This window comes from Dendrobates tinctorius, unplaced genomic scaffold, assembly GCF_039654945.1.
Source record: "Dendrobates tinctorius isolate UK_male_01 unplaced genomic scaffold, ASM3965494v1 ptg000028l, whole genome shotgun sequence".
Taxonomy (NCBI): domain Eukaryota; kingdom Metazoa; phylum Chordata; class Amphibia; order Anura; family Dendrobatidae; genus Dendrobates; species Dendrobates tinctorius.
In genome coordinates, this window is record NW_027361696.1 from 53262927 (window position 1) to 53328906 (window position 65980).

General features: G+C 44.4%; 1 protein-coding gene across 1 annotated transcript; it reads left to right on the forward strand.

Moving 5' to 3' along the window:
• The first annotated feature begins 5095 nt into the window (after positions 1–5095).
• ERF (ETS2 repressor factor) lies at positions 5096–47758 on the forward strand. Its single transcript, XM_073570732.1, has 4 exons — positions 5096–5376; positions 34535–34769; positions 41110–41225; positions 42243–47758. The coding sequence occupies exons 1-4, from the start codon at positions 5187–5189 to the stop codon at positions 43394–43396; spliced, it is 1695 nt and encodes a 564-aa protein (XP_073426833.1). The 5' UTR covers positions 5096–5186; the 3' UTR covers positions 43397–47758.
• Positions 47759–65980: the final 18222 nt, after the last annotated feature.

The window sequence follows — 65980 nt, forward strand, 5'->3', positions numbered from 1 at the left end:
CCCTCACACCCGCTTCTTGCACTACACACATATAACATGTCACCCCTCACACCCACTGCCTGCACTACACACATAACATGTCACCCTCACACCCTGCACTACACACATATAACATGTCACACCCTTCACACCCTGCACTACACACATAACATGTCACCCTCACACCCTGCACTACACACATATATAACATGTCACCCTGCACTACACACATATAACATGTCATCCCTCACACCCACTGCCTGCACTACACACATATAACATGTCACCCTTCACACCCACACCCTGCACTACACACATAACATGTCACCCCTCACACCCTCCTCTTGCACTACACACATAAAACATGTCACCCCTCACACCCTGCACTACACACATAACATGTCACCCTTCACACCCTGCACTACACACATAACATGTCACCCTCACACCCTGCACTACACACACATATAACATGTCACCCCTCACACCCGCCTCTTGCACTACACACACATAACATGTCACCCCTCACACCCTGCACTGCACACATATAACATGTCACCCCTCACACCCGCCTCTTGCACTACACACATATAACATGTCACCCCTCACACCCTGTACTACAGACATATAACATGTCACCCTTCACACCCACACCCTGCACTACACACATATAACATGTCACCCCTCACACCCGCCTCTTGCACTACACACATATAACATGTCACCCCTCACACCCACTGCCTGCACTACACACATAACATGTCACCCTCACACCCACTGCCAGCACTACACACATAACATGTCACCCTCACACCCTGCACTACACACACATATAACATGTCACCCCTCACACCCGCCTCTTGCACTACACACACATAACATGTCACCCCTCACACCCTGCACTACACACATATAACATGTCACCCCTCACACCCGCCTCTTGCACTACACACATATAACATGTCACCCCTCACACCCACTGCCTGCACTACACACATAATATGTCACCCTCACACCCACTGCCTGCACTACACACATAACATGTCACCCTCACACCCTGCACTACACACACATATAACATGTCACCCCTCACACCCGCCTCTTGCACTACACACATATAACATGTCACCCCTCACACCCTGCACTACACACATATAATATGTCACCCCTCACACCCACTGCCTGCAGTGCACACATATAACATGTCACCCCTCACACCCTGTACTACACACACATAACATGTCACCCTCACACCCTGCACGACACACACATATAACATGTCACCCGTCACACCCACTGCCTGCACTACACACATAACATGTCACCCCTCACACCCACTGCCTGCAGTGCACACATATAACATGTCACCCCTCACACCCTGTACTACACACACATAACATGTCACCCTCACACCCTGCACTACACACACATATAACATGTCACCCCTCACACCCACTGCCTGCACTACACACATAACATGTCACCCTCACACCCTGCACTACACACACATAACATGTCACCCCTCACACCCTGTACTACACACACATAACATGTCACCCTCACACCCTGCACTACACACACATATAACATGTCACCCCTCACACCCACTGCCTGCACTACACACATAACATGTCACCCTCACACCCTGCACTACACACACACATAACATGTCACCCCTCACACCCGCCTCTTGCACGACACACATATAACATGTCACCCCTCACACCCTGTACTACACACATATAACATGTCACCCCTCACACCCGCCTCTTGCACTACACACATATAACGTGTCACCCCTCACACCCACTGCCTGCAGTGCACACATATAACATGTCACCCCTCACACCCACTGCCTGCACTACAAACATAACATGTCACCCTCACACCCTGCACTACACACATATAACATGTCACCCCTCACACCCTGCACTGCACACATATAACATGTCACCCCTCACACCCGCCTCTTGCACTACACACATATAACATGTCACCCCTCACACCCTGTACTACACACATATAACATGTCACCCTTCACACCCACACCCTGCACTACACACATATAACATGTCACCCCTCACACCCGCCTCTTGCACTACACACATATAACATGTCACCCCTCACACCCACTGCCTGCACTACACACATAACATGTCACCCTCACACCCACTGCCAGCACTACACACATGTCACCCTCACACCCTGCACTACACACACATATAACATGTCACCCCTCACACCCGCCTCTTGCACTACACACACATAACATGTCACCCCTCACACCCTGCACTACACACATATAACATGTCACCCCTCACACCCGCCTCTTGCACTACACACATATAACGTCACCCCTCACACCCACTGCCTGCACTACACACATAATATGTCACCCTCACACCCACTGCCTGCACTACACACATAACATGTCACCCTCACACCCTGCACTACACACACATATAACATGTCACCCCTCACACCCGCCTCTTGCACTACACACATATAACATGTCACCCCTCACACCCTGCACTACACACATATAACATGTCACCCCTCACACCCACTGCCTGCAGTGCACACATATAACATGTCACCCCTCACACCCTGTACTACACACACATAACATGTCACCCTCACACCCTGCACGACACACACATATAACATGTCACCCGTCACACCCACTGCCTGCACTACACACATAACATGTCACCCCTCACACCCACTGCCTGCAGTGCACACATATAACATGTCACCCCTCACACCCTGTACTACACACACATAACATGTCACCCTCACACCCTGCACTACACACACATATAACATGTCACCCCTCACACCCACTGCCTGCACTACACACATAACATGTCACCCTCACACCCTGCACTACACACACACATAACATGTCACCCCTCACACCCTGTACTACACACACATAACATGTCACCCTCACACCCTGCACTACACACACATATAACATGTCACCCCTCACACCCACTGCCTGCACTACACACATAACATGTCACCCTCACACCCTGCACTACACACACACATAACATGTCACCCCTCACACCCGCCTCTTGCACTACACACATATAACATGTCACCCCTCACACCCTGTACTACACACATATAACATGTCACCCCTCACACCCGCCTCTTGCACTACACACATATAACGTGTCACCCCTCACACCCACTGCCTGCAGTGCACACATATAACATGTCACCCCTCACACCCACTGCCTGCACTACAAACATAACATGTCACCCTCACACCCTGCACTACACACACACATAACATGTCACCCCTCACACCCGCCTCTTGCACTACACACATATAACATGTCACCCTCACACCCTGCACTACACACACACATAACATGTCACCCCTCACACCCGCCTCTTGCACTACACACACATAACATGTCACCCCTCACACCCTGCACTACACACATATAACATGTCACCCCTCACAACCTCAGCCTGCACTACACACATATATAACTTGTCACCCCTCACACCCACTGCCTGCACTACACACATATAACCTCACCCCTCACACCCTGCACTACACACATATAACATGTCACCCCTCACACCCACTGCCTGCAGTGCACACATATAACATGTCACCCCTCACACCCTGTACTACACACACATAACATGTCACCCTCACACCCTGCACGACACACACATATAACATGTCACCCGTCACACCCACTGCCTGCACTACACACATAACATGTCACCCCTCACACCCACTGCCTGCAGTGCACACATATAACATGTCACCCCTCACACCCTGTACTACACACACATAACATGTCACCCTCACACCCTGCACTACACACACATATAACATGTCACCCCTCACACCCACTGCCTGCACTACACACATAACATGTCACCCTCACACCCTGCACTACACACACACATAACATGTCACCCCTCACACCCTGTACTACACACACATAACATGTCACCCTCACACCCTGCATTACACACACATATAACATGTCACCCCTCACACCCACTGCCTGCACTACACACATAACATGTCACCCTCACACCCTGCACTACACACACACATAACATGTCACCCCTCACACCCGCCTCTTGCACTACACACATATAACATGTCACCCCTCACACCCTGTACTACACACATATAACATGTCACCCCTCACACCCGCCTCTTGCACTACACACATATAACGTGTCACCCCTCACACCCACTGCCTGCAGTGCACACATATAACATGTCACCCCTCACACCCACTGCCTGCACTACAAACATAACATGTCACCCTCACACCCTGCACTACACACACACATAACATGTCACCCCTCACACCCGCCTCTTGCACTACACACATATAACATGTCACCCTCACACCCTGCACTACACACACACATAACATGTCACCCCTCACACCCGCCTCTTGCACTACACACACATAACATGTCACCCCTCACACCCTGCACTACACACATATAACATGTCACCCCTCACAACCTCAGCCTGCACTACACACATATATAACTTGTCACCCCTCACACCCACTGCCTGCACTACACACATATAACCTCACCCCTAACACCCTGCACTACACACATATATAACATGTCACCTCTCACACCCTGCACTACACACATATAACATGTCACCCCTCACACCCACTGCCTGCACTACACACATATAACATGTCACCCCTCACACCCACACCCTGCACTACACACATAACATGTCACCCCTCACACCCGCCTCTTGCACTACACACATATAACATGTCACCCCTCACACCCTGCACTACACACATATAACATGTCACCCCTCACACCCACTGCCTGCACTACACACATATAACATGTCACCCTTCACACCCACACCCTGCACTACACACATAACATGTCACCCCTCACACCCGCCTCTTGCACTACACACATATAACATGTCATCCCTCACACCCACTGCCTGCACTACACACATATAACATGTCACCCTTCACACCCACACCCTGCACTACACACATAACATGTCACCCCTCACACCCGCCTCTTGCACTACACACATATAACATGTCACCCCTCACACCCGCGTCCCGCAGTACAAACTCCTCCAGTTCCCCGTCACGAGGACGTGTACGGCGCGTCGTTGAGGAGGGGGTCGGTCTCCATGGCGACGCTGTGTGCTGCGTGACGTCATGAGGGGGCGGCTCCCCATGGCGTGGGCGTCCCGCGGGTGTAATGTGAGCGCGGGGGGGAGAAGGAGGAGGAGAGCCCGGGGCCCGAGCGGGAGGTGGAGACGATTCTCACACCGGAGCCAGGCACCGAGAGGAGAGCAGAGCAGCAGTCAGCGGGACACAGCCATGAAGACCCCGGCGGGCGAGCCAGGTAACAACAGCCGCAAGTACAACTCCGCCAAGTGTGAGCGCCGGCCACATGGCGCCCGCCCGCCGCACCGCGCACTTGTTGCTGCACAACTTTGTCCCGCGAGCTGTGATTGCGCCGCCGGGTGTCCTGCACTTTGTGTCCATTCACACTGGAGACTTTACACCGCGCTTGTCTTTGCATTCTGTCCCTATGGTTAGTTGTTACATAGCAGTGACACTTATACTTGGGTGGGTTGTTGTTGGTCGTGTTGTGTTCGTGTCCACTGTGGATCTGTCCCACTTTTTTAGGGAGCTGTCACCCGACGTGAGGGGGGGATCCTTAACACCGGCCGGTTTCTAGTTCCCCCCCTTCACCGGGCGGATACAGTGTATCCGATCCTCAACGTTCCAAATGGAACTCTCCTTTATTTTTTTCCTTGCACACAACGTGCTCTTAAGGTGGCCGGGAGTGCAGGGGTTAAGCTCTAAACTTCGTCCAGAAGCTGCTAATGGCAATTTACTTTCCATGAGCCTGCTCCCTGGATTAACCCCTGGGTGGCTGCAGCACATTGGGGATGATCAATTGAATCCTCTCCCTTTTTTATTATATATATATATATCTATCTTCTCCGGTGTCTGATTGTTGTTTCTGTTACTTCTTTGCTCTTCAGTTTACTTCCTTGTCTTGATAAATGCTCCTGGAGTGATTGTGATGGGCTGGCTGCTTGTCACCTCACATGGCCCCTGTACCCCCCAATATTATGTCAGATTAATCCAGGAGGTAATGCTGTAATCGTTCCGATTTTCTAAAATAGTGAGTGTGATATATATATATATATATATATATATATATTATATATATATATATATATATATATATATATAATTTTTTTTTTTTTTTTTCATCTTAAGTCAATATGATCAATGGGTTTTCATAAAAAAAAAACACGAATTAAAAAAAAAAAAAAAATTCAGTGTGATATCCAATTCCAGAAAATCAGTGATCACTTAAGATTTATGAATCTAATAATCGCTCTTTAATCATCGCTTTTTAATTTGGCCTCATTTGGAGTTTCGCTCAGCGTTCCGGTTTCGACCCCAACAAAACTATTTCCAGGTGTCTATCTCCTTAGGACACAAGCTGTCATTTCTGGTGTCCAATCTCCCTCCTTTTTCTTTTTTTTTCCCCTCTTTTGTAAATGTTGTTCAGTATCCCCCTTTCCTTTTTATTTGGCGCCACCTTAAACCCACCCCCTCCCTTGGGTAGCCTGATTGTCTGTCTTTTGGAATTTGAAGCCTTCCCCCCCCCCCCCCTCCTCTTCTTCTTCTTCACCCTCCTCCTCCTCTTCTCTCTTCCTAAACTCTATTCTGCTTCTGTTGAGACTTGTCCCCAATTGTGAGGCTCCTGAAATGTTCACTTTTTTCCCCTTTATTAATGCTGAGCTAAGTCCATATTACCCATGTGCAGGGTATGAGGCTTTTTGAAAGATATTCCATAAAAAAAAAAAAAAAAAAATCTGAAAAAAATGGTGATTTTGTGCAGGAAACACATTAGATCAATGGACAAAAACTTGACACTTTTTTTTAAAGTTTTAAAATTCTTAACCCTTTCCGTTGGCAAGAAAATTCCACGCCTGTCTGACATGATTCCTCTTCCTTACCAATTTTGCTAAAAAAAAAAAAGTAAAATCGACTCGAGACCTAAAATCGTTCGGTCTCGACAGTGTGGAAAGAGTTAAGACCTTGTGTTAACTTGCAGGCCCAGACAGATGGAAATTCCTTGTAAACTTTCCACTGTTTAAATGTATAAATGTGGAGAGTGTGAGCGCTGCTCCTGCAGTCTCTGTGTCTTTAAAGCTGTCCTGGAATCAGGAGTGATGTAATGTTGGTTTTTTGAAACAGAGATTGAATTCCAGCCTTTTAGCTTTTGGCTCAAGGGATTAGAGAGAGGGTGGTGTGGTTTGGGATGGGGAAGAGGGAGGGATAGTTGAAGGGGGGGGGGGTGCTTTTAAAGAGATAGCAGCACCAGGGTTGCTTCCAGGAACAAATGTGCTGTGCAGTTATGGGTTTATTTTTTTCCAGAGCTTTGCTTCCTCATCTGGGAAGTCACAGGGACTTGGGTTAAAGAGTTGTCTTGTGTTATTATGGGACCTGGAAGGGGACTGTAGTGGGGGGGTGTTTGGTGCCTGTCAGGCTGTGCTAGACAAAGGCCAGTATATAGAGTGAGTGGCCTGTTTGTGTGCTTTAGATATGCAGATTGTACAGAAGGTGAAGAGGGCTTTCCCAATTGTAAATTCCCTCTTTTTATGTCCCTTTATTACCAGCACCATCCCTCCCCCTCTTTAAATAAACACAAAAAGGTGCTCTTGTGATAACACTGCTTTTACCTAAAAGATCCAGTTGGTGATAATATGCCCATAAGCTTGTGCTGCCCCCTATTGGGGAAAAAACCCCTAGGGTATGACTTGTATACAGTTTGACTTAAACAACAAAACTTCCTCCATATTCAGTGCCGCATTATAAAGAGGTAGGGTGCATTTCTGAGTGGGGCTCTTTAAATAAGTTTTGTTAAAAAAAAAAAAAATCCCTCTAGTTTAGATAGAAAGTGGAAGTTCAGGATTGCAGATGGAAACCCTTTTATCTGTGACATGACTTGCATGCCACTGCCCGCGCCATCCGGGTTGTGTCTTCTGTAGAGTCCGCTCGCCCTGCAGGATAAAACATGTTTCCAGAAAGGTGGATGGGGCGATAGGGCTGCGTTCACACTGCAGCTACAGTTTTTGTGATGCCACTAGCTTTAATGAGTATAAAGAATTTATGCACAAGGAAGGGTGCAGGGCATTGTCCCCATCTTACGGGACTTTCGATTGTCGCTTTTCAAAAACTATATGGAGCAACTTGAGCGGAATTTTTTTTATTTTTTTTTCTTGTGCATGGATGGGGAAAAAAAAATAAAAAATAATTCAGGCTATGTGCCCACGTATGCAGAAAAAAAACGCAGTTCTTCCCAGGAAAAAGCATGCGGGTTGTTTTTTTTTTGCACTTTTTTTTTCCGCGTTTTTCCCGCGATTTTCGCGTGCGAAATTCAAGCACTTTCTAAGTGATTTGAAGCATCACTTGGAATGTGATTGACAGGATGGTGACACGCGTCAAACATAGTGTTTGACGAGTGTGACCAACTTTTTACTATTGAGGCCGCCTATGCACCATCAGTAGTAAAAAGATCTAATGTTAAAAAAAATTAAAAAATCGGGTTATATTCACCTTCCGGCGTCCTGCGCCACCTTCCCGGACCTCAGCAATGCTTCCGTTCCAAGTAATGCCTTGCGAGACCTTTGATGACGTAGAGTCTCGCAATACTGTAGCAATCTCGCGAGATCGCTACGCTATCACAGGTCCTTGCCGCAAGGCATTACTGGGAACGGGAGCATCGCTGAGGCCCGGGAAGGCTGCGTTGGACGCCGGAAGGTGAATATAACCAGGGCTGTGGAGTCGGTGCTCATTTTGGTGGAGTCGGTATAAAATGGACCGACTCCGACTCCTAAAATATATAATAAATTGGGTACAGTAATTCAATGCAGGATGTGCTGAATATTTTTTCATAGGAGTTTGGGAAAGTTATGAAATGTCCTATAAATGGCTGTTCTATTCCTGATCTAAGGCTACATTCACACACAGCGTTTTTCCTGTGTTTTTTGAGGATACGTTTTTCAGCTGCAAAAGTTGATCATCTTTTTAAAAAACTGCATCACCTGAAAGGTTTTTGAGCTCATAGATAATGTTACTCAATAGCAAAAGCAGATTAGAAATCTGCTCTATCTATCCATTTATCCATATCTGTCTATCCATATCGTATCTGTACCAAAAAGAATGAAAACCGGGTAGTACACCAATATATATTCTGTTCTATCTAAATATCTTGATTATTGGATCATAAAAATGATTAAATGTCTGAGGTTCACATTGTACTACAATAAATTTTTCACTTAAATATAAGCAATATGTGTGGGAGTCGGAGTCAGAGTTGGAGTCGGAGTCGGTGTAAGGGAAATTGAGGAGTCGGAGTCGCAGGTTTGGCTTACCGACTCCACAGCCCTGAATATAACCCAAGTTTTTTTTATTTTTTTACACGGATATGGTACCCAGGACCTGGAGGACAGTCTCCTCTCCTCCAGACCATGGGTACCTTCCGCAGATGAGCCGCTCCCTTTGTGCATGGTGGGCATAGCCACATGCGGGAAGCAAGCGGATCTCATGCGTTCCTATGGGTGCGGAATCGCGGCAGTTCTTTTCGAAATTGCGGCGATTCCACAAAAAGAATGAGCATGCTGCGTATTTTTCCGTGATGCGATTCCGCCATGGAAAAAATCGCAGCATTAGCACAGCATGTGCGGAATGCCATAGGAATGCTGGGAGTGCGTTCTGTATGTTTTGTTTTTTTTTTTTTTTTTTTTTTTAAGCGTTTTTGTGGCGAAAATCGCGGCAAAAACACTTAAAAATCGCAACGTGTGCACACAGCCTAAAAGTATGTATTTGACACGTGCATGTAAGGATTGACATTCAGGACCTTGTCTTGAGTATGTAACCAGGAATAAGTTATAAATGGGTGCTTAAAGGGACACTCATAATGGTATCTGATCTGCAGGCAGGAGGAGCTGATTCGATCAGTCTATAAATGTTATTATTCAGTGATTGACTGTCTTCCCAGTCTGACTGCTTGTCGGGATAACTGTCAATCATTAGTAGCACCGCCCACTGGACTCCCCATTTGTCCAAACATCAGAGATCTCGATGACATAAGTATAAGTCATTCTGAATCTTTTTCCACCACACTTCTATATTGTTCTGCTCAGCTTCTTCGCTATACTGTGCTGTCCACACTTCGGACTGCATTATGTACTCTGTGACGGGTTCCTTTTAAATGGATTGAGCTGATATTTCTCTGGACACTTTTGATTTTTCCATAGCCTTGTGTTTTGTTATACAATTCTTCCTATGGGGAGAATCAGTTGTCCAAATAACTTGCAATTGTCGTGACTGGCCAGCGGCTCTCCCCACCCGAGTGTGGCAGCTGCATTGAAATACATGCTGCCATGCTCAGGTGGGGGGAGCTGCCGGCCAGTCCGTGCATCGTGTTGCGATCCCCGTCTGAGTTGTACGGCCATCTCCATCTGACTCTTCACTAAGGACATATAGATTAAGTGTTTTTTGGTGGTGTACCTCTATAGGCACGCGTTACGTATAGAAAAGTGTAGTCTCCGCTTTTTCTAAAGTCAGAGTAAAAAAAAAAAAAAAAGTCCAATAAAAGTGGGATGAAATGAACGCTATGGATTCTTTGATCATAGGGCTCAAAACACGGTGAGCGGAACATTACATGGGACTGTTCACATCAGGTTTGGCTGCACGGCCGTTCCGGACGGAGTGCAAATCTTAATTCTGATTTTCGGGGTTTTAGATTGACCGATGGAGTCACAAACATAGATGAGATGTGAACAGGCACTTAGAATCGTAGAATCATAGAATCGTAGAGTTGGAAGGGACCTCCTGGGCCATCTGGTCCAACCCCCCGCTCAAAGCAGGATTCGCTAAATCAAACAGAGGCTGGACAGACATCTGACTGGGATGAAGACATCCATTGAAGGAGAACTCACCACTTCTCGTGGCAGCTTGTTCCACTCATTGATCACTCTGTCAAAAAAGTTTTTTCTAATATCTAAGGCCTCTTTCACACTTCAGTTTTTTGCATCAGTTCAAATCCGCCAAAAAGGAAGACAAGCGGATCCGTTGTTAACTGATGTGAACGGATGGCACAGGATCCGTTTTTAGACGGATCCTGAAAATGCGGAAATTTAAAGGAAATGAGAGAGAGAATTTTTGTTTTGTCCGGCACCCAGAAAGAATTTCGGGTTAAATTAGTGTCTGGAGGATCCGCAAGAGAAAAAAACGTTACAAGGTCCGTTTGGAAATCTTTCAGGATGGTGACGGACAGCAACTTTTGGTGGATCCTCAAAAAAAACGGATGCAACGGACAGCAATCCGTCATTAATGCAAGTCAATGGGGAAAAAAACGGATCCTCAAAAATTGAGGATCCGTTTTTTTCAAAACCTGGCGGATTGTGACTGATTGTTAAAAACGGAAGTGTGAAAGAGGCCTAATCTGTGTCTCCTCCCATTCAGTTTCATCCCATTGCTTCTAGTCTTTCCTTGTGCAAATGAGAACTTATGTTCCGTACTGTAAGTGTGTATAAATCCAACAATGTAGACCAGCTCACTCCTGTGAACCACCTGGAACCTCAGCTGACCTGGTTAACTCCGTTGTGCCCAGATCTGGATGTAGGAGTCCATCCATACAAATGTGAACAACGACAAAGCAAAGTCCAGCAATAACGTGAGCAATCCAGGATGCTGTTAAAATTTTTTTCTTTTTATTCATAAATCCATTAAAATGCAATGGTCCAAGCAGTTCAGTTCAAAACAGCAATAACACAGGAAAGTCGTGCAGATAGGACAGTGTAAGTGTGTGTATGTATGTATGTATATATATATATATATATATATATACAGTAACGTAAGTTGTGCCAAATCCTAATGTACTCGACAAGTGCCACTTAGTGGTTGTACGATCTGCGTGTTCCTGTATACCGCGCATTATACAGGCGCTTGTACTGGATTCTTGCCTGGCTCATTTGCCAGTCTATGCCAAGCAGTTTCCCCCATCGGACTTGTTGCTATGGCCGTTTTTGAAGCTTCGCCCGTCCCTTTGGCACCGCCGGACGCCGCGTCCCTCAGGGGTTACGTTTGTCCAGTTGACAGCTCGGAGCCGCTCTGGATTACGAGGCCACTCTTCAGCAGTCACGCTCCCTCCGTGTGGAGGAGAGCCGCGTGGGATCCATGTTGTGTGCCCCCACATCTCAGGCTGTGATGTGGAGGGGGTGATCGAATGTGGGAGAGAGGAGTCTTGGAACAGGCCTGGTGAAGAGGGATGGGGTGTTCACGTTGTTGGCTCGTCACATGAAAAGATCTTTTCTTTCTGTCCCCCCGTAACAAATGTGTTTTTACAGTTTCCGCAAATGTTTGATTTAAAGTGAAAAAATGATTCAGATCAGGAATGGTTTCATGAGACAATTAGACCCATCTTGATTTATAGGATCTTTAGCAAATGTCCATATTTGCTGGGGACGGCCGGTCGGGTAGGTGAGTGGGTATGGCATGTTGGCAACTCTGACTTCCCCGTCCTTGGAGTTCATCGCTTCTCTGTTCACACTTTGCGACCATGATGCTGTTGACATGATTGAGGAAGTCAAGAGAGTAAGGGGCCATCTGTCCCCCCCCCCAAGGCTGATGCAACGGAGGCTGTACCTTTGGGGTGATAAAGATCTGTCACCTCTTTTTGTACTGGATGAATGATCGTATAAGTTCCCTCGCTCGTAAGAGACTGTATATATCATGCTTTACCCGTTGCGCGGTGCCCTCTCGTCCTCGGCTATTTGTGCTCGCAGTTCGAACTCCCGTTTTTGCTTTGCAGAACATGCGGCTAATTACAGTCACTGAAATCCTATTTATACAATGGTAATTAAATCAAACTCAGACAGCAGGCCCGAAATGTTCCTACCCCTACATGGACTATGACAGGCCCGTCTACCTCCGTGGCTGCCATGTATGTATTCCAGGCAGGTCAACTCCCAGCAGTATGAGACTGCTCCCGATGCCGGAAGATTTTTATTTTTTCCCGCTTTTTATAACCAAAGTCAATCCAAGCATCATGTATATTATAAGATCTGAATGACAGCAGTGACACTTGGAGCAGACTGTAAATCTGAACGAAAACTGGAACTTTGTGTTCGATTTAAGTAGAACAAGATGCAATGTGAACGCCATATGTTGCTTAACCGCAGAGTGCCCTGGGGGGCTGGTCCCCGCAGAGTGCCCTGGGGGGCTGGTCCCCGCAGAGTGCCCTGGGGGGCTGGTCCCCGCAGAGTGCCCTGGGGGGCTGGTCCCCGCAGAGTGCCCTGGGGGGCTGGTCCCCGCAGAGTGCCCTGGGGGGCTGGTCCCCGCAGAGTGCCCTGGGGGGCTGGTCCCCGCAGAGTGCCCTGGGGGGCTGGTCCCCGCAGAGTGCCCTGGGGGGCTGGTCCCCGCAGAGTGCCCTGGGGGGCTGGTCCCCGCAGAGTGCCCTGGGGGGCTGGTCCCCGCAGAGTGCCCTGGGGGGCTGGTCCCCGCAGAGTGCCCTGGGGGGCTGGTCCCCGCAGAATACACTGTCAGTTTTACAATATGCCATTATGTGCAGGGATCCTATGTGACATTTTTCCATACGTCACTTTGCATTTATTGTGTCTTCAAAGGTTGATTGGAAACTTTCTCATTTTTGCTTCCTGTTCCTTTTAACTGCATAAGGATAAGAAGAAAGCAGGAATGTGAAGGGAGATAATATTGGAATTTGTACCCTGGCACTGTAGTTCTGAACTGTAACTTTACAGGTCAATGCACTTGTATGGTGTGCTGCTGTATACATGTTGACGTACGCACTTGCATCAGGTATGAACATGCAGACTTGTGTTGCGGTGGAGTGACTCTGCAAGTGCGAATGACTTGACTCTTTTGGGCTTAATCCTTTTGAAGAGGGGCAGTTGAAATAAATCAGTCACCAGATTCCCCAATACAAAGTGCATATGTTCAGTAGCTCTCTTGGACCTGATGAGGCTGGCTTACTTACTTTTGAGAACCTGTCTGAATGGGACGTGGAAATTTCCCTGCCTAACAGAGCTTTGACTTGGTTCATAAAATGCTCCTTTTTTAAAGTTTAAATTGATTTTCAAAGTAAGTACATCAGCCTCATCTGGTCTAAAGAGCTATGTGAAATCTGGGGATAAATCTGCTTTAAAAAACAACAACCTGTTTTTGTAATGAAATTGGAGCTGTTGTTAAAGGGGCTCACTAGTTGCGGCTACACCTGGGCCCTATTTGACCAAGATGGCAGGGGGACTGAACACTAGAGTAATAGTTGTCTTTTTATTTTATCAAATTAAATTCCAGGGTAACTTCGCTAATGTTACGTCTGGAAATTGGGGATCCGCTAAAGCGTTTTTCTATATACAGTTGTGTATGATTAATTCTCGTGTTTGTCCCCCATTAATCAGGCAATTAGCGCTGCATGTTCTGTTCCCTTTGCCATATGGTAATGAATTGCTCTCGTTTTCCTCCTCCTATTGTAAACCAGATCTCTTTTCGTCCTTATTATCCATAATTGGTGCGGATTCCATATGTATGTTCTTCCATACACAAAGTGAACTCCGTTCTTGGAATCTCAAACATTTCCATCTCTTCGGTCAGTGCACCTTGTCTTAAGGCCCTTTTACATTTAGCGATGCACCAGCGATCCAACCAGCGATCCGACCCGGTCAGGATCGCTGGTGCATCGCTAAATGATCGCTAGTGAGCTTTCATACAGAAAGATCTCACAGCGATGCAGCAGCGACGCAGCGCACGATACTTACCATTCACACACAGCGATCCTGCGTCCTCCCGCCCGCCTCCACGCGTCGCTGGACGTCACAGCAGGAAGTCCCAGCAGGAAGCGCCCGACGAGAAATGGAGCCGGACATTCTCGCGCGATCAGCGATGGACAGCGGGGGAGCCGGTCGCTGGTAAGTATCACACATAGCGATATCACTAGCAATATCGCTATAACGTCACAAAACCAGTGACGTTTTAGCGATATTGCTAGCGATATCGCTTAGTGTAAAACCCCCTTAAGATTCCCTCTCTGAAACCAAGCTATCTGTAGGATTGATCCCTTAGGCCGTCTATATGGGTACTCCGGTCATAGGAAGCTGTAAATTGACACCTTGATATCTGCGGTCCAGTGTTTTATTCTAGAGAAATCCACGTTTTTCTTAATATGTAAATGAGCTGTTAAGATCTCTGGGCCGGACATAGATCTTTCAGAGAATCTGCTCAACGGCTTGTCGAAAGGGGGCGTTATATGTAGATCGAAAGAGCAGACTGTCTGTTATTACATGTCTTGTATTGGTAACGCCTTCCTTCATTATCTCTGCAAGAAAAATCTACAATAGAAGGAGCAAGGCCAAGAGGAAGACCAGCAACCTATCAAGATAACTGTGAAGACCCTGGTGGACCTATCTAGGCTTGACAAGGTGGATCTTCCTCCAGCCGACAGTGATCTATTGTATATGGAGGTCTCTTGACCAAGAGGAAGACCAGCAACCCTATGGCTTGATACTATCAAGATAACGGTGGAGAAGACCCTGGTTGACCAGGCTTGTACAAGGTGGATCTTCCTTCAGCTGCCAGTGATCTATTGTGTATGGGGTCCTATGGCCAAGAGGTAGACCAGCAACCCATTTGCTTGATGTTATCAAATAATGGTGGAGACCCTGGTTGACCTATCTAGGCTTGTACAAGGTGGATCTTCCTTCAGTCACCCTTGTGTATGGAGGACCCTTACTCTTTTGGTGTAGAAATATCTCATACATCTTTGTAGGTAGTCTGTGCCCCCTTTGATCTACATCCCAGACATTATGGCGTTAAGGTCCTAATGACTAATCTCTCTTCATCTTCAAGGGGGAGTGACCCTACCCTGGGAGGATAATTACATTGACAAGTTGTTTTCTTGTTTACATTCTTGCCTGCTGTTTCCATCTCTTCCTATTGACGCCCTCCCGGCATGAAACAAATGGGGTGGCTTCACATCGTTCCAAGAGTTGCCAAAAAAAACCTGCACTGTGCATTTTAGGTATGGGGACCATTTTGGAACCTTAACTTTTGTCTTTTTTTTTTGTTTCCAACAAACGTTTTTTTTTTTCTTTTTTCTGAGTTTGCATTGGTGTGTTTGGCTTTTGATGTGTTTGCACTGCTGAGCTCTCTGCATCCCTCCTCCGCACTTATGCCCAGCCTGCCCGCACACGCCATGCTGCTCCCTGATTACCTCAGATATCTGTACCCATTTGGGTTTGTTTGCTCTATTCACTCGCTCTTCTTGATCAGGTTTGCATTCTAATCGTGTGAGCCACCTTTAACACAGTCGATGCCAAATGTGCTTGACTCTTGCACACACTTGCTTTGGGTTATTCCCTTTGGAACACAAGGGGCGACCTACTGGGAATCCTTGACTGAAATAGATGTGCTGTTGAGATTTCTGGCTGTTGACATCCAAGAGTACATAATCCTATACTTAACCTGTATGCTGCTGAGGAGTACCTGGCTGGCAGAAGAAGAGTTAATGACCCATCGCAGGTATTACACCCACACACGCCAGCTCCTGCCTTCTGTAACTTAACCAGGGATGACAAGCCGCGCTTTGTTCAAGGGTTGTCACACCCAAGGGTGGGTTTTTGGGGCATTCGGCCAGGAAGAAGTGGCCTTTAATAAAGCAATGTTTGTTTGGGGTCCTGAACAAGGGAGGAGAACGTTTGGTAAAGTTCCTTTATGATGCTATGCCTTATGTGGATTTTAGTTTCATTGCTTGTAGACTCCCTCTCAGGTATTAGCGGTGTCCTATAAAAAAAAATAAATAGTTGGAACATGGAATTCTAGAATGTTAGAGTTGGAAGGGACCTCCTGGGTCATCGTGTCCAACCCCTGCTGAATGCAGGATTCACTAAACCATCTCAGACGTCTGTCCAGCCTTCCATTGAAGGAGAACTCGCCACCTCTCGTGGCAGCCTGTTCCACTCATTGATCACCCTCACTGTCAAAAAGTTTTTGCTAATATCTAATCTGTATCTTCTCCCTTTCAGTTTCGTTCCTTTACTTCTCATGTTTCCATGTGCAAATGAGAATAAGAATGGTCCCTAGTCAACAGGAGACCATCTTTGAGGCATGACCACCTATTGTAACGTGTTCCGCTTCCTCATCTCTTTAATGTGCAAGTGTGGTTGTCATGATGGTGGGGACCACAGACGTTCAGTTCTCCAGCTGTTGCCAGCCTACCGGGAGCTGTAGTTTCACGACAGCTGAAGAACCATCAAGATGCCGACCACCAGTTTCCAATAACACACCTGTTTGGACTTGTTAGTACAGGGATTTCAAAAGTTTCAGGTTCTTGTGTTTGCTGCAGGCTGCATACAGTGTGTGCTGTTGCTTATCAATCTTCTTGATGACTTGTGGAGGGGGAGAGTGACCCATACAATCTCAAAAGTGTCTCTGTGCCAATATGCACCCTCCTTCGACTGGTTCAGCGTTTGTCTTCCTGTCTAGGCTTTCTTTTTTTCTTTTCTAATTTTCCATAATCTCACTCTGTCCAGGAGTTCTTGGATCTGACCTGGAACCCCATTAAAAAACAAAACTTTCCAATGTAGCTTGACATATTTCAAATACAGAATTGGTATGTTTTGCTGACATGTATTCTTTGACAAAAAAAATAAAAAATTCTTCCATTATGGAAAAGTATATATAGTTTTAGTAATAGTCCACTTGACCTAATCTGAAAGGCAGTGTGTGCTTTTTACAGTCAGTTTTTTTGGAATAAAAGTCATAAAAAATAATAACATCTGACCACATCTATGATTTCCTGATGATTTGGATGACTCGTAGAACTAAATTTATGCAACTGCTTCTACAATGAGCACATTGATATGATTTGTGACCATGTCTGTTGCAAAGCGGAGCGCCATCGCTCATGGTCCTTCTGCGTCACATTTCCCTACACATGTTCTCAACTGATGTCCGAACTTTGTGTTCCGCTCTTTCCTCAATAAAGATAACTTATGGTTATTTTTTAGGGACAGGGCATAGTTTTTCCATTTTTCAGTCAACCAATGGCTAAAAACAGTAGAAATGTTTGACACCGGAATACTTAACTTTTCTTTTGGGATCAAAGAAAATCGTTCACTGTGACTTTGCTCAAGCCACGATTTCTTGCCCAATCATGGCTTCGTCAAGAAGCTTTTTTTTTTTTTTTTTTGAATCCCCGAAAAACTAGACTCCAATGATCCACTGGAGCCATTGACTTGAGTAATGCTAACGAGGGTCCAATATATGAAACTTTGGCCCACTCTAGTGATCACAATGTCATTGTCTTGTGTCTAAATTTGGCTTAAAAGATATTTGCCACCAAAAAGGAGGCCAACATTTTACATCTTGGACTTCTTCGGCTTGTTAAAATAAATGGGTTTGGCGTATGTTTTTGAATCCTTGTTTCTGATGGTTCAGATGGAAGCCCCCAACGAGTTATGAGCAGCTAGTCAACTTTTCCTCTGGGTCGTCTTTTTACAAGTAGATTTTTCTGGCCAACGTGAGCGCTGATCGATGGTGTTTTTTCACCACTTGGAGTGTATTTGCCATGAAGATGTCAACGATCCTTTTTATGATCGGTCATGGCCAATTTTTTTTTTTTTTTTTCTTTAAGGATTGAGAATGTTATAAGAAACAATAAAAACTCAACATCTGTCCTTTTTAGAATCATATGTCTGTTCCATATCTGTATATGTTCCTCCTGACCTGCTCATGCACTCTCGGTTCGACTGAACTTTTGTTCTCCGTGGAAAAGGAGTAAGTCTCTGATAACAAAAGATCGAACATGTTGAAATTCGGCGTGGTCAATTCTTTTTATTTTTTTTTTTGCCGTTTTTATACAAAAAAAGTCGTTTGAATGTTACACACACTAGTTGGTTAGCTAGTCCTGTCGACGTCGCCTGGTTCAGTTGTGTATGACCAGTTGTGGAGATCAATGTTGGCCAAACCCAAGAGAGAAAAGTTTGCCAGTGTCCAAAAGATCAACCAACAGTTATGTGTATGGTAACTTCAAGACTGTACTCCAGAAACTAAAAGTCAAAAGAAAGCACTATCGGACTTGTTTAATTTCAGCATCCCCGATTCTTTGTTATTGGGTGAGATGAGAAGGGTCTGGTGGAATGGAGTCTACGGTCTACTGCTTTTTCAGCTGACTGCTCCATGAGTTTGACCATGGAAAAGCCAAAATCGTCTTGACCGTCTGTACCAGATGGACTCTGATACCCACAGATCCAGTTGAGCTGGTACCATATTTTGGTTTATCGTACCCTTTCTATATCCCACTGAATGCTAGTTCTCCATTTCGGTGACATCCATGACATTTCAAAGACTCTTCTTGTCTGCCTTTTTCTTTCTTTCCCTCCCTCCTTTTATCTTCGCACAACAACCCAACCCCGTCGACCTTGGTGGTGTTAGTGGTGAGGTCATAGCGCTCACACGTTTGGCTTAGCATTTTCAGAAAGACGTTGCATATTGATTAGTAACTCTATCCCCCTGCCCTTGTGGTGGGTGATTACAGGGCAGTGCCAAGTGGCGCAGTGTGGTTAGTTTGTGTCTGCAGTCGCTCTCCGGGGGCTGCCTCCGTGCACTAGTTTCGGGTCTTTGCTTTGACCTTGATGTGCGGAAAACCAATATCTCCTCCACATCCGTCTACGTGTTGTGTTTTGCCTTCAGGCAATGTGATCTGAAATAATTTCCAGATATTTTAATGTATGATAACTCTTTATGGGGGGGGGGGGATTTGGGCATACTTTTATTTGGAGGGGTGGATTTATTTTTTGTAGCCCAATTATAGACCACAGTGTGATATTCATGTAAAAAGTAGCTGTTCTGATGCCAGTGTCAACTTTGACTAATCTGTCAATCTGTCATCTCAAATAGATTAAAGGGTTGTCCAGAACTTTAACATTTGTGGCCTAACCTTGGGACGGGTCATCAATGTCAGGTGGGAGTGCGACATCCGGTAACCCCCCCCCCCCCCCCCGATCAGCTGTTCCCGATGTCGGCATCCAGAGCTGCACAGCACCATCGACGGAATAGTGGCCGTGGCCAGGTACTGCAAATCCTGTTGATTTGAATAGAGGGCCAATGTGCAGTACCCGGCCGGGGCCACTGTGGAGTCGATGGAGCTGTGCAGTGCTGCTCTAGAACTGAGCAGTTCAAGCCGATACCGGGAACAGCTGATCAACGAGAGTGTCCCTCCTTCATAGGCCATCAGTTTTAAAGTCCTGGACAACCCCTTTTAGTTCTGTATACTCTTAAAGTCTTAAAGAAGTTGCTCATTTTTGCAGTATTACTAAGCAGTAAATTCACAAGAATTGTTTTTACAAGAAATATTGATCGTTTCCATCAAATAAAGATGGGGAATAACAAGATGCAACACCAGGCAAGGCCAATGGTCTAAAGTGGCGCCTCAAGGAGAAAATTCCCTCCCTCCACCGCCACTTTTGTTTTAAAAAAAAAATAAAGTTTTTAAACCCTTCCGTTGTTAATTAGCGTTATTCAGCCATCTTGAATGCTCGCTGTAAATGCTAAGCCCTCTAATTATTCACGCCATTGTCTTGTCAGTGACGGCATTAATGGCCGCTACGCCCATAAGACAATGTTTTGTGGGGGTTTTTTTTGTTACACAAGCCTAGGCAAATTTTTTTTTTTTTTTTTTGCATTCGCTCAGAAATTGACAAGTGGGGCAGATGTTGAAAGTTTGCATGGCGGATGGGCACCATGCAGCACCCACCAAATCTGCGGCAAGTTGGGTCTGTTTAGTTTCTCGTTCGGTGTCTGTACTTTTATCTAGTATGGGTTTGGTTTTTTTTTTTTTTTTTTTTTTTGTCATGGCTCATGTGATGGTTTTGGCATTGGCTGCCGTCAGTTGAGTGTAACGTGCATCCCCCATGGGCATCCTGGCACTGCCAGCGTCTTCACAATTACTCGTTATTCTGTTTGATGTGCTGTGCCCTCGGGAGCGGCGGAGGGTGGAAGGTGTGGTCATTGTAGGGCTTTGCCCCCGCTCTTTCCATTTCTGCAAAGTTAGTAATTAGCTCATTGTGTAGCTGGATGCCCACCCCTCGCTCGTGGGTGCCGTGCCGCAGCGCCGTCTTGCACACAGAGCCCCATTGAAGTCGGCTCTTAGGATACATTCAGACTGTGATGTCAGAGGCTGGTAACTTTTCCCTTTAATTAGGGAGAACAGGCTGGACTGTGTGCCTGAGTCAGACTAAAGGGAGGGGGGGGGAGAGGGAGGCTTGTTTGGATGGGGGCTTTGCAAGAGGAAGGTTGGGGGGGGGGGGGTGAGCACGAGCTGCAGAGCGCAGTGATTCACCAGGAGATGTGGGGGCTCATTTCTGGACGCCTGCCACGCACAGGCATGGCAGATATGAAACACGTGGCCCACCCGTGCACTTAACCCAGTCTGTGCCAGGTGAGGGGAGCATACCCCCACAATTCAGATTTATCCCACAACACACGTGGTTAACATCATTCCATCCTTTGTTTTTTTTTTTTTTGTTTTTTTGCTTTGTGTCTCCGTGATCCGGCGACATGGTCGGCGTCCACGTAAACGCCAGGAGTTAAAGGTTACGGTGACTGGTGGCCAGGGGTTAAGTGTCCCAGTAGAGTGGTCCAAGCCAGTTCTCCTCTCAATAGCCCCATTGTATACAGTCACCCACCCATCCACCGCCTCGTTCCCCCCCATGAGCTGTGTTTTCTCCAGCTGGACTCGAGCGCTCGGCGCAGGCAACTCCAAGCAAAATCTTAAGAAATCATCACCTGGGCTGCGTGACCTGTGAACGTGCCTAGGGGCGGGGACTACAACTAACAGCTTTGGATTATATTCATTTTATGTTACAGATGATGAATGTCCTTGGCTTTCAAAGAGTGTGTTGCAAAACGCCAACGTCCGACAATCATACTGCCGACTGTTCTCACTTTTTTCCAAATAGGCTGCCAATTGTCTGTCAAATTAACAATATGCTTGTTCGTCAGGTGAAATGATGACGCTGATTTAATATGATCGTTCTCGAGTCGGCAGCTCATCGTCCACCAGTGCAAACGGGCTGGCGAAAACAGTGATATTCTATGATGCGTCCAGAACGATTTTTGTGCTCATGGAAGTGCCACTCTGTGAAACCCTCCACAAGTTTGTAGAAATACAGAGAAATAATTAGATGCCCTTTTTTTGTTAACTTATTAATACTGAAATTTCACGTTTCAGCCGCATAGGACCTTTATTAAGCCATAAAAAAAAGAGCGATGCAGCTTTCTTTTTCATGGTGTAATAAAGGCCCTGCGCTGCCAAAACGTTATTTTTCTGTACTAATAAAGGTAACAAGGAGGACATCTGGTTTTTGGACGTTCATTAGACAACCACCGGTTGCTGGTCTAAATGGACCTTTAGGTTATGTTCATGTTTCATTTCTCTACACAACAAAGACAAACATCTGGCATATCACCCAACCTATAACTCCAATGTGCCCCATGCACCTGGTGTGAACCCCAAAAGGTTTTTTTTTGGACAACACGGAGCAGTTATAAGTTGGCACGCCTCCCATCTTGGGTAGTTTGGTAGATCCTCCCAGATGTCAGTTTGTCTCGGATGGAACGTGTACCCATGCGCTGCAGTACAAGACTCTTCCTTTGGATAGGATTGGCGCTGTTCCTTGGAATATGTTGGCGCTAAAAAAGGCAAGCAAATAAAAATAAAAAGTTTAATACAGTAGAATGGAGAAATGTTAATCAAGTTCAGCCGCCACTTTTATTGGCTGCGTATTATGGAAATGGGTTACATAAAGATCATTGGAAAAAAATTCTATTTGTTAGTGATAATTTATTAACCCCCACTGTGAAAATTCTCTGCGGTCCATGGGGAAAAAAAATGGCGCAGAAGGTGGAAGCAAACTTTAGCCCGCAGGGCAGTCGGGGATAAAGTCCTACAGTACAAGGGGTGTAATGGAGTCTTGGCACCTGTCCGGCCCAGTGCGTACAGGAAACCTAAAGAGGAAAGAGATGAAAAGGTCAGACACGGAGAGCGTTTTCACCTGGGCACGGAGCCAACCAAGCGAGAGGGCGGCCGGCAGCTTAACCCTTCTGGGTGTTGAGACCCGATGAGCGGCGGCAGAGTTCAATGCCTTTAGGGGGCTACTGGATGGCCTGTAAATCGGGGAGGACAGGAACCTTAAAAATATTTTTTTTTTTTTTTTTTTTTTTTTAATGAACCACAAAAAAAAAGCCTCCTCCATATTCTTTTTTGTGGAGGGGTGGGTTTTCTCTAATGCACCTACGGATTTACATATTTCTTCCTTTGTGGCGTCCATAAATCTTCCCGTTGGACGCAAAGCTCCTTGGCACGATAAATCAGTCTGCGAGGTGTTTATTAAGCGCAGGATCTTTTTATTCTGCGACTGTTTTAATAATAGATTTTGCTTCTTTCAGAGAAGCTACAAATCATCCGTTTTTATTTATATTTTTTTTCTTATAAATACTGTAATGGTGCAAGCTTAAGTCACAGCAACAGGAGACCCATTGAAGACGCAAAAGAAAAATTTCTCACTTTTCGTTTTTCTCTTTTTCAGCTTTGGTTCTGTTGCCATGCACACGGTTTTCATTCTGAAAACTCCAGCTTCAATGCGCTGTCTGCCAAATACGTCCGCGGTCGTGCTGCAACAGGTATCGCTGCAACTGCGTAGGATCTCCAAGACCTGAATGGCAACTATTGACTTTTTTTTTTTTTTTCCTGACCCCTGGTGGGTCACACAATCCATCAGTCGTGTTTGCTGCAATAACTTTTTTGCCTAATTTTACAATCTGCATAAAACTTTTTCTTGCCTGTATAGTATAAATTGACGCAATGGGAGGTGTAAATTGAATTTTTTTTTTTTTCTTTTAGACCCATGTGGATGAAATGTTTTAATAATACAATTTTTCAACTTTCTGTAGACTGCATCGGTGAAGAGCGCAGGACTGCGAGGGGTTAAGTGTATATTTGGTGCAGTTATAGATCTGGGTATATTTTGCTGCTTCTTATTCTTGAAGTAGCTTATTTTTAGCCTGGCTTTCACTCTTTCTTTCTCTGTATTTCCCGTTGCTTGGAGACCGGCACTCGTTTCTCTTTTCCTCCCCGTTCTGATGGCTGCCGCCTCCCATTTACATTTGCTTTGCACCCTTTCTTTGCTGGTGACGGGGCCCCGACGGGTCCCTTTCAGGCGAGGGTCTGAAAACGAGTGATCAGGGGGTGCGCATGTCTCTCTGTTAGCCTTGGGTCCTGATAGTCGCTGCCTCTTAGGTGTGAAATGTTTGTGACCCCCCCCCCCCCCCCCCCTAAATTAGGTGGGTGGAGACAAAAAAAACTTTGCTTTGTGCCCGTGCCACTTTCTCCTTCACCTTCCATAAGCACAAATGTTAAATCAACGTCCTTTTAAGATTGAAACCAATTTTCCATTTTTTTATTTTTTTTTATTTTTCCCTTTAAAGGGTTTTTTCCCATCTTCATACAGTTGTGGCCAAAAGTATTGACACCCCTGCAATTTTGACAGAGAATACTCAGTTTCTTCCTGAACATGATTGCAAACACAAATTTTTTGGTATTATCATCATTTAATTTGTCTTAAAACACAAGAGAATGAAGCAAAAAGCAAAACATTGATCATTTCACACACAACGCCAAAAAATGGGGCAAACAAAAGTATTGGCACCCTCATCCTAATACTTGGTTGCACAACCTTTAGCCAAAATAACTGCGACCAACCGCTTCCGGTAACCATCAATGAGTTTCTTACAATGCTCTGCTGGAATTTTAGACCATTCTTCTTTGGCAAACTGCTCCAGGTCCCTGATATTTGAAGGGTGCCTTCTCCACACTGCCATCTTTAGATCTCTCCACAGGTGTTTTATGGGATTCAGGTCTGGACTCATTGCTGGCCACCTTAGAAGTCTCAAGTGCTTTCTCTCAAACCATTTTCTAGTGCTTTTTGAAGTGTGTTTTGGGTCATTGTCCTGCTGGAAGACCCATGACCTCTGAGGGAGACCCAGCTTTCTCACACTGGGCCCTACATTATGCTGCAAAATTTGTTGGTAGTCTTCAGACTTCATAATGCCATGCACACGGTCAAGCAGTCCAGAGGCAGCAAAGCAACCCCAAAACATCAGGGAACCTCCGCCATGTTTTACTGTAGGGACCGTGTTCTTTTCTTTGAATGCCTTTTTTTTTTCTCCTGTAAACTCTATGTTGATGCCTTTGCCCAAAAAGCTCTACTTTTGTCTCATCTGACCAGAGAACATTCTTCCAAAACGTTTTAGGCTTTTTCGGGTAAGTTTTGGCAAACTCCGCCTGGCTTTTTTATGTCATGGGGTAAAGTGGGGGTCTTCCTGGGTCTCCTACCATACAGTCCCTTTTCATTCAGACGCCGACGGATAGTACGGGTCGACACTGTTGTACCCTCGGACTGCAGGGCAGCTTGAACTTGTTTGGATGTTAGTCGAGGTTCTTTATCCAGCATCCGCACAATCTTGCGTTGAAATCTCTTGTCAATTTTTCTTTTCCGGCCACATCTAGGGAGGTTAGCCACAGTGCCATGGGCTTTAAACTTCTTGATGACACTGCTCAAGGCTGACACAGGAACATTCAGGTCTTTGGAGATGGACTTGTAGCCTTGAGATTGCTCATGCTTCCTCACAATTTGGTTTCTCAAGTCCTCAGACAGTTCTTTGGTCTTCTTTCTTTTCTCCATGCTCAATGTGGTCCACACAAGGACACAGGACAGAGGTGGAGTCAACTTTAATCCATGTCAACTGACTGCAAGTGTGATTTAGTTATTGCCAACACCTGTTAGGTGCCAAAGGTAAGTTACAGGTGCTGTTAATTACACAAATTAGAGAAGCATCACATGATTTTTCAAACAGTGCCAATACTTTGGTCCACCCTCTTTTTTTTTTTTTTTTTTTTTTTTTTTTTATTTGGTGTACAATACAAAATAAAATTGTGGTACTGGTGTGGAATTATATCCAATTTGGCTTTAGGACAATTCTTTTTGTGTTTTTTCATTTAAGACAAATTAAATGAGGATAATAATACCAAAGAATTTGTGATTGTAATTATTTTCAGGAAGAAACTGAGTATTATCTGACAGAACTGCAGGGGTGTCAATACTTTTGGCCACAACTGTAGCAAAGTCCAGTGTGATTTATGGAGCAGACCAGTGCATGTAAATTGCAGTAGGCCCCTACAGGAGTCAAGCACATGGACTTGTAGACATGATGGAGGCACAACATTTGACACTTCTGAACTTAAAGGGGCTGTCCAACAAAATGTGCACACGCTACGGATTCACCCGCGGATTTGTATTTGTAAAATGACCTGCAGATTGGCCTGCAGTTTGCCACCTGGACAATGCAATAGGTGGCAAACCACAGCAGAATCCACAAAAAGTGACATGTTAATTCTTTCTGCGGATTCAAAACCGCAGCTTTTCCGCAGTTGAAAATCCGCAGCATGTGCACAGCAGACTGTAAATCACATAGACTTACATTCTACTGTACACTGTCTGCAGAACTGCTGCGGATCCGCAGAAAAAACTGCAGCGTGTGCACATAGCCTAAGAGTGCGGCAGTGGCGAAACATGACCTGACTGCTGCGGCTTCAACAGAACAGGCCTTGATGTAGACCTCTGGAGTGACTTTTACTGGAAACTGTGTGCGCACCATTTATAATTTTAATCAATGCCTTTTTAAAATTAAAAAAAAATCTAAATATTTTTCTTCAGATTTGGACTACGTGCAGCTGATTGCATTATGGAATGTTTCTATGAATAGTCCTTTTGAAAATGTCCTGATTGCCCTTATAGCTGTATAGGGCATACATGTGTGAACTCTCACACATACATTGCACACGCGTGCATACATTAAATACTCATACACACACACACATACATTACACATGCATAATTATACATGCGCGCACATACATGCACATGCATTACTTACATACATTACATCATTACATACATAGGTACATGCATTTACATACATGCACGCACATACATTACATACATTACATGCACGCACATGCGTTACATAGATATATTATGGATAGTATAAAGTATACTTTCTTGATGAGACTTGTATGTGTTCTTTCACTTCCCGCTGCTCCTGTCCTGACTCGTGTCCTTCTTTCCTACTGTGGTGGGTTTTTGATCTTCATAATTTAAGGAAGCTGCCTCAGCGCCCCCCCTTCTCCTTGCCAGCGAATGACCTCACCCTCTTAATGCCTTTCCCTGCGTCCTTGGCTTCTCTTGTCTTGCTCCCTGGCGTCCATTACAGGGACGTTAAATTATTGATGCCTCCTGATTTGTTTGGGGTTTGGGGAAATGGCAGAACCACAGAACTGCTCCTCCTCCTCTATAATGATCACAGATAGGAAGAATCTCGGGGAAACAGCGGGAGAGATGCTGGAAGGTATAGATTTGGGATTGGGGGGTCGTTATGAGTTTCAAGAATATCCTGCGGACAAAGTAATTTTTTTTTTTTTTGCTGACCACAGACGTAAACAGGGCATATTAGAGGTCATCATGCTGTACAAGTGTGTTCTCTCCTTACGCTCGCAGGCATCTACACATGGGTAACAATAGCCCCGTCCTGTCTGGGCATGTTGAGAATAGTGTGTGTTTGGGCACGGGATGTAGTTTCGAAGGTGCATGGGTCACCATGGTGTGTCTGGGGTGCCGTCTGTAGAGAGGAAAAGTTTCTAAAACGCTATATAATGAAGTGTCAAACTTGGGTTGAGTGACTTGTACCTACCGGTGACGCCACCTCTCGTTGAACTTGTATGTAGGAACTTCTGTGCCCTTTTGGCTGATCTAGTATCTAGACTATCCGGATCTCCTGATAACAGCCGGGTACGGGTAAGGACACCCGCAGCCAGTTCAAGACGTTGCATTCCGTACTTGGACCGTGTTTTCTCGGACATCTGAATTTAGCCCAAGTAGGACCAGAATATCTATAGGAATCCTATAAGCCGATTCTGATCGAAAACATGGCTCTGTAGGTGTGAAACGTTGTATGTAGAGGTCCATTAGCGTCAGTGCAAACCTAGCTGGGCTTTGTAGTTCTATTAGAAGCGGCAGGCTCTGACTAGCTCCCCAGATTGTTTGCATCGCTGAACGGCGCAGCTTTCCCGTTGACGTACACTTGCACAGGATTATCGGAGACTTTGTACGGAGTCATTATTTAGTAATGACTTTAAAAGGTGTTCCACGGACTGTAAATTGTCGCCCGGTTGGAAGTCGTTACGTCAGGATTGACGGTGACGCATAATGCCTCTCTATAGATTATTCCACCTTAATAAATAAACGTGAGCTCGTATTGAGTGCATTAGTCACTTCCACACTCCTCCATGTGTGGCGATTGACTCATGTGCTTATCGCTCTATTTCCAGATCTGTATAGATGAGCGTGTGTCATTGTTTGCTGTACGATCTCTCATCTTGTTTCCCCCTACACGGAACTTCACTTGGGATCATAGGGAAAAAATCAATGTCATCAGAAACATTTTATCCCAGAAAAAGCTGGGTGATGGCTGATGTGGCTGCCATTATCGCTTGCTTAGTGTTGGGTCTGACATTCTCCTTAGCTCCTCTAGTGTGTTGGGGACAAACCCTTTCTTAGTTTTGGTTGTGGCCATCTCTTTTGACTATTCCAATGGGGAGAGTGAAGAATGTTGCTGCCAAACATGCCTCACGAGCACAGTAATCTGCAAATTATCACATATCCTGGGGATTACTTGCATTTATGGTCCAACCATTTAAGAGGATGGAAGTGATCTAGAAAATTTGAAACTCTCCCCATCCACTACAAGTGTCTGCAATGTAATTCAACTTCTCGAAGACTTAAATCGTCTGAACTCAATTGGATGTGCATGAGTTTCTTAGTTCAGGTTTCTTTGGTTTTGTTTTTTGATCACCATTGTTTAAAGGGGGTAAAAACAAAAATTCTGGGGGCATATAATAGAAGTTGATACAAAAGAGCCAATTGCCAGTGAATGAGTCGAAAAATTACAAATCCAAACTTGGATGACTGAACTGAAGAAGGATCTTGGGCTTCTGTGACCAGATTACCTAATGGCCGAGTGTCTCCTATTTTATTTGACTGCACAATCATCCATCCCACACCCTCCTTGTTGGTTGATGATTCTTTCAACCTCGGTAAATTATCTTGATAGACTTGACATTTCTCCTGAGGGTTTATGAGCCGGTGAAGTGTCTACAGCTGACATTGCATTTGGACACTTCCTGTTGTCTTATATTGAGGGGTCCAGTTGATGTTTAATCCATGCTGTGCTGGAGCGTGGTTCCTCTTATCTACCTTTGGCCAAATGGACTTTCGGATTTTCAGCCACTGATGTAATTTTCCAGTACTTCTCCCCCAGCTGTAGACACCGCCACATCTGTACACATTTTATTGCATATAATTCAGCCCTTTACAAAAGTGGGAATGTTAACCCAAATCCTTCCCTTCCACTTCCAGCCGAAGAGCTTCAAGCAGACCGTGACTAGTGAAGGCTTCGAAGAAAAGACTCCATTGTGTGTCTGTGCACACCTCGTACCATGTTGTGTGACTGCAGGCACATGAACCAGGCTTGTGCTATCATGAGCTATAGATTTTGAACCCTTGGATAAATACTTCTGGAGAATCCTTATGAATGATGGAAAAATAACTTGGGAACAAATTTTTTTAGATTTGTTATTTTTCTAGAACGTTGAGAGGGTTCTCAGCTTGCAGTCTAGAACTATGAGTTTCAAAAAGACACCACCTTTAGTTGTACAATGTTATGTGATTGGGCATTCTAAAATTAGAATGTCTTTTTGGATCGGTTACACTAGTTTTATACTTTTTATCTGGCCACCTAATCTCCCCTTGCTATGCTGAGGAGGTCTACTTCTCATTTGAGACTCAATCACTTTGTTTCGTGGGAAGATTCTCTAAAATGTTACGTAAAAAAATGTAGGATATTCTATAATTCTAAAGAAATCAAATCTGTTTGGAAATAAGATGTGTGTTTTTGTTTTTTTATTTTTGTTTTTTTTTTCATCCAATCTTTAGAAATCAATTTTATAGTCCTTTTATTGAGAAGAAAAGATGGTTTCGCTATTCGGGCAATCTCCATTACACGACGAACAGAAGAGGGCTCCTGTGTAGGAACAATATATGGGCCTTTTGCGCTCCTATCTTCCACCTAATATTAAATCAAACCGTGCAAGTGGGCTCCCCTCTACCTCTTGGACCCTTGTGTGACACTCCAATGATATGTCAACATTATACCCAATCTTCTTTGCTATAGAAGCCAAGTTGTTGACACTGGTGCACATCTACTTCATGGATGAAGTTTAGAACTTCTCTAAACTTGACTTTTTGGTTTCGGACTTGTGCTCATAATGAATTGCTTCCACATGACACAAGGTTAATTTGAGTTTGCCATTAACAGTGGAAGCATCTGCAGGGTACGGTATGGCTTCTGGGTGGTGTAGTTGGGCTCCATGCACCTTTCCATAATAACCATGTGCATGAGCCCTTTAGGTGACCATCTACAGTTTGGCAAAATTGATGGCCTTCTGAGACAATAAAAAAAAAAAGCGTATTGAGATTAAATGCCGAATTTTCAGTAGAGGTAAGGTGTTTGGGAGTAGTAGCCTAACTTATCTCCCCCCATTAATTCCCAGAGGCGCACTGCACGATTTAGAAGTTTTGGCGTTGTAGTACAGTAATGCTATATGTATGGTTACCCTAATGGGGGAGACAGATTCTAAAATATTTTCATCATGAAACCAGTCTTGTGCCGTTTCAAAACTTGGCAATTGCCTAGCACTCTGCTGTAGATGAAGGTACTTGTGGGTACATCTATTGATCAGGAAGGGAAAGGATATTTACTGGAGTCAGGAAGGATTTTGATTTCCTCCGAGAAATGGAATTGCCAGGTGGTGGACGGTGGCGTTATTTATTTTATTTTTTCTTTTATTCTTTGCAGTCTTCCGGCAGGTCAATAGATCTCGCCCAGTAAAGCGGAGAACAGGAAGGATGAGGGAGCAGAGTCTACTGCCATCTGACAAGACATTATCCTTGAAGAGAGAATAAACTTGAAGAAAAAAATCCCTATTTACTGTACCCTCCCCAACCCCCCATGTCTTGCTCTCTAAAAATATATTTGCCTGTAAAGCCTTGAATTATCAATCGGTACATCAAATCTGCAATATTTCTTTTTAAAGGAGTTATCACCTATCCGCAGGATAGTTATTGCCCGGTGGCATCCTACTGAGTTCAGCAGTGATGAACACAATTGGGGGCGCTTATATTCCCTTTAAAATGGAGTGACAGTGCACTTCATGGGGTCTCCCAAGTGTTGCATCCAGCTTTTAAAGGTGTTGTCATCTGTCCACAGGATAGGTGTGATAACTTGTTGCCCGGGGGGTCCTACTGCTGGGACCCGCACTGATCGACAGAACGGGGCACTTGTATTCCTTTTAGAATGGAGTGGCAGTGCACTCCATGGGGGTGCTGAGAGCTACATTCAGCTTTTTCCAGCAAGCCCCCAAAGAGAATGAATGGTGTTGGCGGTTGTACGTCCAATACGTTTTGTAACCGGGATTAAATACAAATTTCCCATTCTGCTGATTGGTGTCTGATTTACTGATCAGTAACGGATCATTGGACAATCCTTTAATATTGCAATAATAATGGATGAATAGCTTATATATTTTTTTTCCCCATGAGAGTCCATCTAGACGAGCCAGTAAGCATACCGCAATCACTTTATTCCTTTGTTGGATTGTTCATACTGGCATTAAAATCATTAACAGTAGCACAGGACGTGGTTCCCGATGAGGGTGATATTCCATATAAACCATTGATCATTCTGTGCACCCCTTACAGTTCTGATTGTTCTCACTAAACAGGCGAGGAAATGACTACAGATTGGCTTGTGTATAACGGTGCATTGGTCATTTCACCAGCGGGGATGGCAGAGGGTCCCGACAGTTGAGACATCCAACAATTGCCCTGGCGTCCCACTGTTGAATGGATCAGCAATGGTGTCTGAGTAACGCAGCGCCAGCAGTCTCTTTTAAAGGGTTTTTACCACTTCCCTAGATGATGCACTTTTTCAGTTTCAGGCTCTCACTTTTCTATCCAGCTCGTTGCCTAGGAGACCGACCACCACTCCTGTGATAGTTTGTAAGTAGTGATGAGCGTGAGTGCTCCTTACTCTGGTATGCACAGAGTAGCGCAGGTGCTCGAGTGACATGTTAAAGTGTTAATATTTGCAGTCGTTCTTGAGATATTAACACAGTAAATTGTAAAAGTGCTTGTTTTTGTGAAGATTGGAATAACACTTTTTAAGGACTGGATTTTGTCCTTCTGATGTACTTCTTCATGTGCTGTCCTTTAACTGCAGGGTACTGACTTATCAGCAATTTTTGGCTGAGAGGTTTCCAGTGCAGTAAATCGCCACCTCCGATCAGACATCCTGTACATTTTCTAATAGTCGTGGGACATTTAAGAAAGTGCATAAAAGAGAATCTGTTATGGTTTCCCATAGCGACCAATCGCAGCTCAGCATTCACTTTCCAGAATCAGAATTTGAAATGAAAGCTGCATTGTGATTGGTTGCTATAGGCAAGTGTTTTTACAAAATGGCATAAATCTGCAATAAATGTCACCTGTATCCCCAAATGATATCCATAAAAACTGAGCTTTGATATCTCCATAATTCAACTGACCTGAAGAATATTCTTCTTTTACCGCACATTGCCATAAAAAAATCAAGGTACTGTAACTATGGAATTGTGGGAATTTTTTCTTTTGCCACTTTTCCCCCCTAACTTTTTTTTTCTGTAAATTTTACGTAAAAATTGTGTTATTAAAAACTATCTCAACTAAGCCAAAAAGTTATAGCTCCTGGAAGAAAAGTAGGAATAAATGAGCAAAAAAATAAAACTAACTTGGCCGGAGGGGGCGAATCGTTTATTTACGTTTCTAAACCAGAATATATATTGTGCTACAAGACCGCCAAGTGGTTGTGGACCACTAATCTGTAGCATAAGTTTGTTCACTTGTATTTTTTTTGGGGGGGTCGCTTTTGGTTTTGGTACTCGGCATCATGGTAAGACTTGGTACCAGCGATGGAGACAGCAGGAGGCGATGGGACAATCCCCCTTTACACGAGTGCCCGCCACCCCCTCTTATTTCTGTACTCCTGGAAGGAATGTGCAGGAGACGGCCCGCTCTCTGCCCTTATAAGAAAAGGGCCTTTGTGTAGGGATGATGTGACCTCAGATGGGAGCTATTTGGTGTGCGCCGTGGATGGAGGGAGCAGTGAGCTGGCAGGCAGCGCCACACACCACTGCCTCACATGTTTGGAGCGAGTTCACGTGGTTTCGCAGCAAACAGACCCATCCTGCATAGGAAGTCCTGTCTGTTTACTGCCACCCAGTCAGCACTTTACAATTTACTGCCGGACCCCTCTGTGATATTGTAGTCACTGCGGACCCTATATATACCCTGTGCTCAAATTTCCACTGCACGGGTATATCTAAAGCGGTACTTGTAATCTAATGCAGGTATTGCCTCCATCCCTCAGTTATATAGAAGTGGGAAGTGTTCTAAACAACTAATCCTAAAAATGTGGGATTTCAGTAACCACGCATGCTCACTCATTACTATAGGGAATGAGGTATGGAAACTGGGTATCGTGCCCGCTGAGCTTTCGTGCCTCCCACCGGCGCGCGCTCACTTCAGCTTTTCATGCATCCCACAGGAGCGTGCCCACTTCAGCTTTTCATGCATCCCACGGGAGCGCGCCCGCTGAGCTTTCGTGCCTCCTACGGGAGCGCGCCCGCTGAGCTTTCGTGCCTCCTACGGGAGCGCGCCCGCTGAGCTTTCGTGCCTCCTACGGGAGCGCGCCCGCTGAGTTTTCGTGCCTCCTACGGGAGCGCGCCCGCTGAGCTTTCGTGCCTCCTACGGGAGCGCGCCCGCTGAGCTTTTGTGCCTCCAACAGAAGCGCGCCGCTGAGCTTTCGTGCCTCCTACGGGAGCGCGCCCACTTCAGCTTTTCGGGCATCAGTTGCAATAGTGCCTGTCAGGGTTGTTTCCCAACTTTTCAGAAATGGCATGTAATCTTAAAAAATGTGTAATATGTGGGAGCCTGGGTGATAACTCTGGGAACTGTCAAAGCACCATGATAAGCCACCATAGTGCATCTGAATCTTTTCGCCAGCAGTAGGTGTCCTGCCCTGTATGCAGTGCCTAAATGGTCTTATTGAACAATATATATGGATGGTGGCCGAGATTTATCTCCTTCTGCATTCTACAACTTTTTTCTTCTTTTTTTTTTTTTTGTGTTAGAAGGTTAAAGTTAGAGCCCAGAAACTTTAATTCCATTCTCTTCTTGTTCCAGGGTTTGCTTTTCCTGACTGGGCCTATAAGCCAGAGTCCAGCCCGGGCTCTAGACAGATCCAGCTCTGGCACTTTATTCTGGAGCTTCTGAGAAAGGAGGAATATCATGATGTCATCGCCTGGCAAGGAGACTATGGAGAATTTGTTATAAAGGACCCCGATGAGGTGGCACGGTTATGGGGCGTGCGCAAGTGCAAACCTCAAATGAACTATGATAAGCTGAGCCGAGCTCTCAGGTAATACACTATTATGTGGAATTTTTAACTAGTTTAACAAAACCTTGTCCAATGTGGTTTTCCGCAAAAGGCCCCGCTGGATGGATTTGTTTTGGCTTCCATTTCAATATGGCAGATTCTAATGTGGTGTGTTTTTCTATGATGTGGATTGTTCTAATAAGCGGCAGGCTTCCCAAGATGTCACAACTTTCTGTAGGTGAAAGCGGTATCCAACTTCTTAAGGTGATCTGGTTAATCACTTTTTTTTTTTTTTTTCCTTTCTTAAATCTTATTTAAAGGGAAGGTGCTGCAAATGTTTTTCTTTTTTGTATTAAAAATGATTATTTATATAAACAACTTGTGAATGCTCCTCTCACTTACAGTCTCACACACATACAGCAGTGAGTTGTCTCAGCTCCTGCAGCTGTGGGGTGTGAGAAGTCTGCACAGCTCAGTCCTATTGTCTGTGTATCGAATCCTCCCCTGTGTGATACTGTCTGCTGAGCCATGTATCGAATCCTATCCTGTGTGATACTGACTGCTGAGCCGTGTATCTAATCCTCTCCTGTGTGATACTGTCTACTGAGCCGTGTATCTAATCCTATCCTGTGTGATACAGTCTGCTGAGCCGTGTATCTAATCCCAGAATCTGAGGAGGGGAATGGGGTCTTTGCATGCAAAGTCTGGATCAGAACAGGCCTTTAATCAGCAGAAATGTTTCCTGGATTTGTCGAGCAGACAAGCAGACTGTCCATCCATGTGTATAAAACACAGCGCTCTGTACAATCCCTGGCATCGAACAGGGTGCCCCCCATAGACCAGCACACTGCTCTCCTGAAATACTCTGTGCTGCTGTCACCCTGCTCCCTCCACCATATATCTTCCAGAATCCTTACTGCCTGCCATCCTCGGTGACTGTCTACTTGTCAGTATAACTTTGCAGTCACCAACAAAATGGCTGCTCACTGTGTTCCTAAATCTCATCCTCTTATCCCTTAGCAAACACCCAGAAGGGGAGGAGAGGAGTGACATCACACCCATGTCAGCAGACTCAGTCCATATTTACTGCAGGACAGTAATGTGAGCTAGTTGTACACAAGGTTTTTGTCAATTTTCAGAAGCTACTCCCCCTAGTGTTTAAAAGTGGAAATACCAAACCTTTAAAAAAAAAAAAAAAAAAGTTAATATTTTACTAAATTATAAACAAATGATAATCTTTTTTTAAGAAAATTTAAACATTAAATCTTTACACTTTTTTTCAATTGCTGGAAATTTTTTATTTTTTTTTATGGCACCTTCCCTTTAAATGAAGCCACTGCTGGAAAAAATGGTGAATTTATTACTATGCAACAGTTTCACAACAAAACGTATTGTACCCACAAAATATATAGTTGGGAAACTGGACAAGTACAAAACAGTGCTTTATACTTTTCTGACTTGAGTTTCACACAGTTTGTTTCATCCGGAGCATGTTCACTTCCATATCTCTATGTATTCTTAAATTTGTATGTTAGAAGAAGCAGCGAGTCCTCTTCAGAACATATTCAAAATTTACCATAATTTGGGCAGTTCTTGAAGTACCTCATCCAGCTCAGTCTACGTTTGGGACTCGTGGTTTTATTAAAAAAAAAAACAACAAAATATTTTTCCAAACAAAAAAAAAAAACTTAAATTAAAATTTGTGCTTAATAATTAACCCCTTTAGCTTGTAGTAACCTAAAAATACACACAAATGAATTGGATTGCTCCAAGTTAGGTAGTTATTACCTTAAGGTGTAATCTGAGCGAATGTCTGGACTCCAGAGGACCAGTAAAGAGCGCTGTGTGTCTTGATATGAAGTCAGATTGAATGACCTAATGAAGGAAACAGTGTTTTTTCCGAAACTAGTCGGAGAGGAATTGGTCCACTGTGCTCCCTGTAATTATCACGTGACTGGTGACATCACGAAGGTCCTGTTGGCTCATCTCACGCCACAGCTTCACATCGTGCACACGGCGCGCCGCTGGAAGAGGGAAGTGTGGAGTGTCTGTCACCGGCCGGGACAGCACTCCCGAAGAGCCGTGGTATTAACCCACGTTTATCTTGCAAAAATCATTCAATCTGACTTCACATCAAGACACACAGCTAAAGGGGTTCATTATTAAGCGCAAATTTTAATTATTTATATTTTATTGATCACATTGGTGGTGAGTGTTCCTAATTTGCAGCTAGTGTTCCTCTCTCTTTTCTACAGTTACTAGCGCCACCTACAGTCTATACTAAAAAAAAAAAAACCTTGTCTGAGGCACCCATGTGGTACTTTCCCCAGCATACAGTGGGTATGGAAAGTATTCAGACCCCTTCACATTTTTTCACTGTTTCATTGCAGCCATTTGGTAAATTCAAAAAAGTTCATTTTTAAAATTTTCCCTCATTATTTTTCAAATATGAGCTGCTGGCACAGACATCAGGGGCTTATCTACAGCATTCTGTAATGCTGTAGATAAGCCCCCGATGTAACCTGAAAGATAAGAAAAAAGAGATTATACTCACCGGTGTCGCGGTCCGGCGCCTCCCATCTTCATACGATGCTCTGCCCTCTTCTTTCTTTCCTGTTGTGGCTCCTGCGCAGGTGCACTGCTCTGAGGGCAGAGCAGAATACTGCAGTGCGCAGGCGCCGGACCTCTCCCGGCGCCTGCGCACTGCAGGACTCTGCTCTGCCCTCAACGACAGGAAGGAAAGAAGAGGATGGCATCGTATGAAGATGGGAGGTGCCGGACCGCGACACCCATCGGACCGTCCCGCCCCCCGGTGAGTATAATCTAATTTTCTTTTTTCAGATTACATCGGGGTCTTGGCTACAGCATTACAGAATGCTGTAGATAAGCCTCTGATGGCGGTGCCGGCAGCTCATATTCGAAAAAAGAGGTGACAGATTCCCTTTAGTGTACACCCTGTACCCCATCTTGAATGAATAAAACAATGTAGAAATTTTTGCAAATTTAAGAAAAACTGGAATATCACATGGTCATAAGTATTCAGACACTCATATTTAAGTCACATGCTGTCCATTTCCTTGTGATCCTCCTTTGGTTCTACTCCTTCATTGGAGTCCAGCTGTGTTTAATTAAACTGATAGGATTTGATTTGTAAAGGCACACACCTGTCTATATAAGATATAAGACCTCACAGTGCATGTCAGACCAAATTGAGAATCATGAGGTCAAAGGAACTGGCCAAGGAGCTCAGAGACAGAATTGTGGCAAGGCACAGATCTGGCCAAGGTTACAAAAGAATTTCTGCAGTTCTCAAGGTTCCTAAGAGCACAGTGTCCTCCATAATCCTTAAATGGAAGAAGTTTGGGACCACCAGAAGTCTTCCTAGACCTGGCCGTCTAGCCAAACTGAGCAATCGTGGGAGAAGAGCCTTGGTGAAAGAGGTAAAGAAGAACCCAAAGATCACTGTGGCTGAGCTCCACAGATGCAGTAGAGAGATGGGAGAAATTTGAGTTTGTGGAACAATCACTGCAGCCCCCTCCGCCAGTCAGGCCTTTATGGCAGAGTGACCCGATGAAAGCTTCTCCTCAGTGCCAGACATATGAAAGCCCACATAGAATTTGCTAAAAAAAACACATGAAGGACTCCCAGACTATGAGAAATAAGATGCTCTGGTCTGATGAGACGAAGCTAGAACTTTTTGGTGATAATTCTAAGCGGTATGTGTGGAGAAAAGCAGGAACTGCTCATCACCTGCCCAATACAATCCCAATAGTGAAACATGGTGGTGGCAGCAGCATCATGCTATGGGGGTGTTTTTCCGCTGCAGGGACAGGACCACTGTTTGCAATTGAAGGAAACATGAATGCGCCCAAATACAGAGATCCTGGATGAAAACCTTCTGGCTCTGGACCGCACAATTGGCCGAAGGTTCACCTTCCAAGAAGACACTGACCCTAAGCACACCGGTAAAATAACAAAGCGAGTGGTTTTGGAACAACTCTGTGACCATTCTTGACTGGCCCAGCCAGAGCCCTGACCTAAACCCAATTGAGCATCTCTGGAGAGACCTGAAAATGGTTGTCCACCAACGTTCACCATCCAACTTGATGAAACTGGAGAGGATCTGCAAGGAAGAATGGCAGGGGATCCTCAAATCCAGGTGTGAAAAACTTGTTGCATCATTCCCAAGAAGACTTATGACTTTACTAGCTCAAAAGGGTGCTTCTACTCAATACTGAGCAAAGGGTCTGAATACTTATGACCATAGATGGGGTGCAGTGTGTACATTAATGAGAAAAAAAGAAACTTTTTTTTGAATTTACCAAATGGCTGAAAATTTATTTCTATAGCGCCTACATATCCCGCAGCACTTTACATTTCAGAGGGGACTTGTACAGACGATAGACATTACAGCATAACAATCACATAGATCATAACAGATACCAAGAGGAATGAGGGCCCTGCTCGCAAGCTTACAATCTGAGGGGAAAAAAAAATGAAACGAAAGAGTGAAAAATTTAAAGGGGTCTGAATACTTTCCGTTCCCACTGTACATTAATAGCATAGCTGTAGATAAACCCTCAATATTTAGTCCACTGTGTTATTTGACTTATGGAAATTCATCTAATCTCTGAAAGGAAAGCAACAAAATCAGTTGTTGGATCCAAGGTGCTGGACTTCAATAGCTTATTTCGCCGGTTGCATGAATTATGAAATTAATGTTTGAACAGAATGAAACAAAGACCAGAAAAATTCTAAAGTAGTGAAGAACTGCTATACAACAACTTCACAACATTTTGTCAATGTACTTATTGTAATCACAAGATGTAGGTAAAACAAAACACAATACACTCGTGTTTCACCCGATTGGCCTCATCTGGGGGAAACCTTTTTAAAGATCCATACACGTATGTAATAACATTTACAGTGGCAGCTATATTTATTGCCCTATCAGTGGTTCCTGTTGTATTACATTATTACTGTAATTGCTGCTAGCAAGAATCTGCTTTACTTAAATGACAGGAATTGAGGTTTAACTCAATTAACTTTAACTGCAACTCAGAGCATTGTTAGTTTAATATCTCTAAAGGGAATCTGTCACCAGTTTTTTTGGCCTATCAACTAAAAATATAATCTAATAGAGTGTGAGGTATACATTCCCCAACTACTTGGGAAACCCATGAATCCCCCATAAAAACCTTTTTATATTGCCCCCGTGCGGTATTGTAATATCCTCGGTCCGGTCCGATGGGCGTTGGTTCTGGTCCCTCTCTCCACCCCAAATTGGCGTGCTGTACGTTCCGTTCTGTGAACAGCGTAGTCCGCGTACAGGTCCTGCGTGTGCGCATTCATATTGCCTCCTGCACGTGTGCAGTATGCTTTGCCCAACTGCGGGCAAAGCTGAAAAGCATTAGTGCGCATGCATCGGTGAACTGTGTCCCGGAACACAGCAAAATACTCCCGGGACATAGTAAATCCGGCACATGCGCACTAATGCTTTTCGGCTTTGCCCGCAGTTGGGCAAAGCATACTGCACACGCGCGGGACCTGTACGCAGACACACTATTCACAGAACGTAATGCGTACAGCATGCCGATTTGAGGTGGAGAGAGGGACCAGAACCAACGCCCATTGGACCAGACAGAGGATATTACAATACCGTGCGGGGACAGTATAAAATGTTTTTATGGGGGATTCATAGGGAGTCGGGGTTCACAAGTAGTTTGGGAATGTATACCTCACACTCTATTAGATGATATTTTTAGTTGATAGGCTAAAAAACTGGTGACAGATTCCCTTTAAATCTCATCCCAGTGGGCATAAATCCTGGTGTACACTTTTATACTGTGGATGTTGCCTATTTCCCAACTAAGAAGGGGTTACAGGCTGACAAGACTCGACTCTGCCCTCACCTATTTACTTTTCGGACCTGCGGTGGAAGGCAGGAGCCGAGATCTAATTACAAGGTCCTCGTGTCTTTGCTACACCTGGGTGTTTTGAAAAGTAAAGGGGTAATTACTGGGTTCCAGCCAGCAAAATATAACCCATGCGAAATAACAGGGCTGCAACTAGAAGGACAAGCAAACTCTTCTAAGGTGACTGCTAATGAAACAAGCAATTATTCCTCCGAATTCCCAAATCTGCAAATGATTGTTTTCCTGTTGGAAAACACCTGGAAGTCAGGGTGATGGACACTCGGAGGTGACTGGAGGCATGTAATAGGCCAAATGCTTGCGGGAAACGCTTCAATGCTTGCACAGTTCAGTAGCCGTATGCTGCATCAGCCTATCGTCGGTACATAGATGATCTACACCTATAAAATTGCTATATCGTGGACGACACTAAATTTTTTAATTTTTTTATTTTCATTCTTTTCTTTTAGGTATTACTACAACAAAAGAATCCTTCACAAAACCAAAGGCAAACGCTTTACCTACAAGTTCAACTTTAACAAACTGGTGTTGGTCAATTACCCCTTCATAGATATGGGCATGACGGGTAAGTCTTATCTGGCATTTTGACCCTTTTAACCACTGCTGTCCCATCGGAAGGGTTTCAGAAAGTTCGAGGCACACGTTCCCATCTCCTTATGTCACTGAGAGCGCCACAGCAGAAGAGGGAAGTACTTGACATGACAAGACCCTCTTCTTGTGCGGAGCTGTTTGCACACGAGACCTGACTGCTGAGACCTGTGATGGTCCATCCCCGAGGGCATCTCCTAGACTGTAGCACAGTAGCTAGCGGCTGAATGCTTCTTTAGCCTACCGTTATTTCTTCTGACTACCCCATACATACATATGCATACTCTCTTCGGGTGAGCATGCATATACCTCTCCTTCTGGCTGCATTTTTCACTGCAACAACTTTTTTTCCAAAAAAAATGACTGCTTTTGAAATTACTTTCAAGTGGGTGGAGTTGTTAACATTCACGTCATTGGGGGGGCGGGGGGGCAGTGTCAGACTGGGGTGACAAAGGCCCACCAATAACATTTACTCTGGGGGCACACTGCTCAGCTACATGCATATATTACATTTCCCTCCTGTTGGGGAGTAAGTGGCTCACTCATGCATCAGGGGTTCTCCTGTGGACTAGTCTGACCCTAGAGGGGGCGGGGTATCTCCTATTTTGGTCCTGATCAGTGGATCCGCCTAGGTGTTGTAGTCTCCAGTTCTGGTGTTGTGAAGTTGTACATGTTTTTCATGGACGGTCATTGACCTGAATGCAGAGGAAATGCCAGGCTAGCTGTGGTCTTCCACATAATTGTCAGTTTACCATTCCTTGTTTGGAGAGTTTCCCCATTACCTATAGCAATCATGACCACCTCCCTGGCAATAATGTGACAAAGACCAACAGTCAGAACACCCAAACCTCCACCATCTAGTATAATTCTGACGAACACTGTTCTTGGTGTCTAGATTTCGAGATGTTTTGGAAGTTAACATTTGCATGTGATTTGCCATTAATGTGACTTCCTTTTTGCCTTCCCTTTTTTTTTTTTTTATTATTATTTATAGGCGGGCCGGTACCCCAGAGTGCTCCACCTGTACCATCAGGAGGAACGCATTTCCGCTTCCCACCGTGCACCCCTTCAGATGTATTGTCTCCCACTGAGGAGCTCCGTTCACCAACCCTATTCTCCTCCGTGGCACGACGTCTGGCCCGTGGATCCGTCAGTGACTGCAGTGATGGTACTTCAGCTAACTCTGAAGTAGAAGAGAGCCTGAGCGAAGAGCAGCACCGACGAGGCCCGGGGCCTGACATCCCAGCGTTCAGAGGCCCGCCACTTCCTCGACTGGCTCATGAAGGCATTTTCAGAGTCTACCCTCGTCCACGGGTGCCAGAACCCCTTAGCCCGTTCCCAGTGTCACCTATGGGTGCTCCGGCTGGTCTATTGCCCCCACAGCTCTCGCCTGCCTTACCAATGACCCCTAATCATATGAACTATACCCCCTCGCCCACTCTTAGCCCAATGTACCCAGGAGGTAGTCATTTTTCATTCAACCCTGAAGACATGAAACGTTACCTTCAGGCACACACGCAGAGCGTGTATAATTATCACCTCAGCCCACGGGCTTTTCTGCACTACCCCAGTATTGTGGTGCCTCAACCACAGCGCCCTGAAAAACCTCTCCATTTGCCTCCTGATGAGCCACCCTTCAAATTTAAACTCCAGCCTCCTCCTTTGGGCAAAAAGCAGCGGGACCGACCCTTGGAACCCAGTTCATCTACCTCCTCCTCCTCTTCTTCTTCTGGTGTGCCACAAATCAAAGTGGAGCCCATCTCTGATGCCGAGGAAGACGAGGAGCTGATGGTGGAGGTGACTGACATCAGTGAAGAAGAGGAGGAAGATGAGGAGGTGTTTAAGGCACCCACAGCACCAGAGCAAAAAGCCCCTCTACCTATTCTGCCTGTAAAGGAAGATGAAGCGGTCAATGCAGGAAGCGAAACTGGCCGTTGTATCCCCCTTAAGTTGCGTTTCAAACGTCGTTGGAGTGAGGATCAACGTCTGGAGGCCGAGGGAGGAGCGGAGGAGTCGGACAAAAAAGTGAAAAGTAATCAGGAGGAGCCAAAACTTCCCCCACAGCCGGGTGGACCACCCTGTCGAAGGGTGAGCACCGACCTCCAGCGAGCCACGGAGGAACTGTCACTAGAAAGCAGAGATTCCTAATGGAGGACTTTCTGGGCCCACCAAGCGTAGCCTAGGCGCCTTTATGCAGATTGATTCCCTCTGTGGGATCATGATCCAGTGGAATTTAATTCCCCCCCCCCCCCCACCTAAGGAAAAAAAACTCCTTAAATTCCCTGGATGTGAGGACATATTTTTTTGTAACCCCATATTTTATTTTAATTATTTTATCGTTTTTATTTGATTGGGGGGGGGGGTTGTGGGGGCAGAATAAAAAAAAAAGGTGAAAGACATGAAAATTAATTTCCTGGGTTCGCTGTAGAAATGCTTTTATTTTTTTTAACATAAGAAAAATTGCTTTAATTGATCTTGCTCTCAATTTTGTGGCTCTCATATTAAAAAAAAACAAAAAAAAAAAACCTCCCATAATTTCGTACATATGTAAATATCGCATCCCAATCTGCATGGCATAAAGCTGGGACATCAAACGGGGCCCTTTTTTTATTTTTATTTTTTTATTTTACAAGTGGGAAAAATCCAAAGAAAACGGTATTCCGTATTTATGCCCAGGCCCTGCCCTTTGCCAGCTAAAGACTGGTGCTTTCTCAGGTTTTTTAGGGGTGCAGCACCCCCTCATTTCACCCTGGGCATTCATGCACCCCAGCGTTTTCGCTGCCATCTTTTACCATCAGGATCATTTAATCTTTTAACCGTTTCCCCGAGGAACTGATCTGTCCCGCAATGCCTCTACCAGACAGGGAGACGGTTAATCTGACACATGGATATTCATGAGGGTTGCCTTACAAATTTTGCGTTTTTATAAAATATTTTAAAAACAAAAAAAGAGTATTTTTTTCTTTCCCAAATTTTTTTTTTTTTTATACGGTAAACTTTTCTACCCTTAGACCTTCTGCTAATTATTTTTTTAAATGAAAAAAAAAAATATAGTGGTGTGTTTTATGTATTGCCCCTTTTAATAAAATGAAAAATATATATGTATAAATATAATCTATTCCATGGTTTTCACTGCAGGATATCGGCCACTAAAAAATAACATGGTGTACTGGAAGGTTTTTTAATTTTTTTTATTTAACTTTTTTTTTTTTTTTTTCTTTACGGCCTCAAAAGATTTAACTTTGCTCCTCAGACTCTGTAAATTTTCAGGGCGTATGTTGCTGCCGCAATGATGTTTTGCCGTCATGTAAAATTCTTAAAAAAATATTTGTGTCCCTAAAACTTATTTATGTGGACGGCTATTTTTTTTTTCTCCTTTTAAATATATAAAACACGGTAACCTTTGAGGTGGGCCCGCGCCTTGACGTCACAATCAGACCTACACAAATGTGCCTTATCGAGAGAACCTGCAGGCTGCATCACTAATAGTCTTAATATACCTGGCCCTATGCAGAAATTGTCTTTTGCCCATTTTATTATTTTTTTTCTTTTTTTTTATTGTAGTTAATTTTTATTTTACAATGTTTGGTCTTTTTTTAGGATTATATGAAGCTCCTGGCAGAAAAGGAGTTATAAAAAAATATATAAATAATTGGCGATTAACTTGGAGAAACGGTCATTTAAATTTAATTTTCGTAAGATCTATTAGAAAGTTCCTTATTTTCATGTGTAGTACTGATTAGAGAAACTTGCTGCTTTCACCTTCTGGATTGATCGATCATTCTCAATTCATGGATAAAATTTGTATTCAGTGTTGACAGTTTGCACTCATAAGATTCTATGGAAAGAGGAAGGAGCAACAGTTCTCCATAGAACTTTATGAGCACCAACTGTTGTCTCTTATCTTTAGTGAGGCCGGGATCATACACAGCGCGATACGGCAGAGTCTCGCAGGTTAAAACCAAGCTCTGGCGCCGGCACTCCGGAGCGTGCTGCTGCATAGAAATAAATGGAGCCGCACGCTCTGCTCCCGTGTGCTGACAGCAGTGCCGGGTATTACCATGCGAGACTTGGCTTTATTCCTCGCATGTGTGATCCCGGCCTAATGGTAAAATCTGCATTCACGGAGTAGACATTTTATCTGTGATTTGAGAATGAAATAACAGTCCAGGAGGAGAAATAAGCAGATTTTTCGTAAAATTACGAAGTTTCATATTTTCACTATTGATTTATAAAATTAAGTTAAATGACTGTTACTCTGAAATCAATGTAGATGTAAGAAACCATAAAAAATAAAGGCCTAAAGAGTATCGACCTTGACAGAAATCAGAATTTTAAATATATTTTTTTTTTAAAATCTGATTAATTCTGCAGCATGAGATGTGCTGAGTGACTTTGACTTTGTTACTATAGTTACACTTATCAACTAGGTGTTTTGTTTTGTTTTTTTGTTAAAGGTGTCTGTCAGGCAGCAGGTCCCCTGTATCTAGTCTGCATGAATAAAATCACCCGACTCAAGTTATAGCACATCTCATCCTGCAGTAGTGATCAGATTTTTTTTTTTTTTTTCTTAATGTAGTTTTAAGGGGTTGTCCACTTTTTTGGGGTGATTTATTTATTTTTTTTTCATATTTTTACCTTCATACACGGACTAAAAATTCGTCTAAGGGTTAGACACCAGTAGCTAAAAAAAATACTACCGGTAATTAAAACGGACACATGGGTGCTCACACCTATCTCTGCTATACATGCGCGCACACGGGTTCACACCCAGTTCTGCTATAAATACGTAAGCATGCGTTCACGGTTCACACATCTGTGCTGTACACACGCATGCAATCACCCACAACTCGGCTATACACACGCACAGACAATTAAGCACAGCTGTGTTACACATGCGCTCATACCCAGCTCTGCTATATATGGTATGTATACGCTCAGGCACTCGCATACAAACGCATGTGTTGACGCACAGCTCTGCTATACACACACACCCACGCATATCTCTGCTGTACCCACGCGTGCGTTTGCGCATATCTCTGCTGTACCCACGCATGCGTTTACGCATATCTCTGCTGTACCCACGCATGCGTTTGCGCATATCTCTGCTGTACCCACGCGTGCGTTTGCGCATATCTCTGCTGTACCCACGCGTGCGTTTGCGCATATCTCTGCTGTACCCACGCATGCGTTTACGCATATCTCTGCTGTACCCACGCATGCGTTTGCGCATATCTCTGCTGTACCCACGCGTGCGTTTGCGCATATCTCTGCTGTACCCACGCATGCGATCACCCACAGCTCTGCTGCACACACTCCCACCCCCAGCACTGATGTATATGAGCTGTGCGTCAGGCATATATGCGTTGACGCGCAGCTCTGCTATACACAAGGAGCGAGTGCTCACACACAGCTCTGCTATATACACACACTGGCACTCACACCCAGCTTTGCTATTCACCTACATACAATGCAACACAGACCATAGAAGACAAAATCTTTCATGTAACCCAATTACAAAAATGATTTTAAGCCAAAAATACATGCATTAAGTAAGAAAAAAAACTGGCCCCAACTCCTTTTAAGCAATGGCACATGTAGACAAAAATCCTCGGGCAGACTGAGCGGTTGTGGGACTAAGTCACCGGAGTCCTGGCAAGCAATTTGCTAGACTAATTTGATGGGACATTTTGGTTAGTAAATTACATTTACAAGGCTGTGCGTTTAAGTCAAAAAGTAAAAAATGGACAACCCCTTTTTAAGGCAAAATTTTCTAAAGAAAAAAGTTTTGGAATTGTTAAATGATTTCTCGATCATGTTGATCAGCGTTTTGTTAATATAAATTGAGATGAGGAATTTCCTTTTTAAAAGTGTTAAAGTTTTTGTATAAGATTTAAAACAAAAATTTCCCCAAAAAATGTGCCATTCCTGCCCAGGGGTTGCATTTGAGTATTGCAACATTCATACCATTTTAGGCAAATAGGTCTAAGCTGCAATACAATACACAGCCACTGGCCAGGGTGGCGCTATTTTTTTGTCAAAGCCAATCTTTGTTCATTTTAATCTGACACCCTATTAATTTAGAGACTGACTTGGAGATGTCTTTTCTCCATAGAACATACCGCATGATTAACTCTGTTCCTGCCAAGAGCCTCCACCACCATTCTCTGCTAATCCTCAGGACCTTCAGTAACCTCATAAGCGTCTGTGGGGTTTTTAACCATCTCACTGCCGGCCTACAGTCTGGGGGGGGAGAAAAAAAAAACAACCTCATGGCGCTGACCTATGGCACAGTGCATACCAAATTGACAATGCGAGTGGGCACAGGGCAGGGTGGGTGGTCTTGTTTTGGGACGGGTAGAAATGTCAGGTCTAACTTCATTCTGTATATTTAAAAAAAAAAAAAAAAAAATGTTCCCCTGTATACACAGATTGTAAATATATTTAGCAAAAGTCTGTTCACATTTAAGAATGTATATCTTAAAACAATAAAAAAAAGTTGGAATTTCACTTTTGGTTCAAAAGTTTGTTTTTTTTTAAATTTTTTCTGCCTTTTTATGTTTGCTAAAGTTTGAGTTTCACATTTCCTCCACTTGTTTAGCGAGATTGATCCCAGTTTTTTTTTTTTTCTTAATCTTTAAAAGGTCGATTTTAATCAGTTTGCGTTTTAAAAAAAAAAAAAAAAAAATTGTGAAACTGTTGCAAACGTCAGACACCAACTTTGTTGAATGAATAGGTTGTCAATTTTCGAATTTTAAAGCTAAAAATTTAGAATCATTTGTTGCGCTCATGCCTCCCCCCCCCCTCACCGTTGCGCTCGCGCCCCCCTCCACCCCACCGTTGCGCTCGCCCCCGCCCCCACCCCACCGTTGCGCTCGCCCCCACCCCACCGTTGCGCTCGCCCCCACCCCCACCCCACCGTTGCGCTCACACTGGACATTCTATAAGGAACTGTCATGTGCATGTTGGAAGCTGTCAGTTAAAGCCGGTGGGCGTTAGTTTCCGACACAGGTTGGCATGTGTGCATTAGTCTTTAGTCCATGGATCACTTCATTTAGAATTTCCTATGTGATTCTTCGCAAATAACCATCTTGCTAAACTACCTACAAATTTTTTTTTTTTTTTTTTTTTTTTACACCCATCTTCGAATACCGACTTAAAGAAGTGGAGCAGCTTTGCATTAATGAACAGCAAATTGCTTAAATAACATTTCACTAATTGCCTTAATTACCAGGAAGGCTCCCCTTGGTATCTGAAGCAATTTAAAGGAAATCTGGTGACGTGAAAGGGATTTTACACTTGCCTGACTGGCAGGCGTGTTAGTGTAATAAACCATCTTGCCTGCTGGGATTACGGCTCAAGGAGGTAGATCTGATCCTCCACAGATGTAGACTCCCTCCTTTCTAGTCCTGTGCAGGATTTGTACTGGAAATCAGCTGACATTGGAACCCAGATTTTTTTATTTTTTTTTTCTCAATTCCTTACACCGCCATTCTCCCCTGCCTGGAAAAAGGAATAGAAATGTTAATTCCTAGTGCAGGAATAAAATTCCAAAACAGTGGCAACTGACACAGGACAGTAGGAAAGTGGTAATGCAAAAAATGTCTTGGTGTCTGAATGTGACCTAAACTGGCTGTCCCAAGAACATCATTATCTATAGGTATGATCACCGAGATCCCTACTGATCCCAAAAAGAGGATCTGATTACTGAGATCCCTTCTGATCCAAAGAGGCTGAAATGATACTGAGCACTTGCGACCATCATACCTGGCGCAGTGGTCGCACATGCTCAGTAACACTGCAATCACAGAATAGACTAAGACCCCCATCCTTGTGATCAGTGGATGTGCCATTGGTCAGACCGACATTTGGGGTTATATATGTTTATGGGACAACCCCTTTAAGCATCTAGCGGCGTTTGATGTGATTATCTCTGAATACACCCATATCACCAAGGAGAGAGATAACGACACCTGCGTGACTGCACTCAAACTTTCTCACAGACCTTTCACATAGATATTACAAGGTCGTTTATTGACTGGAGTGCATGGCAGGTGTCACCTTTGATCAGCTTCTAGAAGAGTAGACGCCTGCACTGACTTCTGTGACTAGTCCCACAATTGTTCAGCCAGCCTAAGGATTTCTCTCCATATGACTTAAAGGGGGTGTCCAAATCTTACATAATTATTTTGGCTTCAAATCGTTCCATTAAAATTTTTGCATCGGCTGCAAAATGAGCTAACGGAGTATCAGTCAGTGAGCTTGTTCTGATGATAAAATGGGAGAGTTTAGCGGCTTGTTTGTTTTTTTTATATTTTAATATGAAAGCTCTCAACTCATTTATAACCATAATCACACTTGACGTGAAGTGTGCAAAGAACCTGTAAAAACCAAATGGTGCAAAATTTTTAATGAAACCAAATTGCAAAAATGATTTTTTGCCCCAAATATAAAAAAAAATAACAATTGTTCCTAGAGGTGGAGAGCCACTTTAAGCCGGTCCAGATGGGTCTGCTTCTGTTATCCAAGGGTCCGTCGTCTTACATGTGCACAGGACAGATGTTATCCATGCCGACTTCTCGTAATGCAACCCTCTCCCTTCTGACACTGCTCCTAATCCCACGACTGCCTTCCCCATGAGCAATCAGGCTTATGCAACAATTACAGCATGTGCTGCTTTATTTTTTCCGGGGGCCCGTGGGAGGGCGAAGTTCTGACTATCACAACAAAGGGTGGTAGATGGGGGCGATCCTGTGCCTATTCTCATTAACCTGTTCACAAGCTGCGATCATAGATTCACAGAAGTCTGGGGGGTTCATTGTACGGTATGGATGGGTAATCTACGGCATGGATCGGATGTGGGCTACCTCCCATACCGGAGCGTTACTAAAAGGGAAAGTCCACTGAAATACTAGAAACCCCCCCCCCCCCCACGGCTCCTGCAAATGGAATTATGGCGTATACTTCTGTAATAATCATGGATTATCCACCGAAAATCGTCCAAAAAAAAGTGCAATAAGGCGCATGCGAAAGTTTTTAAAATAAAAAAACCATTCAGTTGAAATTTTGCATGGATTTTACAGAATTACAAAACACGAGTGGATGCATTTAACACCTGCAAACTTGTTTCTGTAGCACAATTCTTCTGTTTGTGAATATAGCCTCATACTGCCCCCTATGGTCAAGAATGTGCGCACTATCACACTCATCCATACTATATAATACGATATACAGTGGCATATAAAAGTTTGTGCACCCCCTGGTCAGAATGACTGTTATTGTGAACAGTTTAGGAAGTTGAAGATGACACATTTCCTTTGCATTTTATGCAAAAAAGTGTTTTGTTTTTTATTTGACATATCACAAAAAAAATAAAAGAAATGGGATCATGTAAAAGTGTGTGCACCCTTGGAGGTTTATGTACTCTAATAACTTTGAACAAGGTTTCAGACCTTGATTAGCCTGTCGGGGCTCGCTCACACTTGCGATGAAATCGGACAAATGCAATCCAATGAAGTAAAGAGTTAACAGAGGATCGTTCAGTGAGCTCGTTCTGATGATAAAATAGAGTTTCTAAAGTTTTTTTTTTTATTATTATTATGAAGGCTCAACTCCTAACCATAAGTTGCATTTAAAGTGAAACGTGCAGAGAAGCAAAGAACCTGTAAAAGACGAACTGCAAAATTTTTAATAAAATTAAATTGGAAAAATGATTTTTAGTCCCAAATTTTAATAGGAATCCTGACATTTCATCAGCTGAGTACAGTAACTTGAGTATAACCTGTCGGCGTAGAATAGAAGATATATTTCACTGACCTCTATTCTATGAAAACATAACTATTACAGTGCATGTGTAGTTTAATGCCCATGTATTTAATCAATAGATTGCCAAAAAAAAAAAAATGGTGTGGGATCCCCCGAAATTGTTAATCAGCAGAGGAAAACCAAACAGCTGGGTGCAAATGTTTATAGCCTGGGAAGGGGGTAATAAACATGGAGCTTCCCAGGCTATTAATATCAGCTCACAGCTGTATATACTAAGCCTTTACTGGTTATTAAAATGGGGGTCCTAAATAAAAAAAAAATAGGGTCTTGCCTATAATTAATAATAATTTGTAACCAGCAAAGGCTATGCATACAGCTGCGGGCTGATATGAATAACTAGGAAGGAGCCGTGGATATTGGCCCAATCCCAGACTAAAAACATCAGCTCTCAGCCGCCCCAGAAATGGCGCATCCATAAAATGTCAATTCTGGTGCTTAGCCTCCGCTCTTCCCTTTTGCCCTGCCACGGTGGCAAGTGGGTGATAATATTGGGATTGATGTCAGCTTTGTATTGGCAGCTGCCATCAAGCCCAGAGATTAGTATTGGAGAGGAGTTTATAAGATGCCCCCCATAACTAACCCATAGTTAGGGTGGTTTCACATTAGCGCTTTTTAAGCGCACGCACGGCCGGGGGTAGCTCTGCCCCCGAGCCGGCTCTCTGCCCGGCGTGCCCGCCCCTTGCTTGTAGCGCCGCCTCCTAGCGCACAGCGGCGCCTGCGATCGGCGCACCCTATCTTTAGCATAGGGTGCGCAGATCGTGCGCAGGCCGTGCGCTAGTTGCGCTTTGACCTGCGCTGCGCACTTTTCGGATTTTGGCGCGCACGGCGCACCGTCAAAAGTGCGCAGCGCAGGTCAAAGCGCAACTAGCGCACGGCCTGCGCACGATCTGCGCACCCTATGCTAAAGATACAAGCAAGGGGCGGGCACGCCGGGCAGAGAGCCGGCTCGGGGGCGGAGCTACCCCCGGCCGTGCGTGCGCTTAAAAAGCGCTAATGTGAAACCACCCTTACATTGTAAATTAAAAGAAATAACTAAAGTCCTTTATTTTAAATAAAGACAGACACCTTTTTTTCTTAAAGCAAATTTCTACTCGCCTTGACGCCTAATCCCCTGAAGCTCATGTCCCCTGTAAAAGAGTGTAAAAAAAAAAAAAAGTATTCCTCACCTCTCCAAGGAGATAATCAATTTGTCCCTTGTCAAGTCTAGCTCGGCTACATTGATTTACCAGGCTGAATGCTGGCATGATGTGAGCGTTTGCCCTGCACAGCCAGCAGACACTGACTGCGCGTTGAAGCGCAGCATCAGTGCCTCACGGTGCTGTGAGAAAGGTGAGCAGAATACATAGCCAATGAAGTCCTTTCCAATCATTTCACCACTAGCGTGAAAACTTTCTCATGCCCTATCAGTGATGTCAGTGAGGTGAACAGTGTTAATCGGCTAAGAACGACGCTCATCTTAGCGTCGCGTCGGTGCCTCGCAGTGATGTGAATAAGGTGCGTGCAGTTCTTTGATGAACTCCTTTCTCCTCACTGATGGGATGTGAGAAAGTTCTCACGCTAGAGGTAATGCCATGGCGGTGAACCGAGTTAATTGGCTATAAACTCTGCTCACCTTTCTTACAACACCGTGAGGCACTGATGCGCTTTGACATGCAGCTCGGTGTCACTGCTGGCTGTCAAGCTGAATGGGCGCATCGTGCCTTCGGTCAGCCTGGCAAATCAATGTAGCAGAGCTAGACTAGTCAATGGACAAATAGATTGTCTTGGAGAGGTGAGGAATATGGTTCTTATTATTTTTACTCTTACAGAGGACATGGGCATCGATTATCGTCATGTCGGACAGGTGATATGAATGAGGTATTGCTGTCATCGTACTGACCCGATGAATACAACTGCTTTGTCAATCTTGCCACACGCGGAACGGGATAAATTCCCCCCACCCCCCAAAAGAAATTCATGAATTGCTGGTTTTTGTTCATTCTGCCTCCCAGAAATCGGAATAAAAAGCGATCAAAAAATGTCATGTGCCCAAAAATGGTACCAATAAAAACATCAACTCGTCTCACAAAAAAACAAGACCTCACATGACTGTGGGCCAAAATCTGGAAAAATTATAGCTCTCAAAATGTGGTGATGCAAAAACTATTTTTTACAATAAAAAGCGTCTCTTAGTGTGTGATGGCTGCCAAACACAAATACCTGCTATAAATCGGCGTACTCGGGACAAATTGTAAAACAACTTTTGAGGTCCAATTTCGCCTGTTACCCTTGGTAAATTAAAAGAAATTGGATCTGAAGTAAATTTTTTGTGGAAAAAAAAGTTAAATGTTCTTTGAGAAAAAAAAAAAATCAAAAAATTCCTGTGAAGCATCGGAAGGTTTAATAAACTTCTTGAATGTGGTTTTGAGGGGTGCAGTTTTGGGAATGGAGCCACTTTTGGGTATTTGCTATCATATAGACCCCTCAATGTGACTTCAAAAGTGATGTGGTCCTTTAAAAAAAAAAAAAAAAAAAGCATTGTAAATGAGAAAGCGCTGGTCAACTTTTAACCCTTATAACTTCCTAACAAAAAAAAAATTGATTCCAAAATTGTGCTTATGTAAAGTAGACATGTGGGAAATGTTATTTATTAACTATTTTGTGTGACATATTTCTCTGTTTTAAGGGCATGAAAATTCAAAGTTGTAAAATTTTCAAAAACTTTGCCACATTTGTTTTTTTTTTTTTTGTTTTTTTCCCCACAAATAAACGCAAGTCATATCAAAGAAATTTTACCACTATCATGAAGTACAATGTCACAAGAAAACAGTGTCAGAATCACCGGGATCCATGGAAGCGTTCCAGAGTTATTACCTCATAAAGGGACATTAGTCAGAATCGTAAAAATTGGCCCAGTCATTAACATGCAAACCACCCTGGGGGGGGGGTAAAGGGGTTAAAGAGAGTGAAAACTATGTAAAAGCTAATGTTAAAGGGAAGGTGCCGCAATTTTATATAATCTGCAAAAAAAGAGTATGTAACAAAACATGGTGTTTCAGCAAATGTTGTACTAACTAGGATTTATGGTTTGTTTGTAATAATGTTTTAATGTAGCCACTGGGCGCTGCCATCGTGATTTGCAGATCTGTGGAGGACTCATACAGTCTGCAAATATGGCCGTCCCTGGACATAGGAGACTGCGGTCGGCTCCCGACCCCACCATGCAGCCTCATTAGCAGTGAACTGGGCACGCCCCTGTGGGCTGCACCATTCACTGCTGTAGGTGTGGCTGGGTGCCATTTTACTGTAGCCCAGTGCTATCTGCTGAGCTCCACTTTCTGCACCGTGCTTCCTGCTCCAGCTCTACTGTCCTCCTGCTCTGTCTCCGCCTCCTCACTCACACACAGCCCCAGTGATCTCCAGTAATCTGACACCTTTTTCTTTTATGAGAGCTTTCATGGCTGTCTGAGGACAGTGACATATACAGCCCATAGTCTAGTGTATAATTGGGGGGGCTGGAAGTTTCACCAGTGTGGGCATATCTGTAATACTGTCTCCTGTGATACTGCCTGCTGAGCCGTGTATCTAATACTCTCCTGTGTGATACTGTCTGCTGAGCCATGTATCTAATCCTCTCCTGTGCGATACTGACTGCTGAGCCGTGTAATTCTGCTCTCCTGAGATACTCTGTGCTGCTGTCACCCTGCTGGTTTTATGTGTGATCTACATGGTGGTATTGTGTATGATCTATATGGCGGCATTGTGTGTGAAGTATATGGCGGTATTATTTGTGATCTGCTAAAAGGGGACCCATTCTAGGGTGGTTCTGGCTGAGCACCTGCACACAGGTCGGGGTAATAGGTGCAGTCAGGGGAGGGCTGGTGAGGCAGCAGAAGAGAGGGGTCTCATTTTTATCGTTACTGTATGGCTCCATTCCCCCCCCCATCCTGCTTCCCAGCGTCACCCCGGACTGCGCCTGTCGCCTCGCTTTCACACATTGCCAGGACAGAATCTGAAGAGGGGAATGGGGTCTTTGCATGCAAAGTCTGGATCAGAACAGGCCATCAATCAGCAGAAATGTTTCCTGGATTTCTGTGCTGCTGTCTCCCTGCTCCTCCCCCATCTCCCTCTGTGCCCCCCATAGACCAGCGCACTGCTCTCCTGAAATACTCTGTGCTGCTGTAACCTTGCTCCTCCCCCACAGACCAGCATACTGCTCTCCTGAAATACTCTGTGCTGCTGTCACCCTGCTCCTCCCCCATACATCGCCCTCTGTGCCCCCCATAGACCAGCGCACTGCTCTCCTGAAATACTCTGTGCTGCTGTCACCCTGCACCTCCACCATACATCTCCCTCTGTGCCCCCCATAGACCAGTGCACTGCTTTCCTGAAATACTGTGCTGCTGTCACTCTGCTCCCTCTACCATATATCTCTCTGTGTGCCCCCCATAGACCAGCACACTGCTTTCCTGAAATACTCTGTGCTGCTGTCACCCTGCTCCTCCCCCATATACCTCCCTCTGTGCCCCCCCATAGACCAGCACACTGCTCTCCTGAAATACTCTGTGCTGCTGTCACCCTGCTCCCAGAATCCTTGCTGCCTGCCATCCTCGGTGACCGAAGACCCCATTCCTCTCCTCAGATCCTGTCATGGCGATGTGTGAAAGCGAGGCGACAGGGGCCTGATATATGGTGGAAGGAGCAGGGCGACAGCAGCACAGAGTATTTCAGGAGAGCAGTGTGCTGGTCTGGGGGGCGCCCTGTTCGGTGCCAGGGATTGTACAAAGGGCGCTGTGTTATATACACATGGATGGACCGTCTGCTTGTCTGCTCCACAGAAATCCAGGAAACATTTTCTGTTGATTGATGGCCTGTTCTGATCCAGACTTTACATGAAAAGACAGTCAGTATAACTTTGCAGGCCCCATCAAAATGGCTGCTCACTGTGTTCCTAAATGTCATCCTCTCTTTTCCCTTAGCAAGCACCCAGTAGGGGAGGAGAGGAGTGACACCACACCCATGTCAGCAGATTCCGCCCATACAGTGTCCATTTTAGGGCATGATCATATATCAAAATCAAACATCATGGACACTGTATGCCCATAATTACTGCAGGACAGTAATGTGAGCTAGTTGTACACTAGGTTTTTGTGCCAAATTTCAGTATCTGCTCCCCCTTTGTGTTAGCAAGTGGAAATGCCAAACTTTTTAAAATTATTTTTCATATTTTACAAAATTAAAAACAAATGATAATATTAAGAAAATGTAAATATTAATTCTTTACATTTTTTCAATTGCTGAAAACATTTTTTGGGATGGCACATTCCCTTTAAGGTCGCGTTGCATACGGATCACTTTCGCATGTGATATGGATGCTAGGTGAGAAAAATCACATTTCACCAGTATGAAAATCGCATGACACTCGTCCCACTTTTCTGCAACATCGGACCAAATTTTTAAATGCTAGTTATGGTTATGGCTTGATCACTATCGTTAGGAAAGGCCAGGTGATGCAAATTTGCCAGCTTTATAAAATCCAGCCTCCTCTATCCTTGTGCCAAAAAAAAAAAAAAAAACAGCAAAAGCAACCATGGGTTCTTTTAAGCAGCTGCCTAGCACTGATAATGAAAATGGCGGAGGCCCACAAAGCAGGAGAAGGCTATAAGAAGATAGCAAAGTGTTTTCAAGTTGCCTTTTCCTCAGTTCCAAATATAATTAAGAAATGGCAGTTTACACAAACAGTGGAGGTCAAGATAAGGTCTGGAAGACCAAGTGAAATTTCAGTGAGAGCTGCTTATAGGATAGCTAGAGAGGCAAATCAGAACCCTTGCTTTATAGCAACACAATTTCAGAAAGATTTTGCAGACTTTAGAGTTGTGGCACACTGTTCTATACTTTTCAGAGGCACCTGCACAAATATGACCTATATGGAAGTCAGAAGAAGAAAACCTCTACTGCCTCCACACCATAAAATCAGCATCAGAAGTATGCAAAAGAACATCTAAACAATTCTGATGCATTTTGTAAACATGTAATGTTGATCGATGAGGTTAAAATAGAACTCTTTTGCCACAATGATCAAAGGTATGTATGGAGTAAAAAGGACCCAGAATTTCAGGAAATGAACATCTTGCCGACCATTAAGCATGGAGGTGGATCAGTCATGCTTTGGGGTTGTGTTGCAGCCACTAGCACATTGCAAATAACACCATCTGTGAAAAGCTGAAGTTGAAAAGAGGATGGCGTCTACTACTGGAGAATGATCCTATCCACACATCAAAATCCACAATAGACTACCTCAAAAGGTGCATGCTGAAGGTTTTACAAAGGCCCTCACAGTCCCCTGATCTGAACATTATTGAAAATCTGTGGCTAGACCTTTAAAGGATGCAAGACAGCCCAGGAATTAGCCAAAGAAGAATGGATTAAAATCCCTCTATCAAGTATAGAAATACTCTTGTCTGGCTACAAAAAGTGTTTACAAGCTGTGATACTTGCAATAGGGAGTGCTACTAGGTACTAACCATGCAGGGTGCCCAAACTTTTACAGGTCATTATACCTGTTCTAATACTGTCCCCTACAGTTACGAAGTCAGGAAGGGGCAAACACTTTTTCACATTCTTTTGCATGTTTGTCACCCTTACATGTTTCAGATCACCAAACAAATATAAATATTTGACAGAGATAACAAGTAATCACAAAATGCAGTTTATAAATGAAAATTATTAAGGGAAAAAAAGAATCCAAACCTACAGGGCCCTGTGTGAGAAAGTGATTTCTTCCTAACCCTCATAACTGGTTGGGACACCCTTAGCAGCAACAACTGCAATGAAGCGTTTGCGATAACTGGCAATGAGTCTATTACAATGCTTTGGAGGAATTTTGGACACTCATCTGCAGAATTGTTGTAATTCAGCCACATTGGAGGGTTTCTGAGAATGAACTGCCTTTTTAAGGTCACGCCACAGCATCTCAATAAGATTAAAGTCAAGACTTTGACTCTGCCACTCCAAAGTCTTAATTTTGTTTTTCTTAAACCATTCAGAGGTGGACTTGCTGGTGTGTTTTGGAACATTGTCCTGCTGCATAACACATGCGCTTCAGCTTGAGGTCACAAACAGATGGCCGGACATTCTCCATTAGGATTTTTGGTAGACAGCAGAATTCATGGTTCCATTTCTCGCAGCAAGTCTTCCAATTCCTAAAGCTGCAAAACAGTCCCAGACCATGATACTACCACCACCATATTTTACTGTTGGTATTATGCTCCTTTTCTGAAATGCTGTTACTTCTACGTCAAATGTAATGTGACCCACACCTTGCAAAAAGTTCAACAAGATATTTTCTGGCAAAACTGTGACGAGTCTTTATGTTCTTATTGCTCATCAGTGGGTTTCGTCTTGGAAATCTGCCATGCAGGCCATTTTTCCCCAGTCTCTTTCTGATGGTAGAGTCATGAAAACTGACCTTAACTGAGGCAAGAGAGGTCTGATGTTTTTTGGGATGTTGTTGTGGGGTCTTTTATGACCTCTTGGATTAGTCGCCGCTGTGCTCTTTGGGTAGTTTTGATTGGCCAGACACTCCTGTGAAGGCTCACCACTGTTCCTACTTTTCACCATTTGTGAATAATGTCTCTCACTATGGTTCGCTGGAGTCCCAAAGCTTTAGAAATGGCTTTATAACCTTTTCCAGACTGATGTCTCTCAATTACTTTGTTTCTCATTTGTTCCAGAATTTCTTTGGATTGCATCATGATGTCTAGCTTTTGAGGACCTTTTTGGTCTACTTCACTGTGTCAGGTCCTATTTAAGTGATTTCTTGATTGAGAACACGTGTGGCAGTAATTAGGCCTGTGTGTTACTATGGAATTTGAATTCTGCTTCCCAAAGCTTTAATAAGCCACAGTTAATTTAGGTCTTAAGAGGGGGCAATCACTTTTTTTTTTACACAGGACCCTGTAGGTTTGGATTTCTTTTTCTCAATAAATACCTTAATTTAAAAACTGCATTTTGTGATAACACAAGTAATCTTCATTTAACATTTAAATTTATTTGGTGATCTGAATACTGCTCCCTATGTACAAGAACATATCTGCTATAATATTGCCCCCTATGTACAAGAGTATAACTACTACAATACTGCTCCTATGTACAAGACTAAAACTACTATAATGCTGCCCCTATGTACAAGAGTATAACTGCCATAACACTGCCCCTATGTACAAGAGTATAACTGCCATAACACTGCCTAGGGCCGGACTGGGACTGAAAATCGGCCCTGGCACACAAACCAAAGCAGCCCACATACAAATCGCTATTCTTAAATAGTAAATGTATCTTCCATGCAACCTTTTCTGTACAGCTTGTAGGTGAGAACAGTAAGGCCTCTTTCAAACTTCAGTAGTTTGACGTCAGTCAAAATCCGCCAGGTTTATAAAAAAAAAAAAAACGGATCTGCCTTTTTTTTGGTGGATCCGTTTTTTTTTTTCCCATAGACTTGCATTAGCGGCGGATTATGACTGATGGTCGTCCGTTGCATCTGTTTTTTAACGGATTTGTTTATTTTTTAGCATCTGCCATCTGGAGTAGACAGACTAGGGAACGTTTTTTTCAGGGGTGGACCCACTATTTTAAACTGCGCATGCCCGGAACATTTATTCTGTCATGCATTTTAACCCCAAATTCCGTTCTGGCAGTGGCGAATCTCTCTCTTCTCTCTCTCTCTTCCGGTGCATTCTTTTTTTTGCATAGCGGAAAAGGATCCATTTTTTTCACACTTTGGGGGTTTGCAACTGACGTCAAACAACTGAAGTGTGAAACAGGCCCAAGGGAGTTCAATAGGTGAAAAATGACTTTTTCTTTAAAAGTTGGGAGATACAGCATTCTGTGTCTGCGCCTATGCCCCGTGACCCCGCTTGCAATTTTTGGTTTTGGAAGGGGGAATCATAATTAAGACGTCCTCAATGCCTTCCCTAGGTGCAGGAGGACCTAACATCACTACATATTATTTATACACTCAGCCCATACTCCAACATTGTTAAAGGGGTTTTCCACCCAGTGCACGTTGTTAGCAGTGCAGCTTGCTGAACACTAACAGAGTGTAATGTTGGGATTCGGCTTTACCAGGTGGTGCAGACAGTTGTTACGTAACCATAACTTTGTGATTTGCCAAACACATTCTCATTACTTCTCCAATTCTCTTACTTTTCTATTGATGGAGGCAGACGAGAACTTGTTTGGCGCAGCGAGGGCTCGCTCACACTGGCGTATACTACGGCAGAGTGCTGTGTGATATTTTATCAGATAGCACTCAGCCCAATGTTATACTATGGGGCAGAGCAGATCTGCGTTATTTTCTTCAGTCCAAATAGGTCTGAAATTTGCAGCATGCGGCAAGTGACTTTGGAATTTGGATCACCCGTACAAGTCTATGGGTGCGTGTGACACATTGGACTTCACTCTGACGTCACTCAACTACAGTCTGTAGACAATGGAGAAGGTGGTGACATTAAGTTCTCTGTCTCCTCCACACCTGTGATACCATACTCTCACGCGAGAGAAGCAGATCACAGTAAACTGATACTGACCAGACGCGGATCAGAGTGTGACCAAAGTCATTACCATAATCCATCTGATTCTCTGGCAATCAGCAATCATGTGAACAAGCCCTTAATGTTATCACCAGAAAGAAAATTAAAGCAGTTGTCGCCCTACTAAAAACAGACAGTCCTCCAGCCAGACCTCCACCAGGAGCTTATTTGGCCTAAAAGATCTGATTTATATAGGGACTGATTGTCCAGCACTGATAGAAATCAGATGTTCTTGGCCAAATAAGCTCCTGGTGCAAAACCGGTTGGAGGATTGGCCATTTTAGTAGGGAGAAAACGTAATTATCACAGCACCAAAAGTTAGCGACGAGCCAGGTTTGTACCAGAGGAGGGAAACATGAGTATTTAAAGGAGTTGCCCACTACTTTAACACTGATGACCTATCCTTAGGACAGGTGATCAATGTCTGACCGACGTTGCTGCGACACTTGGCACCATTGGCAGATCAGCTGTTCTCAGTGCCGGCGGGAACTGCTCAGTTACAGAACTGCACAGCAAAGCTCAATCTACTGTAAAGTGGCCACAACCGGGTTCTGCACATCCGCCCCTTATTGATTTGAATAGGTCACGAATGTGCAGTATGCGGCCGTGGCCAGTATACAGTAGACAGCTGTGCCGTAACTGAGCAGTTCCAGCCATCACCGAGAACAGCCAATTGGCAGGGATGCCAGGAGTCACACCCACACAGATCAGACATTGATGAGATAAGGATAGATCATCAATGTTAAAATAGTGGACATTCTCTTTAAATTTACTAAATTTGTCTCTGGGATGGCATAGAATCCTAACTCATCCAGTGACCCAGAAATGCTGCAGATTGGGGCAGGAACAACAACATACTGCGGCTGACTGATGGTCTGGAGCTACATGGAGTCCCAGAGCAAAAGTCCTAATAGCCCTGCAAATACTGTGATAGCCCCAAATATAATGGCATCACATACAGTACGATGGCCCCACCTGTATTCTCCCAAATAGTATACTGGCCCCACCTGTAATCCCCCATATAGTAAGCTGGCCCCACCTGTAATCCTCCATATAGTAAGCTGGCCCCACCTGTAGTCACCCATATAGTACGCTGGAGCCACCTGTCATCCCTCATAAAGTACACTGGCCCCACCTATGTCATCCACCATATAGTACGCTGGCCCCACCTGTGTTGTACCCCATGTAGTACACTGGCCCCACCTTTGTCATTCCCCATATAGTATGCTGGACCCTGATGTAGTCCCCCCATACAGTACACTGGCCTCACATGTCATGCCCCATACAGTACACTGGCCCCACATGTCATGCCCCATACAGTACACTGGCCCCACATGTCATGCCCCATACAGTACACTGGCCCCACATGTCATGCCCCATACAGTACACTGGCCCCATACAGTACACTGGCCCCACATGGCATGCCCCATACAGTACACTGGCCCCATACAGTACACTGGCCCCACATGTCATGCCCCATACAGTACACTGGCCCCATACAGTACACTGGCCCCACATGGCATGCCCCATACAGTACACTGGCCCCACATGGCATGCCCCATACAGTACACTGGCCCCCACATGTGGTCCCCTACATAATACTGTTTGATTTATAAAAAAAAAAAAAGTTAAAAAAAAGACACTCATCTGATTCTTGTTCCCTGCTGCTCTGGCTCGGCCACGGCTGCAGTGTAACCAGGGCCGTGGCTGCAGCATCACCAGGGCCGCACCGTCGGCGACTTGCCCACGTCACGCGCTCAAATTAAAAATGGCCGTGGCCGCAAGATCTCCTCCTGCTGCGGTCTGGGGGTGGAGCCTTGTCGGCCGACGACGTGCAGCGTCACCACGTCGCAGCACATTGTTAACCCCAGCTGCCTGCCGCCATGCCAGAAAATTTAAAGGGCCGGTAGCAGGAAAAAAGAGGCCGACCGGCCGCCGCCAGCGGCCCATAACCTCATGAAAATGGCGGCCCAGCGGGAAAATGCCCGGTTGGGTAAGTGGCCAATCCGGGCCTGACACTGCCCCAATGTATACGAGCATAACTGCCATAACACTGCCCCTATGTACACAAGTATAACAACTACTATAACGTAGCATATAACTAAAAAAGGAATGAGGGGGTATGTCAAAAGCAAAAGAAAAGTCTAAGATACTATAGGATTTTTACAGGATGAAAAAGGTGAAGTGGTCAAAAATGATGTTGAGAAGCCAAACTTTTAAATTCCCATTTTGCATCTGTGTTCTCTAAGAAAGCAAATGCAACAAAAACTGATCATCACAGTGGCATTGAAGGAAGAAAAGAACCTACTCTATCCATTAACAGAGAGATGGTGAGGGAACACTTAGCTAATTTACATGTCCTGGTCCAGATGAATTACATCCTAGGGAACTAATAGCATTGCAAGGCGAATAAGCCTCCTTACCTTGAGAAGCCAGAGCTGGTATGTCACTTTCCACAAGGAGAAACCTTACCCCTTAGATCCTAGGGAACTGAAAGAGTTAGCAGAGGAAATTGCAGAACTACTAGCCAGACTCTTTTAAAAATCCTGCAGAAAAGGTGAAGTCCTAGAAGACTGGAGAAAGTCAAATGTTGAACACATCTTCAAAATAGGAGAGAAGCCGGAGACAGGAAATTACAGGCCAGTGAGCCTTACGTTTAAGCTAGGAAAGATATTTGGACAAATTATTAAATGGCATGTATTTAAGTACTTGGATAAGAATACAGTACTTACACAGAGCCAGCATGAGTTTGTACCAAACTAGTCATGCCAGACTTATCTGATTTTCTTCTATGATGAAATCACTGGCTGGGTGGATCAGGGAAATGCGGTAGATGATGATGGTAGAGGATGACTGATAAGGAACAATGGATTGCATTCAAACACACAGTACATGGTGACCTTAGAATTTAGTTTTGGGGGTGCAGGAACTTAATGTTGTGAATGGGGTAAAGCAGATTACACGCATCTACACCAATAGTAGTCTACATGTATCCTAACACAGGAGATCTGGATGGTCCCTGATCAACAGTGACTTCCGCAGTCATATCTTGATCTTGTTAAAGGTTATTGGAACTCTGAATATACTGGACCAAAAAGCTTTGGACGGGCCTATGATTGGCCATGGTACCTTTACTGATCCCAGGTTCCCCTCCTGGTTTCCAGCGATGATGATTTTCCAATCAATTGATCAGCTCCCAGTAAAGCCAGAAAAGTGCCCACTTGACCCATATGTTAATTGATTACCCACATGTGCGCCATTTTACTTCCTGCTGTATACCACAGCCGGCCCCCGAGACTCGCACTGATTGAAGCAGTCATTTTGCAACCACAAAGGGTATAGTGATGAACAAGTGTCAAAAGACCCATTTGGGTGGGTGTTTGTACAACCCTAGGGTTTGATATATGACCCCTACATTACACAGCACAAAGAGTGCCGCGGTCAAGAATGAGGGTGGAAATGCTCTGTTTGATTCCTGTAAGCTTCCCCCCAGTACAACAGCATAGTAATGGGAGGTAGGAAAGGAAAGGGGCACCTATCGAACCCCTCTATACCTGTACACCTACAAATCCTAGTGTTGTAATGTATTAAAAAGGATGGTGTAATATATACACTGCTCAAAAAAATAAAGGGAACACTTAAACAACAGAATATAACTCCAAGTAAATCAAACTTCTGTGAAATCAAACTGTCCACTTAGGAAGCAACACTGATTGACAATCAATTTCACATGCTGTTGTGCAAATGGAATAGACAACAGATGGAAATTATTGGCAATTGTCAAGACACCCTCAATAAAGGAGTGGGTCTGCAGGTGGGGACCACAGACCACATCTCAATACCAATGCTTTCTGGCTGATGTTTTGGTCACTTTCGAATGTTGGTTGTGCCTTCACACTCGTGGTAGCATGAGATGTACTTTACAACCCACACAAGTGGCTCAGGTAGTGCAGCTCATCCAGGATGGCACATCAATGTGAGCTGTGGCAAGAAGGTTTGCTGTGTCTGTCAGCGTAGTGTCCAGAGGCTGGAGGCGCTACCAGCAGACGTGGAGGGGGCCATAGGAGGGCAACAACCCAGCAGCAGGACCGCTACCTCCGCCTTTGTTCAAGGAGGAACAGGAGGAGCACTGCCAGAGCCCTGCAAAATGACCTTCAGCAGGTCACAAATGTGCATGTGTCTGCACAAATGGTTAGAAACCAACTCCATGAGGATAATCTGAGTGCCCGACGTCCACAGATGGGGATTGTGCTCACAGCCCAACACCATGCAGGGTACTTGGCATTTGCCACAGAACACCAGGATTTAGCAAATTTTCCACTGGCGCCCTGTGCGCTTCACAGATGAAAGCAGGTTCACACTGAGCACATTTGACAGACGTGACAAAGTCTGGAAACGCTGTGGAGAGCGATCTGCTGCCTGCAACATCCTTCAGCATGACCAGTTTGACAGTGGGTCAGTAATGGTGTGGGGTGGCATTTCTTTGGAGGGCAGCACAGCGCTCCATGTGCTCGCCAGAGGTAGCCTGACTGCCATTAGTTACCGAGATGTGATCCTCAGACCCCTTGTGAGACCATATGCTGGTGCGGTTGGCCCTGGGTTCCTCCTAATGCAGGACAATGCCAGACCTCATGTGGCTGGAGTGTGTCAGCAGTTCCTGCAAGATAAAGGCATTGAAGCTATGGACTGGCCTGCCCATTCCCCAGACCTGAATCCGATTGAGCATATCTGGGACATCATGTCTCGCTCCATCCACCAACGTCACGTTCCACCACAGACTGTCCAGGAGTTGGCAGATGCTTTAGTCCAGGTCTGGGAGGAGATCCCTCAGGAGACCGTCTGCCGTGGAGGCCACACACAATACTGAGCAGCATTTTGACTTGTTTTAAGGACATTACAGTTCACTTTAATTTTGTGTGGGACTCCAAATACAGGCCTGAATTGGTTAATGAATTTGATTTCCATTGATGATTTTTGTGTGATTTTGTTGTCAGCACATTCAACTTTGCACAGAACAAAGTATTCAATGAGAATATTTCATTCATTCAGATCTAGGATGTGTTATTTAAGTGTATATGTATATAAATATATACATATATAATGTATTTGGTTTTGCTACATGTGAAACAGTCCTGTCTCTGGTGTCATAATTAGCAACTTTACTGTAATATTGCAATGTATTAAGAATAATAATGTAAAAAAAAATGATGACAAAATAAATAAATTACAATGAACGCAAAATAAAAACACAGACATGTTTGGAGTCACTGATAAAAAAAAAAAACAGTACTTATATAAACTGCAAAAAAAACACTAGTTCAATTTGAGAATAAAAAGG

Coding starts and splice junctions, on each gene's coding strand:
- ERF (XM_073570732.1), top strand. CDS start 5,187: ATGAGGGGGCGGCTCCCCATGGCGTGGGCGTCCCGCGGGTGTAATGTG. Junction 34,770..41,109: donor AAGCTGAGCCGAGCTCTCAG/GTAATACACTAT, acceptor CTTTTCTTTTAG/GTATTACTACAACAAAAGAA. Junction 41,226..42,242: donor CATAGATATGGGCATGACGG/GTAAGTCTTATC, acceptor TATTATTTATAG/GCGGGCCGGTACCCCAGAGT.